Here is a 72,089-nt window from a genome sequence, read left to right on the forward strand (position 1 = left end):
CCTGTAATGAAGGCAGTTTTACAGTGTACAATCAACATTCTGTGATCATCCATAATTATATTTCAGACTGGGACTAAAATATGTTGACCATCACAAAAAATGTATGATGTATTAATATAGGATTGACATAATTTTACTTAGTGTTGTATAATGTACATGTGACACCCATATATGTCCCAAAACCATAGCCATTTTTATCTCCTGTTGCATAGATTGATGACAGCTAGCGCTAAGATGCTTCAGCAAACACGTGCTTTACAAAGCCTTCATTTCATATGTCTTTTGGTGCAAGGGCCTCATAAATCTGCCCCCTGGTGTATAGCACGCTTCAAAGGGGGCAAACCATGCGGAAAAGAAGAGCATAGATCCAATATCGACAACAAGTAGGAATACATAACATGAATAATCGCATGATTCCCGGACAAATGAATCAAGGAGAGAGATACAATAAGCAGGAAAATAACAGGCTACAAGGGGGGCACACAATGCAGTACAGAAGAGCAGCATCTCACAAAGGTACTACGGATGTAGGATCAATGATTTCGATCAGTAGATCCTAGCCCAAATTAAGGTAAAAATGTGTTTATTAGGAATCTTTAGACTTCCAGTTTGAAAACAGTAATTGAAGAGATTCTGCGTACTTCCGGTGGGAGTGAGTTCCATATCCTTGGGGCAGCGCCAGAAAAGGCTCGGAGACAGGTTCTCTTTTTCCTAAGGATTGGCGGTTTCAGGAGGAGAGTGATGGCGCTTCTTGAGGCTCTCCCCCCACAGGATAATTCAAGCTTTTGTGCTAAATATCTGGAAGTTCTGAAATATAGGGCTGTGTGCTTCAGAATGGCAATCTTTACCTGAATTTGAGTTATTATAGGATTGACATATTTTTACTTAGTGTTGTGTAATGTACATGTGACACCCATTTAAGAGATTTAAGGATTGGGGATATGTGCTCATTTCGTTTGGTACCTGTGACCAGTCTGGCCATAGCGTTCAGTGATGCCCTTAATGGACCTAGAGTGTATTTGGGAAGGCCACAGAGCATAGCGCTGTCGTAGTCTAGCCTCGGTAGGACTAATGCTTGCACCACCTGCTTGAAGTCCTTTTGTGGAAGGAATAGCTTGATATTTCTAATTGTCCTCATCAAGTGGTTAGCTCCCTTACACACATTCCTGATATGATTTTTCATATTCAGATCCTTGTCCAGGGTGATTCTGAGAGATATGGCTAAGCCTATGATGAGAGAGGTGCAGTTGAAGGCAGTGAGGTGAGTCTGCCAATGGTCTAGCTTGGGGATGTGGTTCGGGGGGAGATGAAAAGGAATTCCGTTTTAGAGGTGTTGAGCAGCAGATGGTTCTCCATTAACCAATTTTGCGTACCATTTAGGATGGTGTTGAGTGAGATGATGTTGTACAGGGAGGAGTTTTTCAAATAAAGTTAGTGTTGCAAACGTACATATGGAAGAGAATGTTCATGGAATTAAGAGTTTGCTAGTGGTTCCAAGAAAAGGTTGAAGAGGATAGGATACCCATGAGCATTGGAGAGGGCTGGGACAGGGAGTAGTTTGCCTTTATTCTTTGTGATCTGTGGTGATGAAAGGATAAGAATCATTGTAACACTGGACCCGAGAAACCCATTCTGTTCTTCAAACTGGATAAGAGATTGTCGTGATTCACCGTGTCGAATGCGGATGAAAGGCCAAGGAGAATTAGGAGGCAGGAATCATTTTGGTCCAGCATTTTTAAGATGTCATCCATTTTTTTTTAACTTCTTTAATTTTTAAGATGTCATCCATAACGTACGTGAAAGCCGATTCAGTACTGTGCCCCTTCCTAAAAATGGATTGATGTTGATCTAAGAGTTGGAAATTCTCTATGTGGGCACAGAGTTGGGGTTGTATACATTTTCCAAGTAGTTTGGCTAGAGTTGGGATGTTGGAGATGGGATGGAAATTGTTGATGTCAGTTTTATCTGCGTTAGTTTTTTTTTAGTATGGGTGACACTTGAGCTTCTTTTAGGATATCCGGGATCATGCCTTGTGATAGAGAAGAATTTGCAATCCTCGTCCAGGTGGAGATGAGTACATTCTTGATTTCTTTGAAGATGGCCGGTGGCAGTGGGTCACTGAAGTGGTTAGATGGTTCGATGTTCTGAAGAATCTTGTTGATGTCTTTTTCACTGAATGGGGGAAAGCTGCCACATTGTTTTTTGTCTTCAGGCTGATAGGTTTGCACCTTTCTGAGAGTTCAAGGAGTGGTGCGGACCCGAGGGATGGCAGTAGAGCCTTTTTAGAGGTGAGTTCAATGGTGATGAGTCTTGATTACTCTGTGAAGAAAGCAGCAAGATCATCACAGGAAGGTGGGCTGCCTCCGGAGTCAGAGTGGTTTAGGCCTACCACTGATTGCTGTTTGACCAACTCAAAAAGTTTCTTGAGGCGCTTTGCAGCTTGATCAGGTTGGTGTCTGAAATAGTCTGCCTTAGCGCTCTTAATTTGTTTGCTGTAGATCTGATGAAAAAAAACAGCTCCTTATTTAAGCAAGATAGTAGTAAACACTGTCCTGTTAGTAATCTGGGACAGTGCATTGATAGAAAGGAGACAAAAAGTTTGAGTACACCCTATAAATGCTGAGGAATTTCTCCCTCAGTGAGCTGTCATTTTTTGGCAATTTTTGCAGTTTTTGCGATTCGGCATCCAAATCTTACTTGGCACATCAGTTATCCCTGCCAAATTATTGTCCTTTTTTCCCAACATCTGATAAATTCTAAATGTATCCAAAGTTTGTGGATTCCTCTCGACGGACTGAAATACATAGTCAAAAACAGCAATACCTTGAGTTTTTTTGTGAAAAATAGAACAAAGTTCTTCACAAAAAAGTTTCTAGACTTATGGTATCTCACTTGTGTAGATAGACCTAGTGCCCGCGACTGGGAATGGACTCAAAATGCGACATGGACATAACACATTTGTCCACTGAAAACGGACCCTTTTTTAGCAATCTCAGTAGCTGTGGATTTTGGGCCTGGTTGAACTGCCACCTGGGAAACCTAAACAACCTATACAGTTCTGAAAAATAGACCCAGAGGTGATTCTAATGTTGCGTTACTTCCACCAGATTTCCTCACCCATATTCCTTTGCAAACTTCAAAAATGTGTCTGAAAACACTGTCCATCACCACCCCTTGTTGTAAATTATTTTGTCCACCCTAAGCGTGGAAGGGTATACTCAGATGTGAGTCCCTTGCTCATTGCACCATCAGGATTCAAGCAAGCCGGGCCGAAGACGCCTGAAATGGCAGAAACCGGTCCCCGGAAGCTTGTTTCCTTCCCAGTGTAAGAATTGGCTTTTGTAGTCTGGTCTGCCCTGTTCCCATGATGCACTGGGCCAGGGACAGACTAATTTGCATACAGCCAGGTTCTGAAACTGGGATGGTGCAATGAGCTAAAAAACGGTGTTGGATCTAGCCCTGATCTCTTGACTGGGTGAGAGTACTCTGCTTAATTCAGAGACTCTGTCCATCACCCCCCCTTGTTGTAAATTACTGAAAACACACAATGCCCTCACATTTGTCAAAGGAAAACCTCTGAAATTCACGGATAGCCACAAATGCCCTACCATACAGCATCACCATACGTTTCCTTATTAGGATGATACTCCACTTGTATGGGTAGGCCTCTTACAGACATGAGCAAAGGGCCCAAACACACCATGGACATATCACAACTCTCCACTAAGAACCAACTCTTTTTCTACAATGTCAGCACCTGTGGAAACCTATCAAACCTGTACATTTCTGAAAACTGGACACATAAGGGAATATTGCGTGGGATTACTTGCATAGTCACCACCAGCTTTTCTTACCAGACGCCCTTGCAAACCCAAAACCTCAACTAATGACACATTTTCCTCACATTTCTCTGATAAAAACGTTGTATACTATGTAGGGAGCCATACATTCCTACCACCTAGCATTTCCCCAAGACTTCCTAAAAAATAGTACCTCACTTTGGCCTAGTGCATGAAACAGGACATGTCCATAAAACACAATATAGACACATCACATTTTTCCATTTGCAATTTGGGTAGCTGTGGATTTTTGGCTCTTGCTCAGCTACCAAGTGAAGAAACCTTGCATTCCTGTACATTTAAAGATGAATTCATTTTCAGGAGACTTGCATTGCTCTTACCAGGCTTTGTTACCCAAAATCCTTTGCAAACCACATTGTGGACAAAAGATACATATTTTCATATATCTGTGAGTAAAACTTCTGGAATCTAGGGGGAAACACAAGTTTACTACCACCATCATTTCACTAAGTGATAGTGGTAACTGCGGTATTTGGGGCTGTGCTAGGCTGCCACCCATGGAAACTTACCAACCGTGGACATTTACAAAAACTAGACACCGGGGGGATTCCGCAGTGGTGTGACTTGCATGAAGTCCAATGGTTTTTCCTACCCACAGTGCTCTTCAAACCTCAAAATGTGGTTATAATAATTCCATTTCATCATATTTCTGTGATAAACCCTCCGACCACCTAGTGTTATCCAACTTGCCCCGATTAAAACGCTGCCCCACTTGTAAGGCTTGGCCTAGTGCTTGTGACAGGAATACATCAAATCAATCAACACTTGTAGACTCCCAATGACCCTTGTTAGATCCATTCCTGCTTGATCAATAGGCCCAGTCACACAAGTCAGGTAGCATCTTTAATAAGACAAGTGAGGGAACACTGGCTGGTAGGAACGTTAAGGTTCATTGTGGTTTCCACAAGTTTGCATCAAAGAAATGTAAGGACAATTTGTGATTGTAGGCAAAGTTTGAGGTTTGCAGGGCATTATAGATAAAAAAAGATGTTGTTTTCATGAAAACCATACCACACTAGACACAAGCGAGTGTCTAAGGTTCAGAAATGTATGTGTTTGATAGGTTTGCATGTGTGGTGACCGAGCCCAGGCCCAATTACCGCAGATACCCCATTAAAAGGTCAGGTTTGTTTTTTTACATTGAAATGTTTATATAGCAACATTAATTTTGGGGGGATTTCCTGTGAGGCCCACCCATACAAGAAGGGTAGTGTTTTTATCTGAACAAGTGGAGTAATGGTGCAAAGTAGGAGTTTTGTAGATCACTGTGTATTCCTGAAGTTTACATCACAGAAATACAAGGAAAATGCATGATTTTAGGCAAAGTTGAGGTATACAGAGCATTGTGGTAAGAAAATGTCATGTGATTCATGTAAGTCCCCTTTGTGTCTAGCTTTCTGAAATTTCCGGGTCTATTCGTTTTTATCCAAGTGATGGCCTACACAAGCCCATCTATTGGGCTTTCAGCCCCCGGGAGAAATTAGGGCAAACTCCCTCTTTTCCCTTCAGGGAGACCAAAATACTGTTTATCCATTCTGGGCTGGAGTATGACCTTATGTATGATTGAGTCATCATTTGCCCCAAATCCCTGGTTTCTCATGTGCTTTCAACCGTCTTGGGGTAGGTTTGAAGCAACTTCCCCAATTACCACTATTGCCTCAACTGGGGTGCCGCATAGCTCGTTGCCTGGTTAGGAGACCCCATCCTTTTGTTTGTTTTGGCACCAGTTTGAAATCCCTAGTTTCTAGTGGGCTTTCTACCGGGGTTGGGCAGATCGGAGGTGACTAGTATACCCCTATCCAATCCCCAGGGTGCGGAATGTCTAATTGCCAGCATCGGCCAGTTACACTTTTTCCAAGCACAGCTCTTTTTCCCAAAAAATGAATTACTTCTAGTAAACAATCCACATATATTTCATTATATATAAATGAACATGAGAAATAGTTATTTCTCTTTTATTGTTCCAATATAACCTCTTAATCCACAAAAATAGATAAAACAATGTGGAGTTTGTAGAAAGCAAAAGCAAAGTGTTCATATTCTGTTTTAATTAAGCAGTTAACATTTCAAGCAAGCCAGCAAATAATTAACTCTTCCAAGATGTATAGCTTCTTATGGTGACCTTCACTCCAATGATAGCTTTATCTGATTTGAAACTCAGGAACTTGGAAATGTTAAAGAAAACACTGTTGAACTGAATATAATTCAATAGCTTATCAGAAAACACTGTACATAAATCTTTACTCTAACATCACAGAGAAGGCACAGACTTTGACTGAACAGGAATCGATGCAAGTACACTTACCACCTCACAGGGACAAGGATTTTCAGGAAAAACAGTACCAAATAGGATCCAGAGATAGAATAATCTGCCTCGTTCCTCAACTGTAAGCTCTTTTTATAGCTCTTCCCGGTTAATGTGAGTCAGTAATTACAAAAGGCAACTGACCTCTACAATGATTCATGGGAAATGCAGTTCTAACCTCTTCCATCCAAACTTCTGCTTCTGTGAAACCCAATGAATTCTCTTATAAACTCCACCATCCTGTGAGTTTATGAAATAATGACAGTAACTTCTGTTCTCCAGTTATCTCTACTGGAAAATCTGTGATTACAGAGATGTTTTGCCTTGTGTCAGCCTTCATGTTCTGTTTACCCCGATGCTGGTCTTAGTTGTAACAGTCAAACCCATCTCTATGGAATGCTGACAGAGCCCAGATTTCTCAGGAGTGTTGTAATGGAAAATATGCAAAAATCATGGGGTCTGTCCCCCTCTTTTGCAGGTGAGACCTTTGGATCTCTGCCTCCCAGTTCCATTCTGACAATTCTGGGAAGGCCACTTTAAAAAGGTTGATTACATACCGTCTGGCATCGGACTCTGCGAGACCCTCCTGCATGCCCAGCACTCGAAGATTATTTTGGCTCTGTCTGTTCTCTGACTCTTTGAGTTTCCACTGAATGTCTTTAATTTGAGCACCCTGAGCCTCCACCAGAGATACAGCATTAGATGCATCTGCTTCTGTCCCAACAATCCTTTCCTCCAAGTCGGATACTCTATGGCCCAGATTTGAAAATGCCTTGGACAGCTTTCTCACAACCCCCTGCATTTTCCTCATACCCGCCTGGTCTTTCCGGCTATCTAATCTAGTTTCCTCTCTGTGAGCCAGGATGGCTTGATGTATTATGTCCAGAGTGGGGGGGGCGCCTTCCTCTACCATAGGTACCTTCCTTGGAGCACCTGTGAGAGGGGTAACTGATGAATGATCCCAGGTCTGCTAACTCCTACCCTTATTATGAGCCCCCTTATTCTGGATACCATTCTGCAGCGCAGATTTTATGACTGTTAGAACGAGCTCCGCCTCGCTATCCTCCCCATCTGACTCTAGGCTTCTACCCCCTTGCGAGGTGCTCATTATGTCATCAGACTATTCTGCTCCTTCAGATAGAGAAAAAAAGCAATCACTTGGCTCTTTTTCTACCTCATCTCTGTCATTTTCCCCTGCCAACTCGACTGAGATATTCACTATAGAGCCGGATAGGGGCTAGTTACCAGATTCCTGGGCCTGGGGATGTCCGGTATTCTGTACCTGCAATCTGTTGCTTACAGAACTTCCAGCCCTCTCCCCCTTATTATTGTTCACATAGCCTTTATCTGTGGCTTCCAGTTGTGCTAGAGATATAGATATAGGGGGCAATGGACTTGTTTCTATCGATGTCTTAGAGAGGGTAATCACGGGAGGGGGGAGAAGGGGCAGACCACTGCCCAACGCTCTATTCTTTCCCCTACTGTAGCACTCAAAACTGCTTTGTAGAGGCACCTCCAGGGTGGCTGCTTGGCTCACCTCGTCATATTGGATACTGCTCCTGTTATCCGCAGTGCCACTATCCAGCACAGGCGCTGCTGAGTCCTTCGCCCTCTGCAGCAGTTCGACAACCGGGGGACCCGCCGGCCGGCTCTTTGACGAGGCTCTGCCTCTTCCCCTTCTAAGTGTCGGCGGGTCTGGGGAGAGAAGTTTGTTCCTTTGCGGCGAGGGGCTCTCGCTCCTCACCGCCAAATCCGCTGCGCTCTCTACACGCGCCTTAAGGGCAGCCGCCACTGCAGCCGCCACTGCAGTCGCCTTAGACGTCGCCGCAGCTGACATAACTTTCGGAGCCATCTCGGATACTCCTCCTCCACTTCCGTCGATCAGCTGGACAAGGAACTTCCACAGGTATTCCTTAATTAGGTGTTTGAGAGAGCGTGGAGCTATGCCTAAACAGAGGGCCCCCAGAACATTGCGTCAATATAGCTTCTGGAGCATCTGGAGCAGGGGGTGTCGGGGAACGAAAGTCTACTGTGTCAGTTTCTCCTTCCGGTGTTGCATTAGCGCAGGGTCATAAACTCGAACCTGTCGCCACTGCCCACTATCTCAGCAGTCGACCAGCTACGCGGCCGCCATCTTGCCCCCTCAGTCCCATGATTCTAAGCTTAAAGCTATCTTTGAGATGTCTCTAAGTGGAAATGACACTGCCTCACTTTGAGAAAGCAGATGAGAGTGAACAGATGAATATTTAGGTAAGGCGCCGGTTACCGAGCCCCGCTTTCTAATCTATACAAGTTGACGAGCAAGAGCTATGCTTGATTGCACATTACACTCTGTTTTTCAGAGAGACAAGCAAAGTGTTACAAACAACGTTACCCAAGGACGAGTGCTTGGTTTAACCCCTTCCGTGCTCATGACGAGCTGAGCTCATCATGCAGTACAGTGCTCCTGTGCTCATGACGAGCTGAGCTCGTCATGACCACACCCGTTTTTATTGCTGCCCAGCACAGCAGGATAATCTCCCTAGCAGCGATGCGGTTAAAGGTATGTGCATATTTGTAATGAAATCACGCACACCTTCAGCAAATATGTTCACAAAATGGACGCCTAAGTTAATTAAGCGTCATGTTTTCTTTTCAGGATAATTAAAGTTGCCGTACACTACGAAAACTTCTCTTCACTTTAACAAGGAAATGCATAGTTCAGGTATGCTAAAAGCTTTTTAACCTCACTCATTAGTGAAAGCTTTATTAAACTAATGGCATGTCACTTTCAATATAGATACGAGGAACAAACTTGACAAATAGGCAGATATTCATTGCCAAACACTGGCTGAAGAAAAAAGGTAGGCTGTGAAAAGCCGTTCGGTGCAGTTTTTGTGTTAGTTCACCCTGCATATGTATACAATGAAAATAACATCCAAAAATGAGGTCTCTTCTTTCAAACAGACAGAGAAACTCGAGCTGCCTGGAAAACACACTGCTGTCCAGGTATAAACACTAGTGTACAGCTAAAAATGTGTTTTTTTAAACATATTTTTTTTCACATCCCGATTTCAGGAAACCAACAGTATTGATAAACAAAACTAGGAGCACTGATGAGAGTCCATTTATTCATTAACCGCATGCGCTTTATCGGTTTTCCCGCTGCGCGCTGCGGTTTTAAAAAAGCCGCGTTACATGACGAGCCCAGCTCGTCATCAGCGTGCGAGCGGCGTAACTCATGACGAGCTGAGCTCGTCATGAGCGCCGAAGTGGTTAAGAGAGACTCGAAACATGTTGGCTTTATCACAATATAGGATAAGAACATGGAGGAATTATAAATGTTTTCCCCGTGTTCCCTCATTCTTCCATAATTGAAATGTTTAAGCATGTAACATCTTTTGAATGTCTACAGAAAAATATGTAGATTGGAAACAATATTTGGTTTGTGATGCTAAAGGCCACCTAATGTATTGCTTATGATTTTTTCACTCATGTATGTTTATATTGTGTATCACATACTTATTTTTGTTGTTTAATGTTTTGTGAACCATATGCACATTCGTATTGTCTGCATATGCACTTCAATGTCTCTTCTACTTTGAATATACTTAAAAAAGATTGAAAGAAAAGGTATAAATAAAGTACCAGATAAAATGAAAATAAATATTTTGGTCTAACAGTAATTTAAGATGCCAAACACGACACAGGTCCTGGCCCTTTCCCTTGTCACAGATATGCACACATAGAAACAGCATAACGTTATATATTATTATTATGCGTTCTTATATGGCGCTCGATTACCCGTAGGCATCTTGGTGCTTGCCTTGGGAACCCGTCCTGGTTTTTCCCTGTGAGATACCTGTACTGGGCATCCCCAAGGTGAAAGCCAGGCATCCCGCCGCGGGGTGGGGGGCCGTAGTGGAGATTAAGCAGCTAATGCCCAGAGCTGCAGAGTGTGAACCCGTGATTCGAGTAGGCACTGAAACGAGAATTATCGAGTTCGTGGATATTTTGGGCTCAAGACCCTGCCGCGTCGGGAATTGAACCCTGGTCCCGGGTCTGACCTCTGCTTCAGGGTCTACCTCCTCTAACCAGTGAGCCACACCTCTCCTTTCTGCACATGATGGTTTATGTGCAGAAAGGTGTCCCTTCATGCACATAAATAATCATTTTAAAAATGATGAGCTCAACTTCAATGTGTGCTGCACAAAGCAGCACACAGAACTTACAACTCGCCATTTAGGATTGTTTATGTGCAGGAACGGATACCATCCTACACATAAACAATAATTCCCACAACGTTGGCAACGCAGGCAAGAGTGCCTGCATTGGCACTTGGCGGCGTTGGCACTTGGCAGCAGTAATAAGCTAATTTCACTGTAAAGGTACTTAGACAAAGTCCATTCAACTGCTGGTTATAATTTTTATTAAAAATACTATTTGATGGTGACATTGAATTTTAATAAAATTCCGAAAAAATCTTTTTAAAAATTAGACTTTTTCTGCCGGAAGGTTAAGTAGGCTACTTAGCATTAACTTGCCTTGGCTGTGCTAACTAACAGTACTTCATTCCCTGAGGTGTAAAGCTAAAATGGGCCTTTTCTCACAATTACCTGATTGTGTGATATTTGACTTGGATTGTCTTAGAAAGGGCATTCAGGAGGGTTCAGAAATGTTACTACCTTGAAAGGCATCAGGATGCAGACAAACATTCTTAGTTCAGTGATGAGAGTGACCTAAGGTAGAAGGGGCCATAGATCACAGGATGCACTCCAGCTACCCCAGCCCTACTCCCAATGAAGCAGAAGCTGGGGAACTGGATGGGGTGGTGAGAGGGATTGCTCTCTGTCCTAGAAACACACCTGGGCAGTCACCAGCCTCCTCCATGGTTCGGCAAGTTAGATTGGACTAAGAATGCTGTACTCTGCCTTAGCATGAGACATGGGTAACAACTGTGCAAATAGCATTGGATTTACTGTGTATCAAATGGAATATGCCTATTGTCTAACTTTTTGCCTTCCTCCTCCTTTTTTTCTGACCTCCTTTTTGTTGGCTTTATGACTCTGAGCAATTTATAACTGCTAGCCAGTGCTAAAGTGCCTGTGCTCTCTCTTCTAAACATGGTTACATTTGGTGTACCATAAACACAAGAAGATAATGGATGGAGCGCTGAAACGTTCCAGACATTCATCCCCAGTCGCAGGTCTGGGTTGAATCCATTATTGTTCTTTTGCTCGAATCAAATATCGACGTCAAAAATATCGGAGGTGGAATATCAACGTCAAAAATATTGAAGTCCTATCTACATTAGGTAATTGCAAAAAATATCGTTTTTTTAATGTTTAAAAATAATATAAATTATATAAATAATACATATAACCAAAATAAACATACTTAAAAATATATTGAGCTTTATAAGTAATACATATAATATAAAAAATAAATAAACATATATATATAAGATAATATATACTTACCTAATAATATTTAAAATTAATTACTCTAATAACTTGTCAATTGTTAAAAAACATTTTATAATTTATAAGTGAATACATACACATACAACAATAATATAAATAGAAATATCAAAACTACATATAACAAAGTTAGAAAAATTCAAATAATTTAGACACTACATTAACTAAAACAATAAATATTGTATAGCGTAGGGGTAAAAATTACTATTGCAACTCCAGAGGGTGCAACAGTAGGGAAAGTGTTGGATAGCGTAAGGGTTAAAATTACTATTCCAACTCCAAAGGGTGCAACAGTAGGGAAAGTGTTAGAAAGCGTATGGGTCACAACAACTTACTAATAATTCAAATAATACTTTTTTTTTGTAAAAAATAACAATTTAATTTTTAATTTCCAACACATTATTTAACAATACCAAGAAATAATTCAAAAAAATAATTACCAATTAATAATTAATAAAAAATTAACAATTAAAATAAATATAATTAAATAATATAATTATTAAAAATACCTTAACGAATAAATCAAAAGCAAAAAACAATAATTATTAAAAAGCTTTTAGCAATTCATAATTGATGTACAATAATTAATTGATTAGCACACATATATTTAAAAAAATCTAATTTAATTGCCAATTAATAATTAATAACCAATTCATTAAAACATGTTTTAAACATTAATACCTATTATTAATTGATTAACAATAATTTAATTATTAGTATTCAACACCAATTTTTTTTACTTAATTACAATTAAATTACTTCACACCCTATTACCCTATAAACCCACAACCCGCTACAGAACTAAAACGCTAAATTAAATTAAAAAGTATTTAATAATTCCTAAAAAATGTAATACATATATTTTAAAATTAGTACACTAATTAACAAAAATTATCAAAACAAACATATACATTAAAATACATAACACTAACAATAATATTGATATTAGTAACATCGATACTTTTGCTATCGATATTACTAACTTCGATTTTAACCAAAACGATATTTCTTACCTTCAGGTCGATAGTCTGATCGTTGATATTCTTGATGTCGATATTCTGAACCTCCGAAAAATATTGACTCTGTATTTTTGCCTGTTGATACAAAAAAATCGACATTTAGACTTTTTACCCCTTTTGCTCGCCATTCCACCCCAGTTTGGGCCCAGCTATTTGCAAATCAGTCTTGACCTTGCTCTTCATGGGAACAGTCCAGCCCAAACTGCTAGCCCAGGTCCTCCCTGAACGGAAACGAGTATACTTTGACCGGTTTTATTGTATCACCCTTCATCAGCCAGGCTAGCTTGAATCCAGTGGCAAAGTGAGCCAGGGACCAATGTCTGGGCATTCCCTGGCCAAATATACAGGATTTTAGGAAACTAAACGCAAGGAAGAGTATTTATGCACACAATGGCTAATATTTTTGTTTATTACATATGCAAATAAAGACTCTGAGCAAAATAATCAATTTTTCAATCCCGAAGTACCATTAACTTCTGCTACGAGCCGCATTGTGATGACTGGGCCTCTCTCTTCAGAACAAGGGCCTTAGAGATGTTTTTGAATTATGAATGTAAAGAGGTGTGGTAGGGTCAGAGACTGTATCATTGCACATGTGTGGTTATTGGAACTTCGGTTTTTCTTTTAAGCAGCTTATTTCTAATTTACATCATTACTCATAAACTCTGTGGAGGATTAAAACAAATACAAATGATAAAACAGAACACCTACGCCCATACAACTTTCCATTTGTTGTTCCTTATGGTTGGAAGGTTCTCCCAAAGCAATTTAAATGTTGCATTGCACCACACCAGATTGTATGGCAGGCCAAACTGTTACTTAATATGGCGATATGTCACTTCTGATTTTTTTGTGTTAGCTCTCGCAGTGCATATGGAAACTTAAAGCAATGTGACTGTTTACTAACCATTGGTTCCAAGGTAGCTTTGAATATTTTGCAAGATTTTCCTTTAAAGAACAGTACAAGATAACAGAAGTAATTCATCATAAGAGAGTATTGAAAGAAGTCATTGATCTTACATAGTTTTACAGACTCGGGTTGTAAACCTTTAGGAAACAGCTTTGTAGTAGTTCGGAATTGGGGGCATATTTACAAGCCCCTATCACCACAGGAATGTCACTTTGATGTTCGTATGGTGATAGGGGATTCCCCTTATTTACAAGGTAGCATTAAGCCGCTTAACGTGGCTTAACGCTGCTTTGTAAATAAGGTACTTCAACTTTGGTCAAGGTCAGCACTAACTATGGGCGAAATTTGCGAATTCGCGTTCCGCGAATTCGTGCGAAATTGAATTCACAATCCGCAAAATCCGCGAATTTGCAGATTTTAGTTTTTTTGCGTGTTCGCGGGTTTTTTTGCGTGTTTGCGGGGCTTTTTGCGTGTTCGCAGGCCGCTTGCATGGCGAAGTTACCCATGCAGTCGTGTATGCGCACAGAACCCTCTGGTTCTCCACTGCCACCCTCTGGTTCATCACTGCCACCCTCTGGTTCACCACTGCCACCCTCTGGTTCTCCCCTGTCACCCTCTGGTTCACCCCTGCCACCCTCTGGTTCACCAATGCCACCCTCTGGTTTAGCACTGCCACCCTCTGGTTCACCCCTGCCACCCTCTGGTTCAGCACTGTCACCCTCTAGTTCACCACTGCCACCCTCTGGTTCACGACTGCCACCCTTTGGTTCATCACAGCACCCTCTGTTTCCCCCCTGCCACCCTCTGGTACATCACTGCCACCCTCTGGTTCACCACTGCCACCCTCTGGTTCAAGACTGCCACCCTATGAGATAGGGCCCCCTAGAGCATTGCTGGAGCTGGGTCGCAAGCGCGACGCAGCTCCAGTAATGCGCTGCTTTTACGGCACAGATGCGTGACGCATCTGTGCCGTTTTTGCCACATGGTTAGCGGAGCTGCTGCGCACAATAACTGGCGCATCCGTGGGGATGCGCCAGTTATTGTAAATCTGCCCCTATACATTTATCCAACGAGGGAGCACTTACTGATTATACAGTAGAAAGTACTCCAGTTGAGTAGAGGTGTTGCACAAAAAAGGTGGCATCTTTGTGGACAAACACGCAGGGCGGGATTCATTCTGCCCCCTGTTAGACTCGTTTTTTGTGCCCTTCTGCCCTCTGTTAGACTCGTATTTCCCTTGTTTTTCCTGCCCTTCTGCCCTTTGTTAGACTCGTTTTTCCCTTTTTTTTTGCCCTTCTGCCCCCTGTTAGACTAGATTTTTGTGCCCTTCTGCCCTCTGTTAGACTCATTTTTCCCTTGTTTTTCTGCCCTTCTGCCCCCTGTTAGACTCGTTTTTTGTGCCCTTCTGCCCTCTGTTATTCCCTTGTTTTTGTGCCCTTCTGCCCTCTGTTAGACTCTTTTTTGTGCCCTTCTGCCCTCTGTTAGACTCGTTTTTGTGCCTTTCTGCCCTGTTAGACTCGTTTTCCCTGGTTTTTCTGCCCTTCTGCCATTTGTTGGACTGCTTTTTGTGCCTTTCTGCCCTCTGCTTCACCACATCATCACTCAGCGCTACCCCAGCATCACTCAGCACCACCACATTATCACTCAGCACCACCACATTATCACTCAGCACTACCACAGCACCACTCAGCACCACCACAGCATCACTCAGCGACACCACAGCATCACTCAGCACCACCACAGCACCACTCAGCACTACCGTAGCACCACTCAATGCCACCACAGCATCACTCAGCACCACCACAGCATCACTCAGCACCACCACATTATCACTCAGCACCACCACAGCACCACTCAGCACCACCACAGCATCACTCAGCACCACCACAGCATCACTCAGCACCACCACAGCACCACTCAGCACCACCACAGCATCACTCAGCACCACCACAGCATCACTCAGCACCACCACAGCATCACTCAGCGCCACCACATTATCACTCAGCACCACCACAGCACCACTCAGCACCACCATAGAATCACTCAGCACCACCACAGCAGCACTCAGCACCACCACAGCATCACTCAGCACCACCACAGCACCACTCAGCACTACCGTAGCACCACTCAATGCCACCACAGCATCACTCAGCACCACCACAGCATCACTCAGCGCCACCACATTATCACTCAGCACCACCACAGCACCACTCAGCACCACCACAGCATCACTCAGCGCCACCACAGCATCACTCAGCACCACCACAGCATCACTCAGCACCACCTCATTAACACTCAGCACCACCACAGCACCACTCAGCACCACCACAGCACCACTCAGCACCACCACAGCATCAATCTGTACAACCATTCAACAACAACTGGTTCAAATATGTTCTCTCAATATTTCAAACTTTATTACAAATGCCACAAAAAGATGTTAATATTTCACTTCTGTTCTTGGATTTTCGTCACAATAAAATACACTGAACATAATCTTCACAAAAGTTATTTACAAATGTCTATTGCCATTATAAATTAAAATCACTTTTATTTAAGTATTAATTACTTAAAAAAATTAAAAGCCATTGTAATTTGTAATATCAATACAGCTCACGTAAATACAAAACATGTTGCATTACAAATGCTATAGGTGTCACATTTGCGAAAGTTATAACTATTGGCATTGTAAATGAGAAAGCTATTAATTTAGCTATTTTCAAAACCAACACATAAATAAAAAAAAATGTCATTTACAAGACCAATAGCTCAAACTTTCCTAATGCGAGACCTATTGCATTGCAAATGCTTGTTTTTATATCTGTCAGTGCTTCCTATTGAGGTTTAATTTTCGTGACAGCTGTGTTTACTTTGTCTACAAAAAGATCACAACCCACAACCTTCCTCAACCCACTTTGCGAAGAAACTGGAACAAAATCACCATCGACCAGATCTCCTCATCGCTTCTTCAAAACCCCCCGGCCCACTCTTCAAACGCCAACCAAGCAGCCACTAACCTCACTCAATGGCTAACCAATAGCGCCGACAACCTAGCACCTTTGAAAAAAACGTCAAATTAAACTAGGCAGCAAAAACGCCCCCTGGTTTAACGACGACCTTAAGACATCCAAGAAACTCTGTCGGTCCCTTATGAAGGCCTGGAAAAAAGACCCAAACACCAGCACCAAGGACGCCCTCAAAAAAGCCACCCGCACACACCACCAACTGATCCGGACTGCCAAGAAAGCTGCACTTAAAGACCGCCTAGACAACAACGCCCACAACAGTAAGGAATTATTCAACATCGTCAAAGAATTTACCAACCCCTCAGCCAACTCCAACGACATCACTCCCTCTCAAACCCTCTGCGACTCCCTAGCCTCGTTCTTCCACAACAAAATCGCAGACATCCATAACAGCTTCGACAACCAACACGGAGACCAACCCACCCAACCTTCTGCCGTACCCTCACCCCCCTTGAACATCCTTACTGATTGGAACCCAAGCTCCACGGAGGACACCATCCGCCTGATGAACTCCATCCACTCAGGATCCCCCACAGACCCATGCCCTCACCATATCTTCAACAAAGCTGACTCCATCATAGCTCCACACCTCCGAGACGTCATCAACTGCTCCCTCAACTCTGCCACCTTCCCGGAAAGCTGGAAACACGCCGAACTCAGCGCCCTTCTGAAAAAACCCACAGCGGACCCCACCGAACTCAAAAACTACCGCCCCATCTCGCTCCTACCATTCCCGGCCAAAGTCATCGAGAAAGCCGTCAACAGCCAGCTCGCCACCTTCTTCGAAACCAACAAATCCCTCGACTCCTCACAGTCCGGCTTCCGAGCAAAACACAGCACTGAGACCGCACTCATCGCAGCAACAGACGACATTCGAACTCTATTAGACAATGGAGACACAGTCGCCCTCATCACAGTCTGTCATAACACCCTCCTACAACGCCTCAGAAACATCGGAATCCAAGGAAAAGCACTGGATTGGATCACCTCGTTCCTTACCGGAAGAACTCAGAGAGTCCGCCTTCCACCATTCAAGTCAGAAGCCACTGAAGTCATCTGCGGCGTACCACAAGGATCCTCACTCAGCCCCACTCTTTTCAACGTATACATGAGCCCCCTCGCGACCATCGAACGCCAACACAACCTCAACATCATCTCCTACGCTGATGACACTCAACTGATCCTCTCACTCACCAAAGACCCAAACATCGCCAAAACCAACCTACATGAAGGAATGAAAGAAGTAGCCGAGTGGATGAAACACAGCCGTCTGAAACTGAACTCAGACAAAACAGAAGTCCTTATCTTAGGCACCTCCCCTTCTGCCTGGGATGACTCTTGGTGGCCAGAGGCCCTTGGAAAAGCACCCATCCCGACGGACCACGCACGGAACCTGGGCATCATCCTGGACTCCTCACTCTCGATGAACAGACAAGTCAACGCCGTTTCATCATCGTGCTTCAACATTCTTCGCATGCTCAAAAAAACATTTCGCTGGATCCCCACCGAAACCAGAAAAACGGTCACCCACGCACTGGTCACGAGCCGCCTGGACTACGGTAACACCCTTTACGCCGGCACCACCGTAAAACTTCAGAAAAAACTCCAACGCATCCAGAACGCTTCGGCCAGACTCATACTAGATATCCCGCGCAAAGACCACATTTCTAGTCACCTGAAAAACCTCCACTGGCTCCCCGTCAATAAGAGAATAACATTCTGCCTCTTAACCCACGCACACAAAGCACTTTACGAACTCGGACCCGAATGCCTCAACACACGACTTTCCTTCTACACCCCCTCCCGCCAGCTACGCTCCTCCAACCAAGCCCTTGCTGCCGTACCCCGCATCAACAAAACCACCATGGGAGGAAGATCCTTCTCCTACCTGGCTGCCAAAACCTGGAACTCACTCCCCACTCACCTTCGCCTCGCTCAGAACCACCTAGCATTCAGAAAGCAACTTAAAACTTGGATATTCGACAAGTAATTCCCCACCCTTCCTCAAGCGCCTTGAGACCCTCTGGGTATGTAGCGCGCTATATAAATTATTTGACTTGACTTGACTTGACGTGACAGGCGCCTCATTGCCTACTGTAACTATTCTCTGACCCTGCTTCAAGGGTCAGAGCAGGGTCAGAGAATAGTTTCAAGTAGGCAACGAGGCGTCAGGAAGCACTTACAGGCTTACAGCAGCAGGTGCCCAAGTTGAAGTTAATTTCTTTGTAACCCTTTTGTAAAAGGTTACAAAAAATTAGCTTCAACTTTTGCACCTGCAGCTATAACCCTGTAAGTGCTTGGCTGAAAATTCGTCCCCGCTGATTCGCTGATTTTACCGCGATTTCATGAGATTCGCGGATCGCGAAATCGCGGAAAATCCACAAATTCCGCGAGCGGACCGAATTTTCAGCCCATGCTTAGTCAGCACTCTCCCCAGAAGCTCCACCTTCCATGCCACTCAGCTTGTGACCCGAGAGCCTCCGCCGAGCAGGGTTTGTGTGGTGACCCTCTCCTGCGCTGAGGTCAACAGAAGTGCTGCGTGCTTCATCTGACTTTTATCTTTGGTCTGCTTTCTCTGACGTTGCCTTAATTTTTTTTTTACATTTTAATTTCAATCCCCTCTTGTGTACTGTGCCACTACCTTGATTTTATTTTAATTCTATCCTCACTCTTAGACTCTGCCGGTTCCCACCTCTGCTGCCCCTGCAGCCCCTTCCCCTGACTCAGCCCCACTCCTGTCTCCCCATCTCTAGTCCTGCCCCCCCCACGTAATGGGGGCCGCTGCACTGTCACGCCGCTGGTGCCCCAAAGGCGCACCTAAGCAAGCCTGTCTGCGCCCATACAGGACACAACCGCGGCCAGTGCCAGGAATCCTGGATCTCCGGAACCTCACCGATACATCTCTTCTGCCCTCCATGCACTCAACCCCAGACGAATCAGTGGCTGTCAAAGAGTCACACCGAACACCACCCAAGAACAGTTCTCCTGCAGACACTGCTGACGATCCTTCACCATCAACTGTGCTACCAAGACCCCAAAAACCCACTGGACGCCCGCACCACTGGAGCCCTGACATGCACCCTCCTCAAAGTACGCTCCCTACATAGACACGCCATAGAGATCTGGGACCTGTTCGACACCTCTCACCCAACTTCACCTTTTTCACCAAAACATGGACAAACGCCACCTCTGGCCCCGACATCACCACCGTCATCCCCGATTGATAAAAGATACAGAGAAAGGACCGCCCCCACCACCCTGGAGGAAGACGCACCATCACTCACAAGACCTCCCTGCGACTCTCCACCTCCAACACTTGCGACCCCCATTCCAACACAGAAAACATCCACTTCCAGATCCAGACCAATCCCAGAACCACGCTTTGGGACATCCTCGCCTACAGACCCCCAGACCACGCACCCAGACCGCAACCACCATCGCCGACCTTGTCACACCCCACGCCATCGCTTTCACGGACTACATTCTACTCAGAGACTTCAACTTCCACCTCGACAATCACAGTGACCCAGTCTCCATCACCCTTCTCAACAACCTCTCCAACCTCAGACTGAAGCAGCATGTCACCACCCCCATGCACAGAGCCAGACACACCCTCAAACCCATCTTCGCAGGAGGGTCAAACAACCATTTCAGCCACTCCACGCAGCACCCCTGGACAGACCACCACTGTATATATTTCACCTTCAACACATCCACTGGATCCAAACCCCCCCACGCCCGCCTCAAAGGAACTGGAGCAGGATCACAGAGGAGCACCTCAATGCCACCCTCCTCCTAGACCCACCCTGCGCCATGGCCGATGCCAACTCCACAGGCCAAGAACTTCAGTGCTGGATCTCCAGTTGTGCCAACAAGCTCGCACCCCTCTGTCACCCCGGCAAAAGACGCCCCCTGAAACACCTTGGTTCAACACCGATCTCCAATAAGCCAGGTGCTCCTGCAGATGCCTCAAGAAAACCTGGCACAACCGGGAAATCAGGGATGACCGGATGCCCTGAAGGAGTACCACTAGCGTTTAAAAGACACCAAGCGGTCGTTCATCAGGAAAAAAATCCACACCAAAACAACCAATGCTGAAGAACTCTTCAACGTTATGTTATGTTAATTGTTTATTTATTCAGCGCACGTACGCCCATGGGCTTCATGGCGCTATTGAACAGTGGGTTTGAAGACATAACACAGCAAGGCATTTTCGGCAGTCATCTATTTAGAGTATGCCTGTTTAAAAAGCCAGGTCTTGAAAGCATGTCTAAAAGGAAGAAGGTTTTCAGTTTGTCGCAGGGATTGTGGCAAGGAGTTCCAGAGGGAGGCTGCAAGGTAGTGAAAGCTGCTGCCTCCCAGACGTTTTTTCTTATACTGGGGTACCAAAAGTAAATCTTTATGAGCTGAACGAGGGCTGCGTGAAGGGATATATTTGCATGTCAGCTGCCTTATAAATTTCGGGCCCTTATTTTGCAAAGCTTTAAAAATAATACATCCGGCCTTGAATGCGGCTCTCTGCGCCACAGGCAGCCAGTGTAGTTCTTCTAAGCCTGGCCTGATGGACTGCCACTTAGGTTGCTTATACATAAGCCTGGCTGCCTGATTCTGCAGATACTGCAGTCTTTTAAGCTGACCAACTGGAAGACCCAGATAAAGACTGTTTGAAAAATCAAGGCAGGATAAAACCAAAGCGATAACTGCCTGAATCAGAGCCGAGTGGGTTAAAAAATGGGCGATTTTCCTTATCTTTCTCAACTGGAAAAATCCAGAAGAGACTACGTTCCTATCTGGCTTTTCAGTGAGAGATCCTCGCTGATGGTTATCCCCAGACTCTTGACGGAGTGAAATTTGCCGGGGGGATTTCCCAAGTCCAAGGGCCAAAAATGAGGGCCCCAGCTGATTTCGCTTTTCCCGGGCAAGACAAGTTCTGTCTTGCCCGGGTTGAGCTTAAGATGGTTCAAAGTCATCCAGCTTTGGATGTGGGTCATAGTGGCTTGGAATTCTACAACTGCATCAGGAGAGCTCAGGGAAAAAATAAGTTGTAAATCATCTGCGTAGTTGTAAATCGTGACATTGTGATTTTTCAAAGAATACAACAATGGGCGCAGATACAAATTAAATAATAAAGGGGACAGGGAAGAGCCCTGAGGAACTCCACAAGAGGTACTGATTTTGGGGGCTGTGAACATACCTAACATCACAGATTGAGTGCGTTCAGATATAAAGGACTGCAGCCAGCTCAAGGCAGGGCCCCTGAGGCCGGCCTGTTTGACACGGTCGACCAAGATGGAATAGTCAACAGTGTCGAACGCCGCCGACAAATCAAGGAGCACCAGAGCCTGATGCAAGTTGTTATCAGCATTAGTTCTTAAAGTATTCTGGACTGCAAGTATAACTGTCTCTGTCGAGTGACAGGGACGGAACCCTGCTTGATTGAATTCTAGATATTCAGTAGATTCAATAAAATTGGAAAGACAGTTGGTGACATGGGCCTCCAAAATTTTCGATAGGTAGGGTAGAAGAGAAATAGGCCTATAGTTAGTTAGGTCCAGTGGATCAATGCCCGGTTTTTTAATCAACGGGATCAGTAGTGCATGTTTAAAACTACTAGGGACCTTACCCTGAATAAGAGATTCATTAAGTAAAGGAAGGATGCTCTGGGGAATGGTGCGTCCTATTTCTTTAAAAATGTAAGGCGGACAAATGTCGTTGGGCGACCCAGATTTGACTCGTGTGAGGAGTTCAACAAACATTTTTTGATCAATAATAGGAAAAGTGTATAGTGTCGAAGGATTGTAAAAAATATCATCTAAAGGGGTATGGGTAGGAGAGCTAGTTATATTTTGTTTTATTTTTGCGATTTTTTTTCACTGAAAAATTGGTTCAATGAATCACAGAGTTTCTGTGTGGGAACTGTGGGGGGAACTGTCCTGTCGTCATTGCACAAGTCGTTCACAATGCTGAATATTTCATTAGATCTGTTCACTGAATTCAGGATTTTTGCAGAGAAATATTCAGTTTTGTGTTGAAGCAGAACCTTTTGGTACGCCTTTCTAGCAGAACAGTAAATTACCCTATCAAGTGGTAAATAGTTCGCTCTCCACTTTCTTTCTTTTTGTCTGATTTCGAGCTTTAGTTTCTTTAGGTCTGAGGTGAACCATTTATGGGCATCGTTCCCTCGAGATCTACTAAAACTAATCAGGGGGGCATGACAGTCTGCGGCTTGGCGCAGCCACTGAGTGAACATAGTTTTGGCTGTCTCTATGTCTTGACTTTGCACGGGGAGGGAAGAGTTCAGTGAATTTAAAAATGAGGGTAGGTCCATGGTTTTCCATTTCCGGATTTCTCTGCCTGCTTGTAAAATAGGTTTAGTGGCCCCCTTGATGGAAAATGAGAAATAGATTGTGAAATGGTCTGACCAACTGCAAGGGCAAATGGACTTTAGCTGTAATGGCAGGTTAAGTGACCAAATCTGATCTAAGCTGTGGCCCTTCTGATGGGTTGGAGTGTGTATATGCTGGTTCAGGTTTAGATCTGTTAATAGGTCTGTAAGTTCAGCTGCCTGGGGGTCCAACTTTACATTATCGAACCAGTAATTTAAGTCCCCGATCAGAAGAATTTTAGAATAATTGGTAACATGAGAGGCAAGTTGTTATGTTAGAGTTAAAGGAAAAGTGGCCATCGACTGGGGTGGGCGGTACAACAGAACCAGTACTAATGCTCCACTGTCAGTATCCAGCTTAATGACGATGTTCTCTGTATCTGGAAGGAGTAGAGACGGTAGTTCTCTAAATTGGTGGGATTTGAGAATAATAGCTGCATCTCCGCCCCCAATTTTCCCAGGTAGGCGGTCAGCTGAGACAATGTAGTAATCAGATGGTAAGTATACGAGTATATCTGGTAAAGAGTCTGGAGTGAGCCATGTCTCAGTCAATAAGAGCATATCTGGTTTCTCGGACGTTAATAGGAGAAAGATATCGATCTGGTGTTTAACCATCGACCGAGTGTTGAGGTAAATACATCTGAATTCTTGTGTAGGGCCGGGGGTAGTTGGGTTCAATATATTTATAGGTATTAGATCATCAGCTGAGATATTGGTGTTCACTATCTCCAGCTGAGAAATGCGCTTGAGTGTGTGTGGGGATAGTAGGGGGCGCGAGTTAGCATTAGGTTTGAATGCGATTAACTCAGAAGAGGAGTAAATGTGTATTTGGCCAGAATCCGTGGCCCCTGGTCCCGGACGGGCGCAGACGGGCTTAACTCAGGCGCAACTCCGGCGCTGCGCTCCCTTTGACACATGGCGTTTTATGGGAGTGAGCCTCGGGCAACTGGACCGCTGACTCTGGTTCCAGTGCTCTTCAGGTTCCTCCCAATATGGCGCCCGCTCTCTCCACCAGACCGGCACAGGGAGCCGCGGTAGGGGAGCCGCCCTCCACACTAACGGCAGGGGAGCACATCATACAGCAATTCACCAAGCGCCCCAGCAAAGCCATGGACATCACACCATCGCAGGAACTCTGAAACTAGCTCAGCTCCTACTTCCATCTGAAAATGAATGTCCTCTACGACAACTTCAGTGAACAGACGCAAGACACCACCCCCACCCCACACCCCACCACCACCGACAAAGAGCTGATCATCACCGAGGTCCTCGTAATCAGACCCCCCATCTCTGCCTGGGGCAACACCTAGTGGGCCTCTGCCCATCCCGACAGACCATGCACGGAAACTCAGTATCATGCTTGAATCCTCCATCATCATGACCCGCCAGATTAACTCCATCACATCCAGCAGTTTCAACTGCCTTCGGGTCTGGGAGGTTATTGTGGCCAAAGGATTTCACCTTCTTGATAATGGCCAAAGTAGGTTGGTTTCACCCCAGTAACTTTTAAACCATTGATTAGGGCCTGCTCAGGAGTCATTCCCACCCATTAGCTCATGTCAGGCATACATGTGGCACCTCAAGACATCCACTTCAGAACATTCCTGTGGAAAATCAAAAGAGGATTAGACCTGCTGAGTCTTGGGAACAGCCTAGTAAACAGGACATTCACTTCCCTCTGTGCCCAGAACAAAGAAACAATCTCCAATGGACATTAGGCTGACCTCCTTTTAAAGCTACAATGACAAATGGAACTTCAAGAGGCCTTTTCCTACAACTGCTCAGCTGACCAGTGCTAACTAGACCTGTTGTGGACCCTACTGTTTGGCCACTGCCTGAAATATTCTGAATTTCTCAGTGCCTCCCCTGAGGTATTGGAGGGCTTCAGGTGTGTACTCCTGTGGTAAATTGACAAATAAATGACTAACAGTCTAAATGCTAAATCTTTGATTGTATCCAACTCTTGCTCTTTTGTAGTAATCTTCAAATTTAACCAACCAATGACTACCATTAGCACTTACTGCTTCTCTGTATTATTTTTGCATAAACCTTAGCCTTATTAGATTGTTATTAGATGTAATTTTCTTTAGTAAACTTTAGTGTATATTTTCTAATCCAGTTTGGGATTTTTATTATGGTGACTGTATTATTCATTCAGTATTCAATTCAAAACCACTTTATTAGGTTACTAAAAACCATAAAAGTATCATGCATTTAATCACAATACAATACGTAAAATACAAATGGTACACAATAAAATCACCTACATTACACAGTAAAATATCTTAACCAAATCATCAGTAATAGTGTGATTTGAGAAAATAAGGGAGGGAATAAGACAAAGTTCATGAGGTGACTTAAAAATCTTGGCTGTGGTTAAAACCATTGAAACAGTTCATCATTGCAATAAAAATAATTTAGTAATAAAAGGGAAGTATTCAAAGAGTAATAAAATGGACTTTACAAATACCCTGATGCCAACATAGGGTGCTGAATTTTCCTAAGTCTCACAGCTGCGACAAGAAAGCTTGCAATGTTAAAAATCTCCCATGGATCATTAAGCATTTGTAACTAAAGTAAAACGGGTTTAACTTGAATAGAACATTTCCCTTTTAAAATTGGGACTAAAAACCTCCTGCGGATAGCGCTATAGTGGTCCCAGAACATAATAAAATGCATTGTAGCCGTAAATTAAAAATTATCACTGGTACAAGGACCTGAATCATAAGTCCTACTCCAGCCTTTCATATTACCCAACAAAAGGGAATTAGGTTCAAACGAAATCTGGTTAAAAGCAGGGGGGAAATGTTTTGTGACAATACTTAGGTAAGGTTCAATCTCAGGGGTGTTTTTTTAAACAAAAGATGGACTTTAAATGTCGGCTTCTTTAATTTGGTCTCCTCCCACTCTACCTTCATCTGATTCAGTAAGTGTGTTTTTATCCATGCCAAATGATCTGTTCTTACTTTATCCGGGGTATCGAATAAGTCTGGACGACCAAGCTTAGTTAAAGTATTCTTAACATAGTTTTGCCATGGAATTATGCTAGACGGTCCAGGGTGACACAATCCCTAATTAATTTATGGTTCAGAGTTAATTGGAGGATAAGCCAGATTTTAAGCCTGCAAAGCACTGGAGCCGGCCTCAACCTGTTTGCCACATATCCAACACCTAATTCCTGATTGTTACATTCAGTAAAATAAAGGTTTTGACTCCTCGTTGTAATGTTCAAGTAGTATATTTATTCTTGGGATTAGATGGTCAGGTACAGCATTCAAGTCGAAATGCAATCTGGTAGAAAACCCCACTGGGAGCACGTACCTTAATGCTCAGCCTCCAGATAACTGACAAATATCATTCAACATCAACAGATATAACAGTGTATGACATCACAGAGACATGACATAGACAGACCAGCAATTAATAAGTTGAAGTATTTCTCTCACCTGCATAATTTATTGTGGCTGAATGAATAGACAATGACCAGAGCACATCTTGCTTGGCAACATCAGTGAAGTAATAGTTAATTACCAAATGCACCAAAATGGCGGCACATACGTGACGTCTAGCCGGGTGGCTCAGGGTGCGTTGCCGCATGCAGTTGTCTACAGGCAGCAGTAAAGAACAATAAAGTAAGGACGTCATGAAGAATTTCACAGCTGTTCCGTGAGGCTCCAAAAAGCCAGGACAGTGCGAGTGAATATTTCCTTTTAGAATAACACAAGGATGATGCGCACGGCGCAGCGCGGCAGGATGGCCGCAATGTGAATAGCTCCGTTCACTCGAGTTGGCTTCGAGACAAAGGGAACCTTTTCCTGCAGCGCTGCCACTGAAAAAACTGCAGTTTCGTGCATCTGAAGATATGGGGCCCATAATGGCAAGTTTTTCGACCGTAATTCGGTCTTTTTAGCAAAGGTGTGCTGATTTTTGTGTTTGCCTCATCTAGCGGCCGCCATTTTGTTTTCGCTTTCACGCTGCATTTATTTTTTCCTCATATATGTGCGCAGCCTGTACTTCCTTGAGGATACTTCCCTTCTTTTTACTTGAGGCTTATGCAATTTTGATGGGATATTTTTATGGGCGCTGTTTCCCTACGATGTCCTCAGTGGCGCAGTTCTTATAACACTGTTTTTATCGGCTGCCCGCCTTAATATCGCTGTTGCTCTACTGTTTCCTTGGACACTCCACTGGTTCTGTGATACTTATCTCCAGTACTTCTGCTCCAACGCTTTTTGCTTGCCGCAATTTCTTGGTGGTTTGGATTTCCACGCTTGCTTAGTTTTTTCATCATCATTTTTTTTCTCTGTTACCTCTGGCCACTTTCCTTTGGTCCTCATCTTCATCTTCTCATACTGCTGGTTTCACAATGGAGCCCTCACACTCTACCAAATCTCATGGGAATTCTACTGGCAGTCGCAAAGAATCTTCTGCTTCTATAGGCAAGCGCTTAAAAAAAGACCCTCCTTCTCTGTCCAAATCGCCTTTGCCTGTTACTCTGGAGGACATTATGGAGGAGCTCCGTCTCATCCATCCTTTTATGTCAGACACTGCCACTACTCTTCAGAAGCTAGATCATGAAATCATAAATGGTCGAACCTCGACACAAAACTTTCTGATGTGGAACATAAGATCAGTGATGCTCAAGATGTTGTTACCAAAGTTGACTCACTTACCAAAGAAGCTTGTCAGCTCAAAAAGGTCACGGAGGATTTGGAAAATAATAATAGGCGCAATAACCTTCGTATTTATGGTATTCCAGAAAATTCTGAGGGGTCGGACATGATCCAATTCTTGCAAACTCAAGTTCTTCAGATTGTTGGCCTTCCAAAGTCTTCGGACTTTAATATTCAACGAGCTCACCGCTTGGGACCAAAGACAACATCATCTTCTACATCTAAGCCCAGAGGTATCATTGCTTACTTTATTTTGTACTCAGACCTTATGACAATTCTTCAAGCAGCCAAACAGCACAAACAATTACTTTGGTCTGGCCATAAAATCTTCTTCACTCAAGATGTTTCTAAAGTCACCGCTTCTTGTCGGAAGGAATTTCTTGATCTCAGACCTGCGTTGAGAGCTATGAACGCCCACTATGGTTTAATTCACCCCTGTTTCTTCAAGGTGACTTATAAAGATAGAACCTTCAGTTTTGCCGATCCTGCTGATCTACGAAAGTTTATTCATACCCACAAAGGAGAAATTATGGAATTGAGCAAACCCTGATTATTCTGTTAATGTATTTTTGTTATGACTTGTTTATCTTGAATATTCTATGTATTATGTAATATGTTGTCTATCTGTATCCGAATATTCATCCTTCCTCGTGTTTTTCAGGTATTTGTCTGACATGTTTTTGATTAATCCCTTCTGTATTCTCCTGATGTCTGTACTGTAGATTCCACTTCATCCCGTTGCTGCTTTCCCTCCGTGTTCTTGGTAAGTTCCCTTCTTCTGTTTTATATGGTCGCCCCTACCCCTTGTTATTTTTACTTTTTTTTTTAATGATATTTGGCGACTTGTCTTTTATGATATTGGAGAAATTCCCTCAAGACCTATATACTTTTCATTATGAACATAATTTACATTTATGTACTTTATTCATGCAAAACAGCAACAATAGGAACCAATGAGTTTCATTTTAGTATTTTATTTCATCATTCATTTGTTTTTCTTATAAATTCATCATTCTTTGATTATTCATTTTTTAAAAATATTTTTATCTTTTTTTTTATTGTATATCATTTCGTAAGAAAAATACATATTACATCAAATACCAACAACATTTTTTCACAAAATGTAAAAAGAGAAAAGAAAAGAAAACCCTGGATTATACAAACACAATAAATACAATACCACTCATACACTCACATTCATTCCAATCCTATTACTATGCACCCGTTCCATACACACTGCAGTATCTGAACAAATCTAGACATAGTCAGGCAGAGTTAAAATTATTTCTGCCTGAATTTATGACCATAAGATGTAGAATATGGGTTCCACGCAAGGTCTTTTATGTACTCTTTTTCTCACGCGGTTGTCTTGCTCTTCTCTGCCCCCTTCCACATTAATGTTTCTTGTATCATTTTTTTTTGGCTAAAGCTTTTTGGCTTTCCACCATCCTCCTTCTGATGTCCTTTTTGGGGGGAATTTCCCCCTTCCTCTCTTTCCCTGTATCTTTCCCCCTTACCTCTCGCTCTGTTTGTTCTCTTTTTAAGCTGTATCCTTTTTTCTTCTCCTCCTAGTATGCGGTTTTCTCTTTCCTTCCTTTTCCCTCCTCACATCGTTTTCCTGTTGTAGTTTCACCTCCTTGTACCTTATTTTTAGCAACATTCTTCTTACTTACCTCTTAGTATATTCCATACTTCTCTCTGTATTCTGCCCTCCTAATTTTATCCTTTTTCTGGTGCTATATTGTGTCTTACAACTGGGGCGGTTGCGATTGCCATTTCCTTTTTAATTTGATATCCTTTTCATTCCTTTCATCCTTTTCATGTATTCAATTTCTATCCAGTTTCCTCTCTTCTCTCTTAACTGGTCTATTCTTTTCTTCTTATTTTTCCTTTACTCTCAACTATGAATGGTCTTCGTATCATTTCATGGAATGTTAAGGGTCTTCAAAACCCCATGAAAAAGCAACGTGTATTGTCTCATCTAGCTCGATTGAAATGTCGGATACCTCTCTTACAGGAAACGCATATTTCCTCTCAAGATGTGTCTTCACTACGTAAACAATGGGTGGGAGGGGTCTTTTGATCTCCTGTAGTTAATAACAAAAATGGTGTTGTTATTTTATTTCAACAGTCATTGTCTGTTCAGATTCAAAATGAATTTCATGATTCTAATGGTAGATGGTTATTTCTTAATAGTATTGTTAACAATGTTCATTTTTCCTTTTGTAATGTTTATGGCCCTAATGGCATTGATTTAACCTTTTGGAATGACTTTTCCTCGCTTCTTTCTTCTCATGTGGCTGAAAACCTGATTGTGGGTGGTGAGTGTAATCAACTCATGGATCCTTTTCTGGATCGCAAGTCACAAGTACGATATATTCCTAACAGAATGCAAAAATCATTTCACAAATCCATTTCCTCTAGAGGCCTTATTGATTCCTGGAGAATTTCCCATCCCGACTCCCTCGAATTTTCTTTTTTTTCCCCAGTTCATGCTTCACACTCCCGTATTGATTATATTTTTCTCACGCATCATGCCCTTTAATTTATGACTAACTCTGAAATAGGGTCTATTCTTATTTCAGACCATGCCCCTGTTATCTATGATATGGACTACCCTTCACCCACTCCTGTCTCTCGCCATTGGCGATTCAATAACTCACTACTACTTGACCCTCAATTCAATGATCATTTTGTTCTTTTTATGGAAGAATTCTTTCGAAACAAACTCAATACTGTCTCTGAATTTCATTTTCTCTGGGACTCTTTCAAAGCCGCTGCTAGAGGCTGCATTATAGATTTTGTGTCCTGTCAGAAGAAGAAGGCTCTCAGCAAATCATCTCAAATCCTCCGACAAATTAAAGATCTCGAACACCTTTACTTTACTACTAATTCCCCTGATACACTCTCCTCCCTTATCAAAGCAAAAATGCAATTTAACAAACATTCCTGGGATTCCGCATGTAATCATCTTTTTAAATTTAACGCCAAAATGTATGGTGGACGTAACAAAGCAGGCAAATTACTTGTGAACTATCTTAAGATTAAAAAACAAAAATCCAAGATTGTTACCATCAAAGATTCTCATGGGGTTCCTCAGTCCACTGATGCCAAAATTTTCGATTGTTTTGTTCAATACTATTCTTCGCTGTATACCCCAGAATCTATCCCCTCTTCTGAGCAAATTAATTCCTTTTTTCATTCTCTTCCTAAGTCCTCTGATAATTCTGTGGACTTTTCTTCTCTTGATGCTCCTATTACAGAAACAGAATTGGTCAAAGCTATTACTCTTCTTCCAAAGGATGAAACACCCGGCCCGGACGGCTTCACGGTACGTTTCTACCTCCACTTTAAGAATGTTTTAGTACCACACCTCCTTACTTTACTTCAACACTTTCTAGCTGCGGGTGAATCCAAGCGTTCTTTTACTCAGGCGATCCTTTGTTTGCTTCCTAAGAAGGACAACGACCCTTCCCTATGTAAGAACTACCGACCCATTTCTCTCATTAGCACAGATTGCAAAATGTATGCAAAACCTCTAGCTATTCGTATAAATAAAGTGATCCCTGATCTAGTTAACATATATCAATCTGGTTTTGACAAGGGTAGGTCTATCACCGATAATTCAAGAACCCTCCTTAATATCATACATATTGCTGCAAAAATGAATTTCCCCGTCGCAGCAATTACATTAGATGCCGAAAAAGCATTTGATCGGGTTAATTGGGATTTTATGTTTGGAGGGCTCAGATGGCATGGTTTCAGTCCCCCCATTTTAAAGTTTATCCAATTACTATACTCTTCCCCTCACTTCTATTTGGGTAAATGGAACTCAGTCTCAATACTTTTCTCTTCATAGAGGAACCAGGTAGGGTTGCCCTCTTTACCCCCTCCTTTTTATTCTGGCCCTTGAGCCCTTCTTGGAAAAAAATAAGACTTTCTCCTTCCTATTCTGGCTTTATATATCAGAAAGTTGAAATAGAATTCACCGCTTATGCGGATGAAATGTTACTTTATATCTCCAATCCAGCTGTTTCCTTACCCGCTCTTTTTTCTCTACTCCAAGATTATTCTGTGGTTTCTGGTTATAAACTGAACATTGATAAATCTGAAGTCCTTCCTCTTAATAAGTTTCATCTTTCTCATATGTTTGAGGGATCTGGTTTTGCATGGACTCCAGGGTATGTTAAATGCTTAGGTATCTTGTATGCCAACACCATTAGGGAAACCATCAAAGTCAATCATGAAGATATTCTCAAAACAATGTCTTCACTTACTGACAGTTGGTCTCCTCTTTTCTAGTCTTGGTGGTGTAGACTTGCTACTGTCAAAATGATGTTACTTCCCATTATCAATTTTCATATTTCTATGCTTTCTATTTCTCTCCCACATTATTTTTTTAAATCCATTAATACCCTTCTAACCAAGTTTTTATGGAATAATCACAAATCCAGGGTTTCTCTCTCTCGCCTTCAACAACCCAAAGATTTGGGAGGGGTTAACTTTCCCAATATTTCTCGTTTTCATTCTGCATTTACACTTAAACAAATTTGTCCTTTTCTTACTGATTCATCTTCTCCTCCCTTGACTGCTTGGAGTTCTATTGAACTTGCGCAACTCACTCCTTTTTCATTCCGTACTGCTACTCGCCTATCCCAACCTCCAAAGAGATTTCTTTCTCCCATCTTTAAACATTCAAGGTATTAGCGCTTTCGTTGTTTCGCTCCTCCTTCTCATTCATTTGTCTACTCCAAACTGGTATAACAAATTCCTCAAGATCAATAATAGGGCGCTTTTCTGGAAGGAGTGGATTGACAAAGGTGTCATTACTCACAAACTCCTTCTTCAAGATCACTCCTTAAGAGCTTTTCAGGACTTGTGCGAATCCTTCCATCTTTCTAACACACACCTACCTCAATTTCTTTTACTCTCTCAGTCTCTCTCTTCTCTACTTTCTACGACCGATCCCACTTCTACCACTGACCCTCCCCACATGATTCCACCTGACTTTACCATCCCCTTCAGTGCCTCTGCCATTTATAAACTACTCTCCCGCACCACTGCTGACAGGATTCAATCTAAACTTGAACTACTATGGGAAGCTGACCTACACCAGGAATTTCTCTTACAAGTCTGGGACGCCATCTGGACTACAATACATTTGGTTTCCCATTCTGCCAGCACCACTCGAACTTTTTATTTTTTTTACAATAGGCTTTTTATTACCCCTTCTGACTTACACAAATTCAAATTACTCGACTCCAAAAAATGCTGGTCTTGCTCTCACGATAATAGTGATTTTTTCAATATGTTTTTCCAATGTCCTTTGGTCAAATCACTTTGGTCTCCTATCTGGTCTACACATAACAATATTTTATCTACAAATGTCCCCTTTGAGATTACACACATTTTCTTGGGTGGGTCATCTCCTGTTTGGAATGTTACTTGTAATGTACGTACATGTATTGATCTTTTCATTGCCATTTCTTTTCAGGTTATTACTAAAATTTGGAAAGACACTTCCAAGCTTTCATATAATCCTTGGTGGAATTTACTATGCAATCACCACAGACTTGATCGCGCTTTTGCTAATACTGTACCATTATTAATTAAGAAAGATTTGTTATGGCTACCTTTGACAGAATACTTATCTAGACATACCTCATAGATGTTTTATTTATCTTCCCTTCTTTTGTTCTTTTCTTTTCCTTCTCTCTCTTTCTCTCTTCTCCCTCCCTTTTGACAAAAAACCTTTAAAAGCTATGTTTTCTTGGTATAGAATATTTACCCCCTTGGGGTTGGATCTGTTATTGTTCTTCTCTTATATGCCTTTCTACTCTCATTTAGTAGTCATTTTTCTTCTGTAATGATGGTTTACGTTGGATACTTTTATTCAATAAAGCTTTTTAAACTTAAAAAAAAAAAAGAACACAAGGATTTTCAAAACCACCAGTAACTTAATATGATGTCGTCTGCACTTTGGCAATGCACGTGGGCCCCACTGTCACTTTGAATTTTGTTATTCTGCAGGTTACACTTCAAATCCCAAAATCAATCTGATTATCCTCAAAGACTCACAATACAAATTTAAATCGAAGCCTCAAGTAGAATGACAGTCTAACGATCGCACACTTGTACACGCACACACCAATATCTCTGACCTTAAAATCTGTAAAATCGATGCTCCTTAACAGCATGACGCTCTTCATAAATTTCACCTGACAATACAACCTGGCCTGCTATGGTGCTTGAAGAATTTTTCTTTCTCTAATGTCGATTGTCGAGTTTCTAGGAGGTAGGGTCTCACACAGCCACTTTTTCTTCAATCAAGTGTGTGCAGCAAATCATTGATTAGTAGTAGGATGGCTGTAATCTCCCCAATCTGAACCAAACCCAGAAATAAAAGAACAACACCCTGGGCTGCAGGCTGTCCAGATGACAAGGGACACTGGTGAGGCTGACCAGGGTGCTTCCGTTAAATTACCTTTTCCTTTCAAGGTTTATGTAGTTCCAATATTCTTTAAGTTCCTTAGTTGCAGTAGTTCCTTAATTCTAATAAACCAGTCTTTTTCTCCACCTCGTCCCGAAATGTAACTATTGAAAGTCCTTTGAGCCAGTTGTATGAAATAGGTTGTATTTAATAAAGATTAGACCCAGGATAAATTCATTATAAAAAGATAAGTAGATAGAATTGTAACCCCACCAGGAACAGGTCTCCTGTTGCTCAACCGGTCTGCCATCAACTGCCACTCCACACACAAGCCAGGAACCAAACATTCCATGATATCATCAGGCATTTTACCACACACACAAGCTCAGCAACAGGGAAGTCACAGCCAGGGAAGTGAAATACACTAGTCAGATATGACACTGGTGAATTGAAAAAGTAGGAGTGGATTGAGGTACAGACTGGAGGGTACGTAGAAATTTATTTTTAACTGTCTGTAGCCCTTCCATTGACTTATATCCCCAAATAGCCGAGCCATATAATGCAATGGCTATACATTTAGACCTATACATATTAAGCATTGCACCCATTGGTTTAGCCCCAGTCGCTGTGCAAATCCATTCACAGCGGTTGTTGATATTGCCATCGTATTTAGTTTTACTTTCTGCTGAGGTACCCAGGGACCCCTCTCGTCAAAAAGTACTCCTAGATAAGTAAAAGTGGTCACCCTGGTCAATTCTGCACTTTCACAGAAAAATGTTTTAGGTTTGTTAGGTTTCTGGCCCAAGGTCATTACGTGGGATTTGGCTATGTTTGCCACTAAATCCAAAGATTTCATGTAGGCCCCAAAGGAGTCTAAAACCCTTTGGAGCCCCACAGATGTGTGGGCTAATAGGACAACATCGCCCACGCAGAGGAGCACAGGACCAAGCCTGTTCCCTACCTGGGGTACGTTAATGCTAGCCAATTCTAAAAACGTGCCCTAATTATTAATATATAAGGTAAAAAGTTGTGGTGCTAAAATACAGCCTTGGCGAACACCTCTACCTGATGTAAAGTGTCTTGTGCATTTTCCTTCTTGGTTGACCCTCACCCTTGCAGTGAGATCCCTGTGTAGGTCAGCCAGGAAGTAGACTAAGCTTGGGTCGATGCCCATATCTTACAGGATATGCCAAAGCGTGTTTACTAGGTCGAAAGCCGACAAGAGATCCATAAAAGCAAGCTGTATCGTCCCTGCTTTAGCTATAATGTATTTTCCTGCTAGCAAATATAAATTAAGACCCTGATCCATGGTACCCCTATCACTTTTAAAACCATATTAATAATAATAATAATAATACATTTTATAAAGCGCATGGTTACACTGGGAGCAGTGTGTCCCTGCGCTAAGTGTGACTGGCCTAGGCGACAGACGGATCATCCCCACCCGGTTCTCCCCTATTAACCTCCTCAGTCTCTAGCCAGAGGAAAGAGGTAGGTTTTAAGTTGTTTCCGGAAGATACGTTCCGAGACTTCTGATCGCATTTCATGTGGGAGTTTATTCCAATGTTGAGCAGCTTGTACTCGGAAGTGTCGTCCACCCATCCGAGCTCTTCTGAACCTAGGGACATTCACCAGCCCTTTCCCGGAAGATCTCAGGTCCCCGTCCGGGATGTAAGGATTCAATAGATCCAGCAGGTAGGATGGCCCCTTTCCCTGCATGATACGGTGGCTGAAAAGTAAGGTCTTATAGAGCACCCGTTCTTTAATCGGAAGCCAGTGGAGGGATTCCCGGGCTTTCTTAGATGATGCTCTTCTGGGTAATTTCAGGATCATGCGGGCCGCCATATTCTGTATCCGCTGAAGCCTAGTGATACATCTGTTGTTGGCTCCTAAGTACAGAGCGTTCCCATAGTCCAATCTTGAGGTAACCAGAGCATGGACTATGGTCTTCCTGGCTGTCGTGGGTAGTAGGTCCAATGTTTTCCGCATAGTTCTCAAAATGCCGAAGCATTGGCCGGCCACCCAAGTGGTATGCTGCTCAAAGGAGATCTTGCTATCTATCCAGATACCCAAGTTCTTCACTTGTTCACTAGGTGAGGGTAAAGGCCCCAGCACTTGCGGCCACCATGCCAATGTCCACACCGATGGTGCATGTACCACCACCAGCACCTCTGTCTTATTGCCATTTAATTTCAAGCAGTTATTAGCCATCCAAACTGCTATGGCTTGAAGGCACATTGAAAAGTTGTTAGCTGCTGCCCCGTCTGACTGTGCAAGAGACACCACCAATTGGGCGTCATCTGCATAGGTTACTACTTGAACCCCAAACCTCTCCGTAATCTCTGCTATAGGTGTTACATAGAGATTGAAGAGGGTGGGGCTCAAGCTAGACCCTTGGGGCACTCCCTGATTAAGCATAATACTCTTAGACCGATGAGGGCCTTGGGCGACTTGAAAGCTCCGATCCCGTAGGAACAATTCTCGCCACTCCAAAGCTCCGCCCCTTACTCCTCCTTTTTTCAGACACTGCAGCAAGATGTGATGTGCTACAGTGTCGAAAGCCGCGCTCAGGTCTAACAGGATTAGCGCTGTGGTATGGCCTTCGTCCACCAACTTACGTATGGTTTCAGTGGACAGGAGTAGGGCAGATTCGGTCGAGTAAGACGCCCGAAAACCTGATTGGGTGAGATGTAAAAGTTTACAGGTTTCAATGTGCTCTGTCAATTGTTTATTGACAACTTTCTCTGCGATCTTAGAGAAATAGGGGAGGAGGGAGAATGGTCGTAGATTGTCTAATCGCTCCGCACTGATATTGTTTTTTTTTTTTTGCCGAATTACCACTGCCTCTTTCCATACTAACGGAACACTCCCGAACCAAAGGACAGATCCAGCAGATGGTGTATTTGAGGTTCCAGTATGTTAATACTTTCTCTAAGTTTTTTTGCAGGTGCTGGATCCTTAGGGGAGCCTGATTTAATTTTGGAGGCTATATCAATTAAGATGTCCTCTTGGGGAGTACTGAAGGATACTAGTAACTCAGTTCCTTCACAGTAACTGGTGGCATATTCTGTCCTAAGCTTTGTTCTAACTTCCACTGGGAATGAGGAATAGATTTTCCCCACTTTATCAGCGAAATATTGGGGCACTCGGTCGCAGGATTCCGCCGAGCATTTCAATGGGCCAGCGCTGCTTGAAAGGGAGCCCACTTCCTTGAACACCAAAAACAGTTCTTTCATTGAGTTCTCCGCACCCTCTATCCTATCTTTGTAGTATGCCGTCCGGTGCTTCCTAATCGAAGCATGATAGTCCTTAAGCTTAGTTTTATAGGCCAGCCTGTCTACCACCGAACAACCTTTCCTCCAGCGTCTCTCGAGCTGTTTGTAAGCCGCCTTTTCCTTGACAAGCTCGGGCCCAAACCAAGGTGCTGATTTAGATTGCCTCCATGGTCTGTTATTTGTCCAAGGGGCTGTGTAATCAAGAGCTTGAAGGATGCGATTATCCAGTATTTCACAGGCTGCCCCTATCTCTTGACCTGCTGGGGGTCCACCCTGTTCCATAAGGTCATTAAATTTAGCTCTGGAGAAGCCTGCCCATTTCCTGCGTTTAGTTATCTCGTCGGCCTTGTGTGCTTTCCCCTTTCGTACCACAATCTGAAAGGAGATCTGGTAATGGTCCGACCATACCACAGGCACCGGAGTATCTATACTCAACAATTACCAGTTGGAAAAAATCAGATCCAATAAATGCCCATGATCATGGGTGGGGAGTTCAGATTTAAGCGTCATTTGCATAGCTGCAAGCTCATTGCGAAACTCCCGGGCTTCTTTATTAGAGGGATCATTAAAATGAAAATTTAGATCCCCTAAAAGCAGCAGCCTCTCATATTTTAGGGCGGGTTGTATCAAATGTTCTATCAAGCTTTCCGTAAATCTGGTCCCTGGACCTGGGGGCCTAGAGATCAGAAACCCTTTCAGGATCTGACTATCTTGACCTAAGATGGAGAAAAAGCCTGCTTCGCTTTCTTTAATATCCACTGGCTCCAAGGTGCAACGTATTTCTAGTTTAGCGATTATAGCTAGTCCGCCTCCACGCCCCGTGGGTCTATCAATCCTCTTAATATCATACCCTGGTGGTAGTGCATCTATTATGTCGGGTGCAGAATCTTCATTAAGCCAAGTTTCTGTTAGAAACAAGGCATCCAGCTGTCCATCTATTAGCAGATCATGGACCTCCATTTTGTGCTTCCCCAGGGAACGACAGTTAATAAGGGACAGTTTCATTCTCTCCCCAGCACTCGCCACATATCGCTGCTGAGCCAGAGTGAAGGGACAGTAGTTACATCGATCTTGCTTGGAGACCAATGTAATACTATGTCTACAATCCTCCTCAACTGCCTGCCTTAGTGCCATGAGTTGTTTGCCACTGTATGGCAATGTGACAGGGATATCGGCCAGGGGTCCGGCCCCTAGCCCCGATCGGCCGCAGACGGGCTTGTCTTTGGAGCGTCTTCGGCGCGAAGACGGCACGCCCGCTGCGCGCGTCCGCTGCGCGTATGCTGGGGCATGGCTCCTTTAACCTAAAGTGCTCCCAACAACTGGAGCGCTAATCTCTACAACCGGAAGTGCCTGGCTCTACCTGCCCGCCCTCCGCGCAACGGTACTGGCTACCGCGTCGGACCAGGGCGGGAAGGAAGGAACGCCAAGCTCAGGCCTCCGGGTAAGTGCTGTCTGCCCTCCAGTACCCTCACAGTATTGCCTTTGTAATTTTACAAAGTATTCCCGTTATAATAAAACAAATTGCCGTTTTTAAAATTAGCGAGAGAACCTGGTAGAGGTGCTTGCGCAGTTATCCAGGCTTGTCACCAACAGCTCAGGGGGACACTGCCACTGCCCACCTTTGCCGTCCCGCGGCCACCGAGTTCTTGCCTCCTTTAACCTAAAGTGCTCCCAACAACTAGAGCGCTAATCTCTACAACCGGAAGTGCCTGGCTCTACCTGCCCGCCCTCCGCGCAACGGTACTGGCTACCGTGTCGGACCAGGGCGGGGAGGAAGGAACGCCGAGCTCAGGCCTCCGAGTAAGTGCTGTCTGCCCCCCCCGTACCCTCACAGTATTGCCTTTGTAATTTTAAAAAGTATTCCCGTGATAATAAAACAAATTGCCGTTTTTAAAATTAGCGAGAGAACCTGGTAGAGGTGCTTGAGCAATTATCCAGGCTTGTCACCAACAGCTCAGGGGGACACTGCCACTGCCCACCTTTGACTCGTTTTCTTCTAGCCTGTCCATTAATTTTGTCAAAGTCACTCTCCCTGAGACTTTCACTGCGGAGTCTATTAGTGGAATCGGTCTATAACAATGGGGGTCCCCTCTCTGGCCCTTTTTAAAAATCGGACTAATAATAAAGGATGCCCACGATGGCGTACTATACATACTTTACTCATTACCTCCAAGCTAAGAATGTCTGCCCTGTGCCAAGCTGCTAGGGGTGAAGGCTCAGGTTAACATAGTGACTTTTACAACTCCTTACAATGAGTAATAAATAATTTATTCTAAATATAAAAAAACGGATAGGTTAGAAATTCTAACACTGCTGGTTTCAGGTCAATACAAAGCATGTTCAGCTGCTGAAAGTTGGAAAATGGCCATTAGGTTTTGACTGCATCCAAACAGAAGAGACGTTCTGTCCCAGCCGATTGCACTAAGGGTGCTTTGTTCCTGCCAGTGGCTCTAAGGAAGAACTGTCTCTGCCAGAGGCACTAATGGTGAAATGCCCCTGCCTGAGGGACTGAGGTTGACAAGTCCCTACTGGTGGCAATAAGGATGTCCAGTCCCTGCCAGCAGCACTAAGGACACTCTCTTCTTACAGAAGGCACTAAGGGTACTGCTAATTATCTACCAATGACATTTGTGACAGTATTGTGATATCTGCACTTAGTAGTGACAGATGAAAGCAAACAAAGCAGAGTGGACTCCCCTGGTCGGTGTGTCATGTGTATGAGGAACAGTGTGAACTGTACATTGTTAGCAGAATGATAGGATAGTGCTGCACCAACGGGCATTGTTTGTTGCTCTGAGATCAGTGCAGTGCTGCTGGTGAACCATCTTGAATAGGCACTGGGCACTCAAACCACCTGCATTGATGGAGTTGAGTTCTTCAGACTTGAATAATGCATCCAAGCATGTTATTGCTACTCCTGGGAGTAATTGGAGTAATTGCAGTAATTACGCATTTCTCGTCATGCAAATTTACAGAAATTATGCAATTATGCCTGTGAGAGCAATTCAAAGTAATGTAGGGTAAAATACCTACTGCAGGAGAACAGAAGCACAGGAGCAACGTTCTAAGAAAGAGTGAGCTGCTGCTGGCTACTGCTGTTCACGTTCTGTAACATTTAGTGCCATTTTCTTAGCGCAAAATGCACACTCTGTCCCATATTGGAAGCAATGGTGTATTTTCCACCATGACAATAGCACTAGAGAGAATAATGCCAGTAATGCCCATTATTATCTGACCTCCAATGCCCATACCTGTCATTAACTCTATGATGGGGTTACACGAGATGAAAGCAGACATGTTGATTTTAAACTACAAATTTAACACCCATCTTTCACTCTGTTTTTTTTATCTAAACCGGGATTTTTGTAAAGAAAACACCAAGGCCCAGAACCATGTACAAATCTTGCAACTCAGTGAAGCAAATACATTTGCAGCACTGTGCTGTTTTGCATGACCGGGAGAGAGATCAGAACAGCACCAGATCTATGAACATGTGGCACTGTTCTCTCTCTCCCTTCTCTGGCGTACTTTTGGAGACCATGTACCAACACCGACACCCTTGTGCCATAGGTTTTCGTCGAACTAAAGTCTGAGGTTTATGGTAGGCTGACCCCCGGATTTGCACAAACAACAGTTGATGGACAGAATTGAGAAAAATGTCATACATTCACCCCAGTACAGAGATCTGGGCCTAAATCCATCGTTTTTTTGCTCACCAAGCCACCCCAGTTCGGGCATGGCCATACGCAAATCAGCCTTGACCCTGTGCCTCATGGGAACAGTCCAGCCCCAGCTGCCAAGCCATGTCTTCCCTGGACCGGAATCAAGCATCCAGGGACCGGTTTCTGGCTATCAGCCGTCATCAGCCAGGATAGCTTGACTCCAGAGGCGTGGAGAGCACGGGACTCACGTCTGAGCATACCCGTCCCACTCTGGGTGACAAATGCAAAAACAACAGTTGATGGACAGAATGCAGAACAATGTCATACATTCACCCCAGTACAGAGATCTGGGCCTTAATCCATCATTTTTTTGCTCACCAAGCCACCCCAGTTCAGACATGGCCATCTGCAAATCAGCCTTGAACCTGTGCCTCATGGGACCAGTCCAGCCCGAACTGCCAAGCCATGTCTACGGAATCTACCATCCTAGGACCGGTTTCTGGCTATCAGCCGTCATCAGCCAGAATATCTTGACTCCAGTGGCATGGAGAGCAGGGGACTCACGTCTGAGCATACCCGTCGCACTCGAGGTGACAAATGCAAAAACAACAGTTGATGGACAGAATGCAGAACAATGTCATACCTTCACCCCAGTACAGAGATCTGGGCATGAATCCATCATTTTTTCCCCTCACCAAGCCACCCCAGTTCATACATGCCCATATGCAAATCAGCCTTGACCCTGTGCCTCATGGGAAAAGTCCAGCCTGAACTGCCAAGCCATGTCTTCCCTGGACCGGAATTAAGCATCCTAGGACCGGTTTCTGGCTATCAGCCGTCTTCAGCCAGGATAGCTTGACTCCAGTGGCTTAGTGAGCACGGGACCCACGTCTGGGCATACCCTTCCCACATAGGGTGAACAGCAAAACACACAAGATGATGGACCGAAAGTTGCACAATGGCAAAACATTCACCCCCAGTCACAGATCTGGGTTTAATCCATCGTTGTTTTGCTCACCAAGCCACCCCAGTTCAGACATGGCCATATTCAAATCAGTCTTGACCGGAATTAAGCCTCCTAGGACCGGTTTCTGGCTATCTGCATTCTGTCCATCAACTGTTGTTTTTGCATTTGTCACCCAGAGAGGGACGGGTATGCTCAGACGTGAGTCCCCTGCTCTCCACGCCACTGGAGTCAAGCTATCCTGGCTGATGACGGCTGATAGCCAGAAACTGGTCCTAGGATGCTTGTTTCCGGTCCAGGGAAGACATGGCTTGGCAGGTTGGGCTGGATTGTTCCCATGAGGCACAGGGTCAAGACTGATTTGCATATTTGTCTATCTGAACTGGGGTGGCAAATTGAGCTAAAGATTGAGGATGTATTAAACCCAGATCTGTGACTGGGGATGAGTGTTTGAAAAGTTTCAGCACTCTGTCCATCATCTCCTTGTGTTTGCTTTGTTCACCCTAAATTGGCAGGTTATGCCCAGAAGTGGGTACCTTGCTCACTTTGCCACTGGATTGAACCTAGCCTGGCTGATGAGGGCTTTTAGCCCAAAATCGGTCCCAGGATGTTATGTGTCGATTTAGATATATAGATTTCCCGAAACATGCCCGTATATATGTACAATTCACATTGCCGTTATTTAGGCATAGAAATCCAGCTCTTATTTAGGAATTGCTCATGCTAACCAAATACAGGCAGGTTCAAATACATCTGTTTATCTTTGTCACAACGAGTTCTTGGAAAACCAGACTCTTAAGCCTTTAGGACTTTCCCTTGCCTGGATATTGATTTCTCCAAGAATTTATTTATTATGCATAAACATTTATTCATTAGGGGTTCATTCATGACATTCTTATGCCCGACTTGTATATCAATACTGGCATTCCTAAACACCTTCAAGGTATAAATATACCTTCACTTGCCATGGCAAACCACCGTGAGTTTCGGCTACCTACTTGCACGACATGGCTCGCCACAGCAAGTTAAGAAGAAAGTCAAGTCCCCAACTGACGCACTGACCGGACCCTGTCAGCTTCTTTACAGAAAATCCAGCTCCAGTGTTTCTGACTCCCCTTGCAGGGTGTTAGAGATCGAGTACTGGAAAATAGATTACAACCTCTCTCATTCTAAGGTATGGAGCAGACTAGAACCTAGAGAAACTTTTGGCAACTCTTGGCAAAACTAAACTTAAACTATACTATAGCTAACAGCACCTGCTTCTTCCCTCGCACTTCACTTAGGTTAGGTACACTGGGGTAGGGTTATTTAGAAGCACCAGTTGAGTATTTTAGCCTGTGTTATTTATGTATGTATTGTTATATATGTCATAGCTACAGACCATGCAATTGCAGAAGTATGTTATCTTACTGCGAATGATGTACGTGTTATACTTGACATTCTGTCTTATGATTGTAGCAGTTCATATCTCTTGCATGAGAAATATGACTGTTCAATAAGTTCTTTTATTGAAACGCCTGTCTCTCCATTTCTGGGCAACTCTGTAGAAACAAAGCATACACAATTGAATGAGTGAAACTGTTATCTATTGCTATCTCTTGTTTCCACCATTCTGAGATTGTTCCGATTCTAAGGGAAACAAAGTTGCCATGTTTATGCGGTTGTCAGAAACTAATTGCTTCTTGTTCATTCGAGAAGTTTTTAGTGACCTCTGATGGCACACACAAGTAATTATGTTTAATATACTCGATAGAGACATACTGACATCAGTCCTATGTCTGAACTATAGTGTATAATGTTCCAACGTGCAGAGCATATCAGAGATATAGGAACTATACTACATGGTGCCCAACGGTTTGGTAAGGCAAAAATGTAACACTAGATGCTGCAGTAACCTAGTCATGCTTTTCTCAGAGACCCCTTTACTCGTAATACTCCATAAGACGTCTGGAGTGGGTAAGGGAAAATATCCACCATAGCTGAGTAGGTTGAAAATCCAATGTATTAGCTGTTTGGTTTGTTCAACGTTGAAGGATTCAGTGTTCCAAAATATTGTGCACCTTATCTTTGTTCCCTTGAAACTTGCTCTGCAATTTTCATTTCACAATGCCCGAAAATGGCAATTCCACGGAAACTGGTGTTGCTGCGGCTGACCAAGCTGAGCAGTTTTTAACTTTACAGGTTTTACTGAAACCGATGAATGCTATAATCATTCCTATTAATATAAGGAGAGCCATCACTCTAAAACTTGTAAAGCATGGCCTAACACCAAGAGGTGGTAGAGCAGTTTTTGTAATAGAGGCACTTGAATCTCACCAGACAGATGTATTCTATTTATGGATAGTATTCCATGAATCAAATCCAATAACTTATTTGTTTCACTTCTGCAGAGAAGATGATCCACCAGAGGAATATATTACTTTCGAGGATGTTGAAATCCACTCTTATACCATAACATTTAAATCACATTACCAGGCTCGGTCCACTAGGTAGACCAGGAGCAACATTGCCATTTTTAGCAGGTTACACACCTCATCCTGAAATGGAATACATGACAGAAGTAGAATTTCTTGCTCAACTCAAAGAGTTCATCAAAATCCACAGACAATTGGTCCAATATGTCATGCAGACTTTAACAGTCCAACCAACATTAATTGTCCCACAACAAAGCTCCCACCAGGGGAATGCACTAAAAATCACTCCACAGACGTTACACGCAGTCATGGGTAAATTGCCCGCAAAACGTGAACAAATTCCATTCTGGATAGCTCAAAAAATGACTCAAATCGAAACAGTGTTTCCTAATAACATCCCTTATGGCAAATATAGAATTCTAACAATCTGTTTACCAATGGGGATCACACCACATCTGGAACACTGAACCACTTGGGGCACAGTCTTTGCTGCTCTCTACACTAAAACACATGGTGTTCCGTCCATGGAGGTAATACCAGACGCCCTGAAACAGATTCAAAACGAATACGGGGAAGAGCCTGCTCTGAATTTAGGTATGAACTTTGCAGGGAAGGTCCAAACGTGGGACCCTTGCTCACTTTGCCACTGTATCAAAGCGAGCCTGGCTAATGAAGGCTGTTAGCCCAAAACTGAACCCAAAATGCTTGTTTCAGGTCCAGGGAAGACATGGTTTGGCAGTTCGGGCTGGACTGTTCCCATGAGGTATAGGGTCAAGACAGATTTGCAGTAGGAGAGGGGGTGGCATTGCCTACATTCATTGGAACAAGCTCTCTGTGAACCGCCCACATTCCCTGGTATTCTCTTCCTGTGAATACCTTTGCCTAGACATCACAAGCAATAACAAGCCAATATGCTCACTTCATTCATTCTACCATCCTCCTGGCGACAACCTTACCTTTATCAAACACATTATGGATATTCTAGCAACAATTGTCGGTCAACAGAATACTCAGATCTTCCTGGGGGACTTCAACCTCCACTGGAATTATCTTGATGACCCAGAGGTCAATAGCCTCAAAGCTTTCCTGTTCGACCTCAATTTGTCTCAAATCTGTGATAGCCCCACACACGAAAAAGGCTTAACGCTTGATCTAGTAATTTCCAAAGCAGACTCTACCCAGCTGAAATCGGTTCTCCCTTGCGACTGGTCCGACTAACACATAATCACTTTCCATACCAAGGAAGTAGTCAAACTACTCTCTGTCTAGCGTACGACAATGAAAATTTGGAAGAGGAACCTAGAAAACCTCAATCCTGCCGCTCTCGCAACAGCTAGCCACATCCTCTCGCAACCACTGCATGGATTAAAGGATGTACAGGATCTGACTGATCACTACTTCCCCTATATGAACAGGGTACTTGACAACCTAGCACCCCTACAATTGAAAAGAGTCACCACAAAAGACTCAAACCCCTGGTATGATAGAAAGCTAAATGAAGACAGAAGATCACTGAGAGCAATTTAAAGACAATGGAGAACCGCTCCATCTGCTGCCTAACTCAAATTACTAAGATGCACCAGAAACTCCTATTACAGAATGATTAGACGTTGAGAAGCTGACTTCATATGTAAACAATTAGACCATGCTAAGAATTGCCCCGAAAAACTATTCAAAATAATCAAAGCTCAATCTAAGGGTGTCTCCTACTCCCCCCAAGATAATCTCGAAACACTCCCCAGTTGCGAGGAACATGCCCCCTTTTTCACAACAAAGACTAAAAACTTAAAGACAGACGTACTTAACGACCTAATATACCATACCTACACACACATGAACTCCTCGCTGACCACACCAGTGACCACGCTTAACGGCTCTGCAAAGCTCGACCTCAAGAACAACACCTCATGGACCACCTTCTACCTCTACAGCGAAGAAACTATCTTAAACACGCTCACAGCTTTGAATCCCTCCAATCATTTTACAGACCCTCTCCCAGAAACCCACTTGAAGACCTTCATTCCACTGCTAGTGCCCCTCTGGACCAGGATTATAAATACCTCTCTTCAGCAAGGAACCATCCCACACATCCTTAAATCTGGTCAGGTATCACCATCCTAAAGCAAGTATCAGCAGACCCGTTAGACCTGAATAACTATCGCCCAATATCCAACATCTCGACCCTGGCCAAACTACTTGAAAAATTTGTCTACATGCAGCTTAGTAACCACATTGACCACTTCACCTGCTTGACCAATTACAATCTTGCTTCCGATATGGGCACAGTACCAAATCAGCCATGACCCACATAATAGATGACACATGGTAGATTTGGGGTTTTCTAGTTGGCATAGGCAGGTACATTTGACAAATAGGGACCCTTGCGTCTAGTCGGGGTGGGGGGCAACACTCCAAAAAGAACTTCTGCTCACCCCCTTGGTAGCTTGACACAAGCAGGCAGGCTTATCTCAGAGGCAGTGTGTAAAGCATTTGTGAACACGTACAGTAATACAGTGACAACACTACAAATGGACACCACACAGGTTGTATTATAAAAATAATTCTTTTTATGTAGACTGAACACAAGACCAAATGACAAAAATCCACAATACTGTATTCAAAAATAGACTTTAAAATGTAATAAAAAAGCTCAGTTCTCTCAAGTTGTAAGTGCAACGCTTTACTCTCAATGTACCTTTGATGCGTAACGCAAAGAAACCAAAAGGGTCACAGGGAAGTTGATGCATCGGTTCCTTACACACTGGGGAGTGGATTCGTTGGTTTCTTACTGCTGCGCAGGGGAGTTGATGCTCGATTCCTTACTGTGTGGGGAGTTGATGCGTCGGTTTCTTACTGCTCTCTGGTATGATGCAACAAGATGGCACCTCGATGCAATACTCTTCTCCGGTGCGATGCGACAAAATGGCGTCTTGGTTGCGATGCGACAACGTTGGTGTGGTGCATGCATGCCCGACGGCTGTGCGGTGACTTGATGAACTTTGGAGCCACGACAGGCCCTGCCACTCGGGATGCGAAGATAACCTCTGTGGCAGCGTCCCGCTTCTCCTGCGATGTGCTGTGCTTCGGCGATGCGATGATGACAGCAGCAGCGGCAGCTCGCTTCTTCGGCGAAGCAATGAGAGCGGCTGCAGCAGCGACACGCTTCTCGGTGTTGCGTTGGGCTTCCAGCTCCCAGTGACACGCAGTCTCCCAGAAGGCCCACCACAACACCAGGCAGTTCAAATGCCAGCAAGGGAATTCAGGGGGAGCTGATTGGTTAAGTCTTGTATCCCTGAGACTTCAGGCTGAAGTTAAGCTCTAGTTCAAGCCCTTGGAGATTCTTCTTCAAGTTTATTAGAAAGCACACTCTGTCCTTTTCTTCTCTCTTTGCAATGAAGCAACCACTTTGAAGGTGCCACTGCCTGCGCTCAAGCGCTAAGCGCCACTATCGTGCTGTTTTTTAAAATTGTGCTAATACTGAATCTAAAAGTCACAAACGTACTTGTTGCACGATTAGTTTTAAAACTGAATTCACCGCGCCGAAACCCGCCGTCACACAAGCTCAAACTTGCTTTCAGGGGAAACGCCTCAAGCGCCAATCAGTGAAGAGTGGTAGGGGCTAAGGCTGACAAGGGGTTTAAGTGCCGCCAGCAACGCGGGAACAACCACTTTTAAGGTGCCACTGCCTGCGTTCAAGTGGGAAACAACCTTTACAACGCAACTTTTACAACGCACTACCATTACAACAAAACTTTTACAACGCATGCCATTACAACGCAACCATTACAACCCATGACACTACAACGCATACCACTACAACGCATGTCATTACAATGCAGTCATTACAACGCATACCATTACAACGCATACCATTACAACGCATAGTACTCTTACACTATCCAACACGTACCCTACTGTGGCACCCCCTGTAGTTAGAATAGTAATTTTTACCCCTACACTATCCAACACTTACCCTACTGTTGCACCCCCTGGAGTTAGAATAGTAATTTTACCCCTACACTATCCAATACTTACCATATATGCTATGTGATGGTATTAGTTGTAATGGTATGCGTTGTAAAGGTAGTATGCGTTGTAATGGAATGCGTTGTAGTGGTAGTTTTGTGAAATGCGTTGTAATGGCATATGTTGTAATGGAATGCGTTGTAATGGATGTTGCGTTGTAAAAGTTTCATTGTAATAGCATGCATTGTAAAAGTATGCGTTGTAGTGACATACATCCGTTCAAGCGCTAAGCACCACTATCATCCATTTTTTTATTTTTTTTACTAATACTGAATCTAAAAGTCACAAACTTACTTGTTGCACGATTAGTTTTAAAACTGTAATTCACTGTGCCGAAACCCGCCGTCACACAAGCTCAAAATAGCTTCCAGGGGAAATGCCTCAAGCGCCAATCAGTGAAGAGTGGTAGGGGCTAAGGCTGACAAGGGGTATACGTGCTGCCAGCAACGCGGGAACAACCACTTGAAGGGGCCACTGCCAGCGTTCAAGCGCTAAGCGCCACTATCATCCTGTTTTTTAAAATTGTGCTAATACTGAATCCAAAAGTCACAAACGTACTTGTTGCCAAATTAGTTTTAAAACTGAATTCACCCTGCCAAAACCCACCATCACACAAGCTCAAACTTGCTTCCTGGGGAAACGCCTCAAGCGACAATCAGTGAAGAGTGGGAGAGGCTAATGCTGACAAGGGGTACAAGTGCAGCCAGCAACCCGGGAGCAACCACTTTGAACCTGCCACTGCCTGCTTTCAAGCGCTAAGCGCCACTATCGTCCTGTTTTATTAAATTGTGCTAATACTGAATCTAAAAGTCACAAACTTACTTGTGCACGATTAGTTTTAAAACTGAATTCACCACGCCGAAACTGGCCATCACACAAGCTCAAACTCGCTACCTGGGGAAACGCCTCAAGCGCCAATCAGTGAAGAATGGGAGGGGCTAAGGCTGACAAGGGGTACAAATGCCACTAGCAGCGCAGGAGCGCAGCAGACGCGCACAGCAGGCGGCCAAAGGCGCGCCAAAGGCAAGCCTGTTCGCGGATGATCGAGGCAAGGGGCAAGCCATTGTACTCAAAGCACTAACTACCCCACAGCCAAACTAAAAGCACTCCATTTCAACGAACTAGTAATAGATTAGCTCTGTCCGGCTAACATAGCCAACATGATCTTACAATCCTATGTCCCACTCCGATACGTGGTCATATCACTTCCTAATATTGTTGAACTGGCGGATCGCCATCATTTCTCGTCCCAGACCTCCACTTAGCAGACCTACACGACCCTGGGCTAAATTAGACCCAGAAAAATGGAAGTACAACTTGGAGCTCTCCTCCCCACTGTTAGTCTTGGATCCCACACTAGCTGATTCCGAGTTCTCAAAGTGGATTGGAGAGACACTGGATATAACTCTCCTGAAAAAATCTACCTGCAAACCCCGAGGCAAAACAACCTCGCCCTGGTTTACCAAGGAAGTACGCCTCTTAAAAAAGCTCTGCAAAAAAACTGAAAGAGAGTGGAGAAAAAACTTCGACCCCATCAAGAAGCTAGAATACAAACTTATGATCCTTACATATAAAAGGCCCTTAAAGTTGCACAGTCCAATTTTTTTAAAGAAAAAATTAGGTTATCTGCCAACTCATCGAGGGAGACTTTCCAAATCGCAAAAAAACTCTTAAAATCCCCTGATCCTCCCTCCCCTGTGGCACCCTCGGTCAGCCGTTGTAATGAATTAGCCGAATTTTTTTACTCCAAGATTAAAAAGATTCTCAACTCCCTCCCCCCGCATATCCCCGATAAACCTACCCCTCATAACTCGCCCGGATCTGTATCTCAGGCCCCGGAGCCCCAGCTGACTCAGTTTACTCCCACGACAGTAGATACGTTATCCCCTGTACTACAATCAATCAAAAGTGGTTCTCCTCTGGACCCTGCACCTTTTAACATCCTAAAATCAGTTGCCCCAACCATCCTGCCTCTTATGGCGAATCTGATCAATACCTCGTTCTCTCATGGTATTGTCCCGCCGAGCTGGAAAAAGGCAATCATTAAAGAAACCACATCTAGATCCCCTGGAGCTAAATAACTTTTGGCCGATCTCCCTACTGCCAGGCATCAGTAAGGTCGCGGAAAAATATGTCAATCGGCAACTTTCCGACTACCTCGAAGTTAATGGCCTTCTTAAACCCTCACAGACGGGCTTTAGGCCAGGCCAGAGCACGGAGACCGCGATGTTGGCGGTGGTTGAAGAGGCAAGAAATATCATTGACTCAGGAGGATCAGTGGCAGTGATCCTCCTGCATCTTAGTGCGGCCTTCGACACCGTCAACCACTCCGTACTGGTCCACAGGCTTAAGGACCTGGGTATTTCAGGGCCTGCTTTGTCCTGGCTGGAATCCTTCTTGAGCGACCGTTCCTTCCAGGTGGCGGACGGGAATTTCACCTCCAAGTCAACATCCATACACTGTGGGGTCCCCCAGGGCTAATTTCTAAGCCCGACCCTTTTTAATGTGTACATGTCCCCCCTTGAGAAGATTGTCGCTCCATTTGGGATCAAGCTATTAACCTTCGCTGATGACACACAGCTGGTGGTATCCCTTAATCGTATACAACAATACGGAATATCTGGGTCATAGGATAAAAATATGTAAGTATGTCTCAGGACAGAGCGAATGGCAAACTAAGAAATCAGGACAAAAGCTAACCTAGGAGAATAATCGGTGGGTGTGAAATTCTCATCAGACCACCCAGAATGGCAGAGGCAGAAAAATTTCACGAATGGCTCAATCTACAAAATCAGTTTCTCAAATTTACTATGGAAACAAGTAAAAGAACGACTTTTGTTCCTTGACATCTCTATTTACCCCAAGGACGGCAAACTTGAATGTGAATTATACAAGAAGCCTATGTCAAGGAACTCACTGTTGGTTTACAACAGTCATCACCCGCGATCTCTACGCAATAACCTCCCAGTGGGACAATTCCTCCGAGTTCGAAGGAATTGCTCATCAAAACCCATGTTTGATAAACATGCCAAGATTTTGGCTACCCAGTTAAAGAAACGACAATACCCAGGGTATTTGGTCAGGCAAGCCTTGAAACGTGCCTCCAACAACGATCGGGAGGCACTGTTAGAACCCCGAGTAGACAAGGCACCACTGGACAGACTCACGTTTGTAAGCACATTTAGTGTGCTGTCTAATCAAGTACAAAAAATAGTGCGTAGACACTGGAAGATTTTGAATATTGCACAAATCTCTGTTCCACCCCCTCTATTCTCATTCAAGAGGGCACCATCCATTAGGGACAGTCTCGTACATACAAGACCTAAGACACTACCAATAGTCACAACCAATACTCTATGGGACTTACCAGCAGTACAGGGCCATTTCCCCTGCGGTATCTGTAGTGTCTGTCCTCAGACCTATAAAACCAATAGCGTTGACATAGGCACAGGCAAACCATGGGCTTTGAGGAAACATACTAATTGTAACACTGAACAGGTGATCTACATGATTACCTGTCCATGTTCACTACGATACATTGGACATACTACTCGAAAAATCAAAATAAGAATAAGTGAACACAAAAGTACGATTTGCTGCCAGAAACAATCAACTCGATTGACCACACACTTTTTGAACCTTAAACACAAAGCTGAGGAATTGAGATGGGTGATACTTGAACATCCATTCATTCCCCCACATATCAGTGATGTGTCAAGATTTCTCTTCATCAAAGAGCAAAAATGGATTTTTAGAGTTAAAAGTGATGTGCAGGGATTGAACGACGACATTCCATGGTCATCCCTCTAGAACTTCTGTGATTCCCAAGGTGGCATAGGCTCCTGTGACTCCCAAGACACAGGAGACTCAATACCATGCTATATTCCAAGATTCCAAGTTATACCATGCAATATTCCAAGTTCAAATATTGACTAGCAACAGCAAATGAACGCTACACGACACATTGTATTTGTGTTTATTATTATTCTCGACACACCAATCATTTTGGCTTCAAATTCCTTTATTTTGAGGACTCAGTAAAGGAAGACACAAGAATCACCAGGATATTCCCTTAGATAATGTGTCTGTATTTTGAATGATTATGCCTACCTTTTGTTTGATAAACAAGTATACATAACATCAGGCCAAAATCAAAACACAAAACACACAGCTTCGCGCGTATATTTATACCAAAGCTGTGTATTGTGCATTACAGCCCAGCTAGTGTCTCTGCTTAATGAACATACAATACATCAGGCCAACAAATTATCAACACGCTGCATCGCGCATGCGTTTACACCAAGACGCGATGCAGCCGCTTCTTTGTATTGCCCATGCGCGTCTCGGTGTACGCGAGCCGGCGGCGAGCAGTGGCATTTACCTGCGCACGCGCGCTCATATAACAGTCAGGTGGACGCGCGTGTGCAGAAGAGCAGTGTTTCCTTTCACGCGATTGCAACACGCTTAAATTAAACATCAAATAAGCCAATTATCCAATCAACACGGGTATAAATAACAGCTAGGTTTTTATACATATTGTGCAAGATTTAAACTGGTAAATCAAGTGGGGACGAGGTTTCTCATTTCCCTTCTCTGTATTTTTAATTTGCACAATAGAGCGGTGCCTCAATTTTCCCGAGCAGGACGCCGGGCGAGGTGAGGTTTACTACCCACAGAAAGTTGGGTAAGTACTATTATATAAAAAATATTTCAAAAAAATTGTTTCACTCTATAAACCACTAGCTATATTTAAGTAAATAGGCTAGCAAAGTGTTTATACATACCCCCATGTGTAGGATCCATCCTTGGGGTTTATCAAAGAGTTAGTATTACTCCTTTTGTGTTCTGGGCACGTGTTGTTTCGCAAACATAGAGATTTCTATTGACTATAATCTGTATGTGGTTCTCTACTATGTTTCTTTATAGGTAAGGATCACATTATCCTAACATCCCTGGAAACATTGGGGCTCCAAGGTCCGGGTAGGATGTTCTTTTTCCTTGTTATATATAATCACTTTTCACATGTAACTCCCTGTGCAGTAGTATTTTCATCTCATTTAAGGTCCTGAAGAAAGCCGGATAAAATTCCTTTGGCTGAAACATGTCGACCGTCTTGCACAGCCTTACTCAGTAGTCATATTTTCAGACCACTAGGCGTTATTTTTATGGTTGATACCAGAACAATACTCATTAAACATACTTTTTGCCCTGGTAATCAATTTTAACTCACACTTTTTCACCAACACTGCACCTTATCAGCAACCCAGTGAGAATAAGCTTTGGATGGAGAAAACTACTGGTATCCACAACTATACCGTCATATGATGGTCAGGATGTTGTCTGGATCCATATCCCATCTCACATGAGGACACTCCGCCATTCTGGGTGGTCTGATGAGAATTTCTCACCCACCGATTATTCTCCTAGGTTAGCTTTTGTCCTGATTTCTTAGTTTGCCATTCGCTCTGTCCTGAGACATACTTACATATTTTTATCCTATGACCCAGATATTCCGTATTGTTGTATACAGTTGAAATTTAGGCCTTGGAATATCGGGGTCGGTAAACATAGGCCTTTCTGACCCTCTTCATTTTGTGTGTTTTGGTATTTAGAGCAACTTCGGTTGCGGGTCACTTTCTAAGGACAATTCTTTAGTTGTTCCTTTTTTCGCTCACCTTGCTAATTTATTAGGTGTGGAAATTCTGTGGCCTGGCATGGCTGACTTTGCGGGACTGGCATTTGACGATGAGCTTTTGAATACTATTTTGGCTGACAACCCTAGCATTCTAGAATTATTACCCGAAGTAACAACTACAACTAAAAAAGATGGTTGGATTAATTTACTTAATCTCAAAAAAGCCCACTCACGCACGTCTATACATGGTCTCATTATGGCAGAATACTTAAGAGGGAAGGGCGCTCCTAGTGGATTGATTGTTACCACTACTCCCAGACTGTTCTTAACTGACAAAAACTTCCTCAGAGACTGGTCCCTTATCGCATGGCGATGCACACGAGATTGGATTATCCTCATTATAACCACTGCTAAGAGGATAGCCGACGCCTTGTTGATAGAGATCCAGGTCTTAGAAGGTCAGATTAAAACTACCATCACCAACACAGTCTATAAAAAACAGTTAGAAGAAAGTAACAAAACTAACAAAGATTACAGAGAAAACATCTTAATGACTAAAATAGACAAATTTAAAAAAGATTTGGAGAAATTTTCCCTGGTCAAAATCTATCCGTACACTGCTGATAACTGGGTAGCACCTGAATTCAACTCCAAAGGGAGACAGTATGGATCCAATTTTTCAAGCTCAGGTTCAGATTCCAGCGATGCCGGGGGTCCTCCGACTCCACAAAGAGGAACTGGGTCTCTACGTAGATCTAATAGAAGAAGGGGTACACAAGGACAATATCAAAATCAAGGCCAGTGGTGGCCTCCCGGTCCATGGGGATACCATCAATTACCATATGGACAACCCATGTTCCCTCCCCAACCACATTTTTTCTCAGACCCGTCTTTTTTCTCAGACCCGTCTTTTTTAGGAAGAGGTCGAGGCCGTGGCAACGCCAGGAGAAGAGGTCAACAGACGGTGCATTGGGAATCAGACCCTACTTTCCCAAACACTCGGAGCAGGAAAGCAGCTCAGCCATCAACGAGCTCAGGGACGACCAACAACTAACAGTTAACTTGAGCTCCCGCCATCTTACAGTTATCGAAGAAAATGTCCTTGAAAAAGGATTAGGTTTTGTCCCTACCAATGAAGGGAACCCTTTCGAAACTAGATGCGAGCTTGAGAAGTTTTTCAGAAAGGTCAGTTTGCATTTCTTTTTTAAAGATAAATCAAAAGAATCCAACCTTGAACAAGATCGTTTGGACAACACCGGTCTACGGGTTAAATCCACATTCACCCCCTTCGCTAACCAGGTTCCAACTCAGGTAGCGACCTTTGAAAAGGCAGTAACATACGACATTATGTCTCTACATGATACAAAACATCACAGGTTTCAAAATCTTAGTAAAGAAGAAAAACAAGCACTGATCACTCTCTCTAAAGATTAATCCATAACCATAAAACCAGCGGATAAAGGGGGAGCCACAGTCATCCTTGATTCATCTAGTTATCGAGAAGAATGCATGAGACAGCTAAACAATAGAAATGCATACCAGCCACTTTCTGGTGACCCGACTAATCGTCTAGTCATCGAAATAAAAACAATGGTTGATGAAGGTCTAGCCGAAGGATGGGTTACTACAGAGGAGGCAACATTTCTAGTCATCACTAATCCTGTGATGCCCGGATTTTATTGTCTACCTAAAATACACAAGACAACAAGGCCACCCCCAGGACGACCTATTATTTCGGGTATAGGTTCACTACTTGAACCTTTATCCACCTTTGTGGATTTCTTCTTACGCCCAATGGTGAAAGAAATGCCCACATTTCTGAAAGACACTGCAGATGTACTTAGACTACTACCCACAATAGAATTCGGTGTTTCTTCTGATCTTCTGGTGAGTTTTGATATAGAGTCCCTCTATACCTGTATCCCTCAGGAGGAGACCCTTGAGGCGATAAGACTACTCCTTTCGAGTAGAGAATTAAACAGCTGCACTCCTTTGAATTTCATCATGGAATGTGCCAGACTTGCCATGATGCAGAATTTCTTTAAATTTGAGGACCAGATATATCTTCAGACCTCCGGAACATCGATGGGGAGTGTCTTTGCCCCAAGCCTCGCGAACCTTTATGTTCACCGTTTTGAACAGAACTGTGTACTCGACCATGGCAACCCTTTTCTTGGTAAGGTGTTGCTATGGAAACGGTACATAGATGACATTCTTATGGTCTGGCGAGGTACTTTGTCAGAGGCAGAAAAATTTCACGAATGGCTCAATCTACAAAATCAGTTTCTCAAATTTACTATGGAAACAAGTAAAGAACGACTTTCGTTCCTTGACATCTCTATTTACCCCAAGGACGGCAAACTTGAATGTGAATTATACAAGAAGCCTATGTCAAGGAACTCACTGTTGGTTTACAACAGTCATCACCCGCGATCTCTAAGCAATAACCTCCCAGTGGGACAATTCCTCCGAGTTCGAAGGAATTGCTCATCAAAACCCATGTTTGATAAACATGCCAAGATTTTGGCTACCCAGTTAAAGAAACGACAATATCCAGGGTATTTGGTCAGGCAAGCCTGGAAACGTGCCTCCAACAACGATCGGGAGGCACTGTTAGAACCCCGAGTAGACAAGGCACCACTGGACAGACTCACGTTTGTAAGCACATTTAGTGTGCTGTCTAATCAAGCTAAAAAAATAGTGCGTAGACACTGGAAGATTGTGAATATTGCACAAATCTCTGTTCCACCCCCTCTATTCTCATTCAAGAGGGCACCATCCATTAGGGACAGTCTCGTACATACAAGACCTAAGACACTACCAATAGTCACAACCAATACTCTATGGGACTCACATCAGTACAGGGCCATTTCCCCTGCGGTATCTGTAGTGTCTGTCCTCAGACCTATAAAACCAATAGCGTTGACATAGGCACAGGTAAACCATGGGCTTTGAGGAAACATACTAATTGTAACACTGAACAGGTGATCTACATGATTACCTGTCCATGTTCACTACGATACATTGGACATACTACTCGAAAAATCAAAATAAGAATAAGTGAACACAAAAGTACGATTCGCTGCCAGAAACAATCAACTCGATTGACCACACACTTTTTGAACCTTAAACACAAAGCTGAGGAATTGAGATGGGTGATACTTGAACATCCATTCATTCCCCCACATATCAGTGATGTGTCAAGATTTCTCTTCATCAAAGAGCAAAAATTGATTTTTAGAGTTAAAAGTGATGTGCAGGGATTGAACGACGACATTCCATGGTCATCCCTCTAGAACTTCTGTGATTCCCAAGATGGCATAGGCTCCTGTGACTCCCAAGACACAGGAGACTCAATACCATGCTATATTCCAAGATTCCAAGTTATACCATGCAATATTCCAAGTTCAAATATTGACTAGCAACAGCAAATGAACGCTACACGACACATTGTATTTGTGTTTATTATTATTCTCGACACACCAATCATTTTGGCTTCAAATTCCTTTATTTTGAGGACTCAGTAAAGGAAGACACAAGAATCACCAGGATATTCCCTTAGATAATGTGTCTGTATTTTGAATGATTATGCCTACCTTTTGTTTGATAAACAAGTATACATAACATCAGGCCAAAATCAAAAAACATAACACACAGCTTCGCGCGTATATTTATACCAAAGCTGTGTATTGTGCATTACAGCCCAGCTAGTGTCTCTGCTTAATGAACATACAATACATCAGGCCAACAAATTATCAACACACTGCATCGCGCATGCGTTTACACCAAGACGCGATGCAGCCGCTTCTTTGTATTGAGCTTGCGCGTCTCGGTGTACGCGAGCCGGCGGCGAGCAGTGGCATTTACCTGCGCACGCGCGCTCATATAACAGTCAGGTGGACGCGCGTGTGCAGAAGAGCAGTGTTTCCTTTCACGCGATTGCAACACGCTTAAATTAAACATCAAATAAGCCAATTATCCAATCAACACGGGTATAAATAACCTGCGGCCGCCCTCCGTCTTACCTCCACTTCCTCTCGGACGCTAGAGAGGGGTAACCGACGGAGAGGTAGGTCACAGGTTTCATAGCTCTCTTTCTAGGTTAAGTTTCGATAGACTTTTCGTTTTGAAACCCCTCCATGGTATATTTACAATTTCAACACCTTTGTTAGACCTCTAAGTAGAAAGCGAATAGCTCGTTTTCAGTGTCAGTCCTTTGTTTTTTCAGCCTTTTGCTTTGGTACACAGCCCTTTTTCCCACTGCCTAACAGCTAGGTTTTTATACATATTGTGCAAGATTTAAACTGGTAAATCAAGTGGGGACGAAGTTTCTCATTTCCCTTCTCTGTATTTTTAATTTGCACAGTAGAGCGGTGCCTCAATTTTCCCGAGCAGGACGCCGGGCGAGGTGAGGTTTACTACCCACACAAAGTTGGGTAAGTACTGTTATATAAAAAATATTTCAAAAAAATTGTTTCACTCTATAAACCACTAGCTATATTTAAGTAAATAGGCTAGCAAAGTGTTTATACATACCCCCATGTGTAGGATCCATCCTTGGGGTTTATCAAAGAGTTAGAATTACTCCTTTTGTGTTCTGGGCACGTGTTGTTTGGCAAACATAGAGATTTCTATTGACTATAATCTGTATGTGGTTCTCTACTATGTTTCTTTATAGGTAAGGATCACATTATCCTAACATCCCTGGAAACATTGGGGCTCCAAGGTCCGGGTAGGATGTTCTTTTTCCTTGTTACATATAATCACTTTTCACATGTAACTCCCTGTGCAGTAGTATTTTCATCTCATTTAAGGTCCTGAAGAAAGCCGGATAAAATTCCTTTGGCTGAAACATGTCATATTTTCAGACTACTAGGCGTTATTTTTATGGTTGATACCAGAACAATACTCATTAAACATACTTTTTGCCCTGGTAATCAATTTTAACTCACACTTTTTCACCAACACTGCACCTTATCAGCAACCCAGTGAGAATAAGCTTTGGATGGAGAAAACTACTGGTATCCACAACTATACCGTCATATGATGGTCAGGATGTTGTCTGGATCCATATCCCATCTCACATGAGGACACTCCGCCATTCTGGGTGGTCTGATGAGAATTTCTCACCCACCGATTATTCTCCTAGGTTAGCTTTTGTCCTGATTTCTTAGTTTGCCATTCGCTCTGTCCTGAGACATACTTACATATTTTTATCCTATGACCCAGATATTCCGTATTGTTGTATACAGTTGAAATTTAGGCCTTGGAATATCGGGGTCGGTAAACATAGGCCTTTCTGACCCTCTTCATTTTGTGTGTTTTGGTATCCCTTAATCAGCATGACCACCCTTCCACCAATCTCTATACTTGTCTTGGTGACGTAACCAAATGGACGGACAAGTCCCACCTTAAGCTCAATAGCGAAAAGACGGAGATCATGGTCCTGGGCAATCAGTCACACTTTCGCCCCGAGTCCCTGTGGCCTCCCTGTATGGGCACACCCCCTACCCCTAAATGTGAAATTAGGAGGGATCTGGCTGGACGAGGGTCTTAACTTCTCCACCCAAGCCAGGAAAAATCCTCCCTCTACTCCCTGCACAATCCCAAAAACTATTGATTCAAGACCTTGTGATGTCCTGTTTGGACTATGGCAATGCCTTGTATCTAGGGGCCCCCAACAAGGTGCTGGCAGTACTCCAGGTGGTGCAAAACTCTGCCGCCCGTCTTCTCACGGGGACACACAGCCACTGCTCAGCCACACCAGCACTTAATTCACTTCATTGGCTGCCCATCCTAGAAAGGGTGCATTTTAAAGCCCTTTGCACCGCCCATAAAATCTTGCACAGAAAGGCCCCACCCATCCTAAAGGACCTTATTGTCCCCCACAAAACTAACAGAACCCTTCGCTCTTCACACTCACACTTGGCATCAATACCTAGGATAAGGAAAGCCCGCTCCGGAGGCCGATTATTTTCATACAATGCCTCCAAGCTGTGAAACACACTGCCCCCAGACATCCGGGCTCAGCCCAACCTCCTTCCATTTCGCAAATCACTTAAGACCTGGCTGTTCCCTAATCCACTCCTCCCTCAATCTCCTCTGATTTATCACTAGCGCTGGGACGCTCAAGGGTAGCCATGCGCTCTACAAATCTGTAAAATAAATACATAAATAAAATAGCCATGAACAGGATAATGGCAAAAAGTTCCTCATTCCCGGAACTCTTTGATCACAAAAATCCGAGCAAGAGACCAAATCCCAAGGCAGCAGCCAAGGAACAAGCCCTAACAGTTACCTATTTAAATACCCGTTCCATGGTCAAATACCAACTTGAAATACACAACCTACTGGCGAATGAAAAAGCAGATATCCTACTTTTGACAGAAAGGTTGGTAAAACAGGATTCCTCCCCTGACATCCTAGCAGCTCCACCTAGTGACTACTACATCCTACAAGCCAACCGCCATCAGGGAAAAACAGGAGGGGGTGTGGCAGCTATAATTCATCAAGACCTAAAATTCTCAGCACTTACCCCCCTCGACCTTTCACAAGAAAAGAACCTAGTGATTAAATTAGAGTCCGATTTTGCCTTGTTAGTCTGTGTCATACTCTACAGAACACCACAGAGTATGCCACAGTTCCCACAATCTCTGAGTGAACAGATGACACATATCATAACGAACCACACGAAAATACTACTGATTGGTGACCTTAACTACTGGGCTAACAACCCTGCAGGTGGACCTCACCCAACCGAACTAACTGATTTGCTTATATGGCTGAAGCTCTGGCAGCAAATCACCTCCGCTACTCACACTAAAGGGCATACACTAGAACAGTTATTGTCCACAGACCTAGACATGACAAATCCAGATGTAAATCCTTGTATCTGGTCAGATCACTACAGGGGAGTCCTGGCACCTGTGGCGTAGTTGTTCCCCCTGGAGCGGAAGCATAGTGGGCTTACCTAGCATATGTAATTCCAGCGTAAGTGTTTGAACAATGACTCCGGTGGTCTGTACGTGGTTCCGTACGGGGCTGGACAAGGAAATAACAAATTTGTGTGTCGCTGTTGTTGCATCTGCACCACCCGGACGACAATCGACAATGTGTCACCCTATGACCGAAGTCCGATGACATGAGCCACATGGAGGTAAGAGGAAGTCACTGCCGCCACATTCATCCATGCTACCACACTTTAAAGACCATAGAGACGACACATCTGTGTGATTCTGAATGTTTAATGCACATTCAGTGGAGTGTTGCATCTGGAGCAGCTCAGGGCCATGCAAACCCCACCTTCAAATGTTGGCCCATGGAGGGCCAGCCAGATTAATTCAGGGAATGACCAGTCCGAAGGAACTGTCGGCTGCACAGGGAGGTGGAATCGGATGGAGCACTAGGTAGGTGTCAAAGCTGCAGAGAGAATGGTGTCATCTCTACTCTTGCTCGTGGCAAACCTCCAAGAAACAGAGCCCTGAAAATGAGAGCATCAGTAGCCAAGTTCTTTACCTCCTCAATGTGACATGCATGAAACACTACATGGCTACGCAGGCAACTCCTCACAGGTTCCCTCAACAGATTGATTACCAGTGGGCAGCTGGCAGATAGAGAATTGATGGCCGGTATCACGGCCATGTTGTCAGACCAGAACAATACCCTTTTGGCAGACAATGTTCCTGGCCACAAATGAAACTCCACAACAGTCCTTCCACCAACCATTCAGACACCTACAATCCACCTATCTGTGTGTGGAGGAGTGTGGCTCACTGATTAGAGCGGCAGACCCTGATGCAGAGGTCTGGCCGGGACCAGGGTTCAATTCCCGACGCGGCAGGGTCCTGAGCCCAAAATGTCCACGGACTCGATAATTCTCGCCTCGGTGCCTATTCTAATCATGGGGTCCCACGCTGCAACTCTGGGCAATAGTTGCTTAATCTCCACTACGGCAGCCCACCCGCTGCGGGATGCCTGGCTTTCACCCTGGGGATACCCAGTAGGGGTTATCTCACAGGGAAAAGCCAGGACGGGTTCCCAAGGCAAGCGCCTTGATGCCTTCGGGTGATACGTGCGCTATATAAGTCGCAATACATTTACATCTGTTCCTCACAGACACTCATGTATCAGCTGAAGCAACTGTGGAGGACCCTCCTTCTCTGACCTGGCAGCCACAGCTTAGAACAACCTCCCCCTGCACCTCAGGACCACATCACTCCATCAATTCAGGAGAGGGAATAAGACCTGGCTGTTCCAATTAACAGATCACCACAAAGCAAGCAGCAACTCCAGAGCCTTGAGACCCTCAGGGGTGATTTGCATGCTCTATTAATCCTTGGTTGATTTAAGCACTATTTTTTATTCCATTGTGAGTTGGTAGTGCTTGTATAGGGAATTGTTATGTTATGTTATGTTATTTGCATTTTAATGCGCACAGCTGCTCCAGCGAAGGAGCGTCCTGGCGCAGGGAAAGGGTAGACACAACACAACACTAGATCCAGTAACAAAAAGCAGAAGCATTAAAACAGGGAGCAAATTAAAACAGGAAGGTTTTCAAAGCCCTACGAAAGGATATTAAATCATTCAAGAGGCGGATTTCCAAGGGGAGCGCATTCCAGAGAGTTGCAGCTTTCACGCGGAAGGAGCGACCCCCCATCCGACTAAGTCTAAAACGGGGAACCACCACCAAGGCTTGTCCAAGGGATCGGAGTGAGCGGGTGGGAACGTAGGGAGAGATCAGTTCGTTAAGGATCACGGGTGCCGACTCTCTAAGAATTTTAAAAACCAGGCAAAGAGCCTTAAATTGGATTCGCTTGCTTATCGGGAGCCAGTGCAGGGACCGTAGAGTGTTAGAGGTGGGGCAGGTTCGGGGCAAACCTACCACCGCCCTGGCCGCAGCGTTCTGGACTCGCTGTAGACGAAGAATCTCGGCTTGGTTCGCTCCTAAAAGGAGTGAACTAGCGTAGTCCAGCCGAGAGATAATCATTGCTTGAATGACCAGCTGTCTAGTAGGAGCATCAAAAAATCTGAGCAGGGGTCTGAGCCCGCGTAATACTCCAAAACAGCAGGCCGCCACTCTCTTCGTGTGTGTCACAAAGCTTAGCGTGTGGTCAAGCCATACTCCCAGATTCCTGAGTTCCAGGACAGGGGCCGGCGCTGATCCCAGCTCCGGAGGCCACCATCCGTCCCCCCAGTGATCCGCTTCCCTTCCAACGATCATCACCTCCGTTTTTGTCGCGTTCAGCTGGAGACAGTTGTTATTCATCCAGCTGGCCACCTCTCTCAGTCCACTTCGGAACCTGAGGGCGTCCTGCTTGGCATCCCCGCTGATCGTGACCGCCAACTGAGTGTCGTCGGCATAGGAGACCATGGTTAGGCCCCATTGCCTGGCGACCTCAGCCAGCGGCTGCACGTACAAGTTGAAAAGCGTAGGACTCAGCGAGGAGCCCTGAGGAACCCCCAGGTCCAAAGGATGGTACTTGGACTGAAATGGAGGGGTGGCAACGCAGAAGGAGCGATCACTGAGGAAGGAGCGGAACCACTGCAGAGCTGAACCACAAATGCCAATGTCCTGCAAGCGGTGTAGCAGGATGCGATGGGAAACAGTGTCAAAGGCAGCGCTCAGATCTAACAAAATAAGCGCTGCCGTTTGACCTGCATCGAGCACGCTCCGCAAATGCTCAACCATTGCCAGAAGGGCCGTCTCCGTGCTGTGGCCAGCACGAAACCCATTCTGCATGGGAACCAGGACATTAACTTGGGTCATATGCTCCGTGAGGGCCTGATTTACATGGGCCTCCATGACCTTGGCCGGCCACGGGAGCAAAGATATAAGTTTTCAGGTCTCAGCGGATCCAAAGATGGTTTTTTTAGGATCGGGGAAACCACCGCTTGCTTCCACTTGGCAGGGACCAGGCCGGAAGTCAGGGAGAGGTTGATTAGCGAGCACACTACTGTGCGTCCCTGAAAAGCGACATCCCTGAAAAGAGCCGATCTTACCGGGTCTGCAGGCGAGCCAGACTTGACTCGCAGGGCCCGTTTAGCAAACTCCTCGTTAGAGAGAATGGGAAGGGAGTGCAGCGATGGACAGTTACTAGAGCCGCTCCAGGGAATCACTGGCGACAGTGTGCTCGGAAACGCCTGGTAGATTTTCTTAACTTTGTCCAGGAAGAAAGTGGCAAGGGCTTCGCAGTGAGAGGTGGAGCTGTCCAACTGTGGGGGAACTCTCTTTGCCATCAGGTCTTTTATAGTCTTAAAGATGGTTTTGGTAGGATTGGGGCTATTACGGAATTCGGCTGCGTAAAATGCCGCCCGGGCCCTACATATGGCTCGATGGTAGAGCTTAACTAAGGCCAGGTAGATAGATTTCTTATCTGCATCATACGACTTACGCCACTCCCTTTCTGCCCGTCTACAAGAGGACTTCATTGCACGCAGCGCGCTGTCATACCAGGGGCTGGCCTGCCGGGGACTGGACTTACTGGAGATGATAGGTACCAGGGCGTCCAACGCTCTGGTAATCCAGTTACAGAACTGGTCATAGCCCGAGGTAACATCCAGCAAAAGGCCTGAAGGCTCAACACCCATAATGCGGTGAAGGTCCTCTAACCTAAGTTTGCTCCAGTGGCGTCGAGGTATCCGCAAAGGAGGTGGAATAGTGGGATTGGCAGGAAGGGGGAGCCAAGCAGACACCAGATAGTGGTCAGACCATATCACAGGATCGACCGCCACAATCTGGTTGTGCCCCTGGGAATATCCACAAGCTATTAAGCCCTGTCCCAATAAAAAAGCAGTGCTGAAAGGTAGGAAGAACCACCACGCTCCCTCAGGTGTGGCCTAGGCCACTAGAAACTAACAAAAACAGAGTCCCAGCACGCACTGAAATAGTAGTTCACATGTATGTAAGTGCCCAAGTACACAAGGAATCAATCCTCTTTAGTTTCTCTTTTCTTTATTTCTTTTTCTTTTTCTTTGGTTGTTCAGATATATACTTAACCAACATGTGTTTTGTCACCTGGTGGGCACACTGTCTCATGGCTTTTTCAAGGCTCAATCTTTTGTATGTATCACTTCTCCTTTGGTGATATTTCCATCGAAAACGATATTCATATGCAAATAACTTCCATGATAGTAACTCAATCCTTAATAAGTTCTCTTCTGGTCATCTTTAAGTGTCAATATCTGCCCAGTCTACAAGTACTAAACAAAAGTCTTCAGGGTCAAAGCCCAAACCATAGTCTATCGTCAGCGAAGTAAGAAGTTATAATTTGTGGGATAGGAACAGATACGGGCTTATCGTCTCCCCACTCACTGAAAAGGGACTGACTTACTTCCCCTTCCACACGGGCTGCGCTGGGCCTTGGCTTATCGGCGGAGGGTCCATAAGAACAAAATATTATAACTTCTTACTGCGCTCATCCGAGGAGAGATTTTTCATTAGTCCCGTTCCTGTTTTGGTTCTCACAACTGCTGCCAGTAGGATGGGATGAGGTGCCACCCTGTGGGATTCTGCTGCACAGGGGAGGTGGAATCGGATTGAGGCTCTTCAGTCTTCAAATTAGAAAGAGCTGGCAGCATTTCTGAAGGCCTCTTTCTATTTCCGTCCCCTGTTGGGGCACACTGCGGTGTGCGTGCAGACGAACAATCTCATTGTCTGCTCCTATCTGAAATGGCAGGGCGTCATGTATCCATCTCTGTTTCTCCTTTCCCATAGGATTTGCCTTTGGGCTGAATCCCATCTCCTGGCTCTCTCCGCATTGTATCTTACATGGAAGGAGAATGGGGCTACCGATGCTCTGAGTAGGATATTTCCATTCTGCTATTCAGGACCATAGACCATCTGCTTTCTCCCTTAAAAAGAATCCACGTTTCCTCTGCAAAATTCCGTCCCCCTAAAGTTTTTTATGCCTTTAAATCTTTCCTTCGGTCCACCAAATTGGCTGATATATGGAGATTACACTTTCCCACTGACAAATGGTTTTCCTTTTTCTCTAATTCCCATAATTCTCATTCAAGAATTGATTATTTTTTGCTTTCGCCTTCCTTACTCCAATCAGCTGACAATCCTGTTATAGGTAACATTGATATCTCAGACCATGCCTTAATTTCCTTTGTTATAAATATCTCCTCTACTTTTGCCAAACAATCTCGGTGGCGTATGAACTCTAATATTGTACTTAATGACACGCATAAACCTAAACTATTACAAGCTATTCAGGACTATTTTTTATTTAACCCTGAAGGTTCCACTTCAATTGTCAATAGATGGGATGCATTTAAGGCATACATTAGAGGTGCCACAATTTCTATTATGGCCCATGCAAACAAGCAATTTAACTCTAAGGTTACACTTTTGGATAAACAAATTGCTAAATGTGAACGCCTATTTATTTCTTCTAATGACCCTCAACACAAATTTACACTGCAAGCAGCTTCGTTATGAATTTAATGCCCTACTTAGTACTAGAGCAGGGATTCAACTTGCTAAATCCAATGCTAAATTTCGCTTTAATGCCAACAGGTCTGGGAAACTCCTTGCAAATTATTTACGAATCAAGAAAGATAAGACCCAAATAACCTCGATACGTGGTACTAATGGCCAAGTTGCTATTTCTCATAATGATATTGTCCAGGAATTTTTGACTTTTTATTCTTCATTGTATAGTAAACCTGATACCTGTGATGATTCTTTAATTGATTCCTTTTTAAATAAATGTAATTTACCTCAAATTTCTCCATCCGATAGATTAGCTCTAGATTCCCCAATTACTTGTGATGAGATTTTACTTGCGATTAAATCACTTCCTAAGAATAAATCCCCTGGCCCGGATGGTATCCCAGCTGAATTTTATAAAGAATTTGATTCTCACCTTTTACCTTATTTAAGTGCCCTTTTTCCCATTTTGGTTGCTCTGGTACTATTTCAGGCTCCTTTACGGATGCTTTAATCATTGTTGTGCCCAAACCTGATAAGGATCCTACCCTGGTTTCTAATTATAGACCCATTTCTCTAATAAACCAGGACTGTAAGCTTTATGCTAAAATCCTTGCCACTAGATTGGCTCCTATCCTTCATTCCATCATTTATCCAGATCAATCTGGTTTCATGAAAAATAGGTACTCAGCAAACAATACCAGAACGCTTTTACACGTTATTGAACAGAGCTTTCGCCTTACTTCCCCTGAGGGAGTAATGGCTCTAGATGCAGAAAAAGCATTTGACAAACTTCATTGGCAATTTTTATTTAAAACTCTATTGTCTTTTAATTTTGGTGCCCATTTTATTCCTATGATCTCTGCTTTATATTTTGCCCCTACTGCTCGTTTGTTTATTAATGGTCAAATTTCTACTCAATTTCCACTCTTTAGAGGTACTAGGCAGGGTTGTCCCCTTTCCCCACTGTTATTTTTATTAGGAATTGAGCCTTTTCTTAATTATGTCCGCTGCTATGATACTATTCAAGGTGTTACGATAAATGATGTCACTGTTAAAACTTTAGCTTATGCAGATGATGTGTTATTGTTTATTAACAATCCTCTTTCCTCTGTTCCCTCCCTCTTAGATATTATTGCACATTATTCTGTAGTTTCAGGTTACAAATTAAATGTCAGTAAGACTGAATTTTTTCCTTTAAATGTTTTTTGTACACCGGATATGCTACCAAACACAGAAATTCTTTGGCAAAACATTAAGCTTAAGTACTTGGGTATTCTATTTGCCTCTTCATTGCCTGCTACATTAAAACTGAATACGGATTTTATACTTGATTACATCAAAGACAAAACGTCCAAATGGTCTCCCCTTCATCTCACCTGGTGGGGGAGAATGGAAGCTGTGAAAATGAATATTGCACAGAAAATCTTTTACTCTTTGGCTATGATTCCCACTCAATTTCCTCTCAAATTCTATAAAGATGTTGATTCACTGCTATCTAAATTCCTTTGGTCCAATAAAGTTCCTCGTATTGCTTACAGGCAATTAAAATTGCCCAAATCCCAGATGGGATTTGCCCTTCCTGACTTTTACCTCTACCATAAAGCTTTTATTTTAAAACAAAGCTCCTTGTGGTTTTCAAATTCACATGTGGTCAAGCCTCCAATTTGGTTAGATATTGAATCCTCAATTGTACGTCCCTTTACATTGCTCTCTTTGGTGTCAATGTCCTCTGCTTCCAAGGTTGTCCATCGGTCCTCTATAATTAAATCTTCTAGATTAATACTTCATGATTTAGACTCTAATTTTGAATTACCTTTACTTTCTACAGTCCACATGTCTTTATGGCATAGTGCTCTACTTAAACTAAACAGAAACATAAATTTTTGGTCCTCATGGATTTCAAAATGAATTTTGTATCTTAAAGATGTCTTTTCTGGCACTGCCTTTATTCCTTTTGAGCACCTACAGTCACAGTTTGATATCCCGGTTTCCGATTTTTTAAAATACCAATCTTTATGTAACTCTATTTTAGATTCTTTTACCAATGGTATTCCCTCTTCCACCACTAATGACCTTTTGATTTACCTTACGGCTGTTACGTCATCCTCCAAAGCTGTCTCTGTTTTTTATAAAAAGTTTTCCACTTTTCAGGGCTCCAATGTTGGTGCACTGTCATCTTTTTGGAATGATGAACTTTCCATTTCCCTATCAGATGACTCATGGTCCTCAATATGGCTCAGCAGTATCTCCGGTTGGCTTCCGGTGTCCCTTTATCAGACTAATGCTTACATCTTATTTAACGCTCTATGGACCCCATCTCGTTTAAGTCATGCAAAATTGATACCATCTGATGTTTGTTGGCACTGTAATTCAACTTCGGGATCACTTCGTCATATGTTATTTGATTGTCCAATTGTTATGAAATTTTGGTTGGATGTTTGGAATGTCATTTTGAAAATTTTGCCTTGACATGAGGATATTTCTTATGCTGTGTTAATATGTAAGTCGATTGCCCTTTCCCATCCTCTTACTGACTCAGAGACAAAGTTATTTAAGTTTTTTAATTACAGCTGCTTCAAAATCCATTACTTTTTGTTGGAAAGACGCTTCTTCTCTTTCAGTTCATGCTTGGTGGTCTTGGATTACCTTTACGAGAAGAGGAGCTCAGCTGTCCCTTAAAGGCGTTACTCACAATTCACAGTCATTTCAATCTTTTTGGTCTCCTATTGATTCGTATGTTTTGCAATGACATTATTAATATGCTTTTATGTATCTTGTTGATTATTTTCTCTCTATTTGCCATCTTTGTTCTATTCGACCTACTGGTAACTCTATATTTTATGATTTTATGATACTATGATATGTTACTCCCTTGCCCTCCCATCCCTTTCTCCCCTCTCCCTTCCTTTTTCATTTATGGCTTATTGCATTTCATACTTATCGCTTAATCCTTTACGCATGTAAGAATTATTCTTTTTTGTATTGTACTTGTTTATTTCTTTTGTTGAACAAAACTTCAATAAAATCATTTTGAACTTAAAAAAAAGAATCCAAGTACTTTAGTTACACTCCAGATTGGATTCTGGGGTACCTTTATAAGTCCCTAGTGTAGATATACTATGTACCCAGGGCATAGGTACCCCAGAGTCCTACCTGGAGCTGCAGCATGTATTATGCCACCCATGTTAAGCCTTCCAAAATGACACCACAGGACTGCTACTGCAGCCTGGGTAAGGTGGTGCATGCAACCCTTACTGAGATTTAGCTTCACTATGTCTCTCCATATCACTGCACATATAAACCCCAATGGCAGTCCTTACTAATACTGAAGGCAGGGTGCTGGCTTTTATGTGAGAGGGTGCCCATGCATGAGAAGAACCCCTCTGCAGCTTTCGGAACCTTTATTCCGGGGTTGTTTGTGATGCAGCCAAACCATATACTCTTAAGTGCATTATAAACTAACGATAAATGCTAACTTTGGAATGGCCGCATGGAAACATGTCATTTCTGGTGACAAACACCTTGAAATCATACTCACCAACCCAGTAATTGGTGTGGGAGTATGATTCCACCCTTCTGGAGCGAAAACAGTGCACCCCTAACCACTGGACACCGCAACCATTTGCAGAAGCATCAGCTTTAAAGTGACTCCTGCAACTGAGCTTTGGGTTACTTGTAGCCCTGACCCCGAGCAGCATTTGCACTGAAGATTTCCTGCTTACACTCCAGAGTGTTCTGTGAGCTGGACCTTTGTTTTTTCTCGCGCGGTGATGTACAGTAAAAATAACATACCACATACCTACCACATAGCCCCAATACCATTACCAAATAATCAGTCAGTTGGCAGTGAAGAAGGTTTAATCGTTTATTAAGCAAAAAACTGTATAGAGGAGCCTCTCCAACCCTCACCCATCAGGTGTGCGGAGAAGACTGCTGTCTTGCAGTCAAAATCAAAGATATATACTTTCAGTTCAACACATGAAAACACCATAAATGGAAAAACACCACTTGGCCCTTGGGCCCTGAGGAAGGACCATATATGGCACACATGATTGGTTCAAAGCTTTACTATTTATTACTAGGAAGGTCAGGAGGGGTGACTCCCTTTCATCCTGGTGCCCGGGATTGTAGGCACGGCGCCTCCAGGAATGCGCTGATCGCACCCATAGCCAGATGCGACCTTGAGTCCCAGGACAGAGGGAAAACAGTTTGCTTTCAGCTGCTCTCAGTAACTCAAATGAACTGGGACTTGACAACTACTGGAGGGTGATACATGATCGCAGCTCGTATCTGACAAAGAGGATAGAAGATGGTGTCTGTATGGTTCTCCCCCTACTCTGTTAGTATGGAACACACAAGAATGACTAAACCTTTTCTTACCAGCTGAAGCATACATGGGTTATGTCCGATGTAGGGGAAATCTAATTTGTATCCCTCAGCGATCCATTTGCGATCCCTAGTCCATCGACGGATGGGTCTCTGTGAAGGCAAATTTACTTCCAATTGGGCTATCTGGTTGCTCCAGAGGTGCCCTGACTCTCTTTTGCTTGGGGCATCCCCAGGACCTTGCTGGTTTGCGCCAACGCATCTTTTCTCTTCCTGCATGGGTTGCTGTTGCCAAGGTTTTTTTTATTTATTTAGAAGTTTTGTATAGCGCTAGCCAGACCCGAGGGTATCAGAGCGCTTCACGGAAAGTACAATTATCGGCATAGACAGAATCCGCAACTTACATACTTATGAGCATTATAGACATAATTATAATACAGATCTTGTGATCGAGCAAGAGGGTTGTGGCTGAAGGGTTTCATAAAGAGTTTGGCGGCCAGGTATTCTGGTTTACCTGTGTGAAGGCCTTTGTGCGTGAGGCAGGCGGTTCGGAAGCTGGCTCACTGTTCTATTGGGAGCCAATTAAGTTCCTTGAGTGCGGGAGAGATGTGGTTGAATTTCTGAGTTCCTGAGACCATTCTTACTGCGGCATTGAAGGTAGTTTTCAGGGGACCTAGGTGATATTTTGCTGTCCCGGTCAAAGCTGCGTTTCCACAGTCAATTCTGGAGAGCAGCAGTGCCTGGGTGGCCTTTTGAAGGTCTTTCGGGGGAAGGAAGGGTTGTATTTTGTATAGAAGTTTCAGATTGAGAAACACACTTTTGGTGGATCTTGAGAAGTGTTTTTTCCTGTCCAGTTTGGGGTCTAGGGGGATACCTAGAGATTTCACCGAGTCCGTTAGCTTGAGAGCGCCATTGAGGGCGTCAATGGCTTTGAGCCATTCTTCGATGTGGGGTTCTCATCTCTGTTGGAGATGAGGAGTACTTCTGTTTCCTCTTGATTAATTTTAAGGTGGTCCATTGTGAGCCATTGTTGGACCTCTTTGAGCGTGACATTTAGTCTGTGTACGTCGTCAATGGAGGTGGTTTCCATATAAAGCTGTGTATCATCTGCATAGAGGTGGAAGGGGATGTTGGAATTTCTGAGTAGTGTGGTGAGGGGTTCCATGTAGATGTTGAAAAGTTGGGGAGAGAGTATTGACCCTTGTGAAACACCTCTGTTGACAGGAAGGGGGTCGGATTCAAAGTTTTTAATTTTGATTCTTTGCGAGCGGTTGTGTAGAAAGG

Source organism: Lissotriton helveticus, chromosome 6 (assembly GCF_964261635.1).
Source record: "Lissotriton helveticus chromosome 6, aLisHel1.1, whole genome shotgun sequence".
NCBI lineage: Eukaryota > Metazoa > Chordata > Amphibia > Caudata > Salamandridae > Lissotriton > Lissotriton helveticus.